Here is a 52,797-nt window from a genome sequence, read left to right as displayed (position 1 = left end):
CACTATCAACTGAACTGGACTAGCCATATAAATACTGTGGCTACAAGAGCAGGTCAGAGGCTAGCGCGACGAGCAGCCCACCCCCAGACTCCCCAAAGCCCGTCCACCATCTACAAGGCACAAGTCAGGAGTGTGATGGAATACTCCCCACTTGTCTGGATGAGTGCAGCTCCCACAACACTCAAGAAGCTTGACACCATCCAGGACAAAGCAGCCCGCTTGATTGGCACCACATCCATAAACATTCACTCCCTCCATCCCCGACACACAGTAGCAGCAGTGTGTACCATCTACAAGACGCACTGGAGGAATTCACCTTCGATAGCACTTTCCAAGCCCACAACTACTACCATCTAGAAGGACAGGGGCAGCAGATAGATGTGAACACCAGCACCTAGAAGTTCCCCTCCAAGTCACTCACCATCCTGACTTGGAAATATATCACCGTTCCTTCACTGTCACTGGGTCAAGGTCCTGGAACTCCCTCCCTAGCAGCACTGTGGGTGTACCTACACCACATGGACTGCAGCAGTTCAAGAAGGAAGCTCACCACCACCTTCTCAAGGGCAATTAGGGATGGGTAATAAATGCTGGCCCAGCCAGCGAAGCCCACATCCTATGAATGAATTAAAAAAAGGCCTGGACACAGCACCGAAAATTGGCCGTGATTTTTTTTTAAGTATAACCTCCCCAATTTACTGTTTGCGTTTCCAGTTGCTTTTGTTACGCATTGATTGAACAGGTTAAATATTAAACAATAACAAAAACAAAAATAGCTGGAAAAACTCAGCAGGTCTGACAGCATCGGTGGAGAGGAACACAGTTGACGTTTCGAGTCCTTATGACCCTTCAACAGAACTAAGCAAAAAATAGGTTAAGTGTTAAGTTTGCCAGTCCCCTCGTCAGCTTAGCTCATGGGATAATCTTTTCCATCTTCTTTTGTGAGTGGTACTTGACACTTGCCGGCAGTAAATTGCCATTGTGTCTGTTCACACAGGTTATCCAGCTCACCTGAGCTGTGTTTATGCTCGAGTACAACAGTGTAAAGCAGACGTGGTTACACTTAGCGAACAGTTCCTCGCTGGGGTAATAAAGTCTACAATGGACAGCTCTCCAGGGAAAGTCTTCTTTGCAACAGCACCCAGACTTCACTTGCACGATGTCCTCTGGCAAACCACTGGTTAAAATCTGGGGGGCCACTGTTCACTCACAGTTGGGTGAACAGCACCAAAGCCTTTGAACTGGGAGGTCAGGCGCTTTGATTAAAGTCTCTGTGGACTTCACGCGTTGACTGTGAGCTGCTGCAGTGCCCGAGTGAGTGAGTGAGTGAGAGAGAGAGAGAGCTGAGAGAGGTCACCCACCCTGCGATAGCAAACATGGGCAAGATCGCGGTGATCGCCAAGAAGGTTTGGAGCCTTCGTAAAAGCATCGTAGTCTGTCTGGGGCCTCTGGTACTTTCACCGATTCTATTTACCGTCCCTCCCAAGGTAAAGTCAAACCTTTCTGTGAAATGTGCTGTGGGAAATTGCATGGGGTTTGTTGAAATAGTCACTTTTGTGGAGGGAGCCAACAAAAGCTACCTTAAACCTGCCAAGAGCAAGTTTAATCCAACGGGATTCTTGATCCAGGACCAATTCTATTAAAATTCCCCGTCTTTCTGAAAACATAGAAGTGCATTAAGTGTCTGCTAACTGTCTCCCATGATTGCATGTGCTAATTGCGTGTTTAATGTATGTATTTATTCTTGTTGGAAACTGGTTGTAGAATTTACTGTCCGCCTTCATGTTAGCTTGTGGTAATCTTAAGAGGGAGAGTTGTGGCCACTGTCAGCAGACATAATAAGCCCCCTTCTTTCGGAATAGGCTACAGCAACTTTCACCCATGGCCCCAACAGCGTCATCCCAACACACCATGGCTGTGTCCCAACACTTCAGAGGAGAATGAAGTTCAGATAGTCTGTGTAAAAAAGACACGAGTCTCTCTGGCTCCATCCTAAGAGCACAGCCCTCAGATTTCCAATTGTACGGATTCTAAAGCATCAAGTGGTGAATTGTCTACCCCGCACATCCAGTGTGTTTCTCTCTGTCACAATTCTTCAACTACTCGATAAACTTACAAAAGAGCTTTAAAAGACTTGCTTTGCAGCAAAAAAATATATCCCAGGTCGATTTTTAACTACAATTCTACTTCAGAGTGCTGTACATGCTATATCTCAGTATGTTCAGTGGTGGATAAATTAACAAAAAAATTTAACAACTTGCGAAACATTTCTTCAATGTAGAGAGTACTGAATGAATTATGGAAGAGAATGACACGGCTTTAATTCCCAGTTCCCCGATCTAGAGTTGAAATAATCCGACCCGTGACTCAAAATAATCTGTTTGTGATACAATTCAGACTGAAGAATGAAGGCTAGTTTCAGCATTGTCACACATCTTATTTACTGAAATAATATAGGTGCTTAAGTGCATTGTATTGTTCAATGTTGTCTCCTTGTGTGCTATCATTTGCCAACTGTTTTCATATTACCTGGTGCAAAACATGTCCTTTCATAATCATACCTGTGAGGATTTGACACCAGGTTATATAGGTAGCATTTAACATCACTGTCTGGTAAAATGCACAAGGCTTCTGCAAGGCAATGGTGGCCTTTGCTTTTGATCAGAATATACCACCTCAAGAATTTAACAGAAGTCTGGTGTCTTACAATGCGTATGTGAAGGAAGCAATGAAGGTCACATCTAGGAAGAAGAAGCTGATATTGGCTGCAAAATTTTATTCCTTAATATTGATTTCATAAGGGTATTCTGTAAGGGTAAGGAAACAGATTTAATAGTAACACAGGAAAGAGAATTGGACTAATACTTTAAGTTAAAACAATTAGTGGGTTATGTGGAAAGAGGAGGGGACTGGGGTTAATCGGATTAATTAAAAGAGCTGGCACAGGCAGCATGGGCCGAATGGCCTCCTCCTGTGGTATATCATCCTATGATTCCAAGAAACACAAACGTTTTCCCATATATATGAACAAAATAACCATTGCATTTTAAAATCAATCTTTCCTAGGAGGGAAAATGTCTCTATGTGATCCTTCTCATGGCGACCTACTGGTGCACAGAAGCTTTGCCAATCGCTGTGACATCTCTGCTTCCCATTAGTCTTTTTCCTCTACTTGGTATCTTGCCATCTGCCAAGGTCTGTCCTCAGTACTTTCTTGACACCAATGCTCTCTTCTTGAGTGGTCTGATCTTGGCGTTGGCGATTGAGGAGTGGAATCTGCATCGTCGAATAGCATTGTCGGTCCTCTTAATTGTGGGAGTGTCTCCATCCATGTAAGTAATGATAATACAATTGAGATTTCATTTATTGATTAAACTTAAAAGAAAAGGCATGTTCTTATTAGCCCCAGTAGAATCAAACCTTTACAACCAATGACAGTCTAGGACCTGTTACAATTACAGGCTTTATATAGAACTACTATTTTCCCTCAATGGTCCAACAGTAATTCTTGTCCATCACAACCCCAAAGCCGTACTTATATGATCTTGCGAAAGTGCATATCTCAGAGGTCAACAATTCTCCACTGGCTGCAATCCACTTTAATCAATGCAATAACGTGGAAATTTCCCTATGGGTTCTCCGATGAGTCACAAAAAAATCAGGAAGGAGATTGGCGGAAACCCCGGCTAAACCTTGCAAACAATTGACATAAGCTCACATCCAAAAGTTAATGATATCTTTATTTGTGATCGAAAGGTAAATTAAGCAAAAAGAGGTTGGAAAATGCCAAATGTGCTACATATGTACAGGGAGATTCGAGCCTTAGTGTTCATGTGACAATGAAATAGAAAATTCTGGGAATGCTCAGGTCTATGGAGAGGAGAAGGAGAAGGGCTAACATTTCAGAGTCCACCAGTCAGCAGTCTGGAACATTAACCCGATGTCTCAACCCACAATTGCTGCCTGATTTGCTGAGCTTTTGCAGCATTTTTTTTTTGTTCTTTCAGATTTACGACATCTGAAGTAACATATTTTACTTTTTGTTCACGTGACATTGCTCTGCCCAGTAGGGAAGATGCCAATCCGGTTAAATTAAATGAGTTAATATTGGCTTGACAAGAATGGGCAGAGGAATGTCAAGCAAATTCGGAAGGATTTGCTGTCTCAAAAACCCTTCATAAGAATGTTAAGTATAAGAATCTGAAAAAAATGTTGAACAAAGGACCAAGCAGAAATTTCAGCCTGTTTCATAATTTCACAAGTCTTTATGTACCAACTCTCTTGTCAAAGCAAGCATTATTTTAACCTCTCAGGGAGTAATTTTCAACATCACCATCTGGGCAATAAACTTATTTGCGTTAACATTCCTTACCTCACTCTTTATCTCTTCACAATGCACACAATTATCTGCTAGAATGTTTTTGCACATTAAAACAATAAGCTGATATAACCACAAGGTCGGTAACAGCAAATATACTTCATATGATTAAAAACGTTCACATACATTCTTGTCAAATGTTAACTAAATGAAGTGGTTAGCTGAAATATTTCTTGGGTTAAATATTTAAAACATTCTTTGGGTCGTCCACCTGTTGTTGAACGCGACCGATTTCCATTGAAGTCACTGAAAATTAAAAATTGGGCCTGTTCTGTAATGGGCAATTTGCTCTATGTAAAGCTGTGAAGGTAAAACATTTGCCTTTGATTTACAGATTCTCACAGAGTCTCAATAATATTTTGCGCTATATAATTGAGAATACAGTTCAGATTTTTTAATGTCCATTATTTTATCACTGAATTTAATCCATTCATTTTAAATGGGTTAATGTTTGCATTTAAAATGTCCGATTCATACATCTATAGGCTCAGATGTTGTAAAATAAAATATTGAGTATCCTACAAGATCTGGGTATTTTATGTGAATGCCTCAAATATTCAAAAGTAAATGTAAAGTAGTTTTCTCATGCCTAAAGAACAATATTACTAATTAAATGGGGAAACATCCCCATTTGAATTTTTGATCAAAAGACAGTCTGACCTTTCAAATAAAATAAATATGTAATTTAAACCTTACAGCAGGCTGGAAGCAAATATTTCTTACAATGTGTGCTAGAAAGATATTAACATTTATCAAGATTGGGAGAAAGGGAGGGAAACTAGTCTTAGTTTTTTTCATTAGTAAATTGTAAAGTATTCAGTTAAACTTTGCTAGAGAATCAATGCTAACTCTCAGCTCAATCAAAAGCCAACAAGAGTTGTAGCGTCATGGCTCTTTTATTCACCTTGTGGAGTTTTATCTTGCACTGAAACATTGAAGTTACTGGTTGATATGTTCTCTAGTGTGACCACTCACTTAACCTTTTTAACCTAAATATGATAATAACTTTCCTGCATGGTAATAATGGGTTGACTCTACATGGTTAATTCTATGATTGAGCTCTCCCAGTGAGGAGAAACGAATGGTTACAAAAATGAAGACAGGCCTGTGAATTCCTGATCAGCACCCCTTGTGAGCAGTGTTCCAGGAATGCCCAAAGAAATATATATTAAGAGACATGGGGCAGGATTTTACGCTCCCCCCTCCCCTGGGCCCTGGCAGCATGTCTCCCCCTGGCGGATGCAGTGAGCCATTTAAATCGGCGGGACCATAATATCATGCCAGGCAGGAGGGGCCGTAAAATCCTGGCCATGGTGATACCTCTGTTAAATTAAATTAAACTAAACCAAATTACAGTAGAGTCAAGGCTAATAGGTTAAATTGACAACTTGCTACCCAGGTGTAAAACTGTTAGCTAAGGATCTGCCACCATTATAGAAACTGATTGATACTGGACAGTTTCTATGCTTGTCATTTTCATCAAAGGTTTAGTGGGGCCATTGGCATCATCTTGCTTCTTCTCTGGATTTCTTCAAGCTTCCGTCAGTCCATGTCTCAATCTATCCACCCATCCAATTTTTCTTCTTCCTCTTCTGACTTTACCCTCAATTTCTCCTTCAACTGTTGTCAGGACAAGGCTGTTGGGTCTTCGTTTCCAATGTCTGAGCTTGGCTATCTGTCTCTAACGATACTTAACAACCCTTTAGATTCCTGAACTTCTACTCTTGATCTAATCCACTCATTTGTCTTTCTGTCCATCCAGTTTCTATGATTGATTGCTAATTTGCAATGCCAGCTTTATGCCTAGGTGGCAAATTGAAAATCTACTCCCAACATCTCTTCCGCCCTCAGATGCTGTATTGTGTAAAGAATATTTTCAGCATTTATCCATTTTTAATACAGTGTTTTATCTTTCTTTACCCTAATTCAGAATTCATTCAGAAATTAAGAGACGTTTATTGTAGCAAAGACTTAGTGCTATTGTTGTGTTGTGTTTTGTAGGCTTATCCTGGGAATGATGATAACCACAGCTTTTTTGTCCATGTGGCTTAGTAACACTGCCACTACTGCCATGATGATGCCGATAGCCAATGCAGTGCTCCAAAGTTTATTTGGCACCATGGAAGTCACTGAGAAGTCTATTAACCTTAAAGATGGCATAGATGGCTTTGACCCTAAAGGTAACCCTAATATTCTGGACAACATTGATACTTACAATGTTAGTGCATTAAATTGTCCAAACTGAAGGTTGGAGTTGAACTCCATATCCAGGCTGGATGTAGAAATTGGGCTTCCCTCACCCCCATTGATTTATTTTAACTAAACTGAGTCAATGAGAAGGGACAAGAAGGAGGTAGAACTAAAACAAAAATAAAAATACCTGGAAATACTCAGCAGGTCTGACAGCATCTGCGGAGAGGAACACAGTTAACGTTTCGAGTCCGTATGACTCTTCAACAGAACTAAGGAAAAATAGAAAAGAGGTGAAATATAAGCTGGTTGAGGGGGGTGGGGCAAGTAGAGCTGGATAGAGGGCCAGTGATAGGTGGAGATAGGTAGAACTAGTTGGGGAGATCTGTAATGCTGTATTAATTTAGGATTACTTCTTAAGTTGGTGACCAGTGTCTAATGTCTTAAGTCTTATGAATAGTATGGAACTCTTGTCTCATACTTTAATGTATAAAGCAGTGCTGGTGTTCACTGGTGTAAGAATTTCCCATTCTTTTACTGCTTTGGCAGAAATGCATTTGTGCGCATAGATAGGGTTTCAATCGCACCTCAACGAGAGAAACTTCAAGAAAATTCATGTTAGTGTTGTTTAGTCAGTTTTCTGTCAAATCAGCAAATTGTTCAAAGGTAATGGTGCAATAATATCAGCAGAAGATCTACAAAAATGGTATATTCAGGCTATTTCTCAGGGGAAATCCTTATAGGGGATGGTTATTGTATGACACTTATATGTCACAGACATTACCTGCCATTAGTCAGCCCAAGTTTGGATGTTGTCCACCTTCATTATTAAAGGAGTTGGAAATGGAGCTGAATACTGTAAAGTAGACAGCAAATGCCCCGCTCCTGATAGAGAGAAGGTCATTGATGAAGTGGCTGAACATAGTTGGATCCAAAAGGCTGCAGCGAGTCTAGGGGCTATGATGGTTGTCCAATATACATATCCGTCTTCAATATTGCTGAAAAATGCAGCCAGGCTCACAGTGTGGTACATTTGTGTGTACTGGAAGCTACATATATTAATACACAGGGCCCTGTTCTTTGCAGGCAGAAAGAACATGTACACACATAGTGCCTGTCTCAGCTAAACAGAATAAGTTACGGCCATTTGCTGACTCATTCCTCAGGGCAATGCCGTGACCAATCAGGGTCAAGCTGCCTGGTTTAAATTTCAAACAATGGCTGGCAGTTAACTGTCAGTCAGCATCACTGGTGCAATCTCGTTGGCAACACCTCTACCAATCAGAGTCCACTAGCCAACCAATCAGCACTCTCTTCACATACAGGCCGGGATTTTTCCGGCCCTGTTGTGGGCAGGACCTGCCGTGGGTGAGGCGGCGCCGCAGCCAGAAGTCCATTGGCTTGTGGCGGGACCGGAAGATCCCAGCGGCGGGCGGGTGCGGAAAGAGTTGTTTTCCCCTCATATTGGTATTCTTGTGTGTGTCCTGATGAGTGCAAACGACTATATCCATCTTCCTTTATGTCAAATATGACCCCAATCACTGGAAGGTTTTTTTCCATTGACCCTATTGACCGAGGGTTTCTTAGTGCCATACATGATTGCATGTTACCTTATTGTTAAGAGCAGTTACATATCTCCTCTGGCGTTCAACTCTTCTATCCATCTCTGGATCAAAGCTGTGACAAGAAATATTTCAGCTTCTGGGTTATTAATGTGCTTCAGCTGAGTCATTGCCTAGTGCTTTACAACTAAAGGGCTCCAAAGATTGTTGGATTCCAAGTCTGAGCAATGGACGCACACTCAGCCACTTGACCCTGAGAGCTGATTCTTTTGCCGTTTCTTTCATTCTGTGTACAGGATAGGTTTACAGAGGTAAAGCTCCTGGTCCTAGTCTTACTGCCACTGGGAGGGACAAAACCAAGTTGTGCTTGATTTAAATGTTACAGCTGATCAAAAGCACTCACCTTCTTGGTCCATTTTGGAGCCACACCCATAGGAAGTGAAAGACTCTAAGGATGAGGGGAACTCCAGGTTTTCTGATGCATCCTTTGATGTTCTACGTACTGAAGTGATAATGGGAAGGGATGGAGTTCTGCAGAATGAGAAAGCCTAGGGAAAGTCTGGGTAACCTGTAGCAATTTGAATAAAAGAGGAGCTGTTCTATGCAGTATTCACCTGAAGGTTACTGCTCTGCTGCTCAAACCACAATACTTTGGGCAGGCTAGTGATACTAATGAGGGGAATGTCTTTAGGGGTGTCCCCAAAGCATCCCTGAATAGATCAAGCATACCCATTGACCTCTGGGAGACCTTGACTTGTGACCTTCCAAAATGGAGAAGGTACATCCGGGAAGGCACCAAACACACCGAAAGGCTTCTTCTGGAATGTGCCGAGGCGAAGTTGAGACATCGGAGGAAGTGCAGAAACCTCCGATCAACTTATCTGCCCAACCCTTCAAGCACCACCTGCGCCACATGTGGCAGCATCAGCAAATCACACACTAGGCTTATCAACCATTTCAGAACCCATCGAGCTGGAATGGAAGCAAATCACCCTCGATCCCAAGGGACTGTCTCAGAAGGGGGGAAATAGTGGGGGAGAGGGGGAGTTTGTGGGAGGAGCTTTGTCATGCCCACGTGCTCCCAATTACAAGTAGGTCATGATGGACTCTAATGACGACAGGTGGGTTTTTAAAATGATAAATTAGGAGTCAATTTTCTGGGACAATAAGATCCCATTTAACTCTTTGTACTGCCTCAAAACTGTCAAAAATTGGGCACTTTTCTAAAGGGAAAATCCAAGGTCCAGCCACCCAAGAATCTAGCAGTTAATGAGTAGATTTAATCTTTTGCACACTTTTTTTTTATATGATTAAATTGCCTCAGCAGTTGTACTTTGTTAAGATTAGCCACTTAAAGAATATTAATTAACATCTCTGTTACACTTTGTTCCTAAAGCTGCCTGTTATACAATCAGAAGTTCTTAGTTTGAAATTTAATATTGTCAAAGGATATCTACTTAATAGAATGGAATAAAACAGAATTTGTATGTCGCCTCTTTTTTTTCTCCTCCAGATGATACTTCAAAGGAGTCATTACCCAATGAGGTGTCATGTTTTATTTCTGATGACAGGTACTATGTTAAAATTATTATGTACAAAATGGTAGTGGAAGTTGAATGCAGTCTACCTAACCTAAGGGTTGGCCCAAATTTATTCTATTTATCTAAAAGAAAAGGTCCTTCAATGGGCCGTTAATTGTTTTTTAGTATTAAGTAACACCTTTGTGCTTCAGCCATTTTGTGTGCAATGCAAGTTTATAATGCCTGCACCAAAATAAATTTAAGGTGCTATTGGACTGTCTCACCAATATCCTTGGTGTGAATTCTCACTTTGCATTTTTAATGTGAATACACATCTAATATTCACAGTAAATTATTTTGTCTGCTGTTTAGCATGGGTTGACGTGTTTATTTTAAAAGTAATACAATAGTTTATTCTAACTATAGCCTAAGATACTGTGATGCCTCCCCTTTTCTCATTTTGTCACTTGGTAGAAACACTTTGAATTAGCTTTGCAAATAATGGCCTAAACCTACATTTAAGCATTGGTTGCTTCTTCTGCTCTGAACTTTGAACTCACAAACTCTATCACCACCTACTCAGATGCTTTCCCCTGAGCCTAAGCTCCCTTGCAACATCACAGGATATGGCCTAGCCAATTCTTCCACCCAGAAAGACCCATTGCTGCATTTAATGTTTCTTAAACAATGGCAGTACTTCCACCTCCGCAGCTCTGCTCAGAAATCTACTCCAAGTGTTGTTCATTCTTTATGCAAAGACGAACATCCTGCTATCAGCAATACCCGTCACACAGTTCAATCTGTCTCACCACCACCTTCTCAAGGGCAATTAGAGATGGAAAATAAATGCTGATCTAGCCAGCGATGCACACATCCCATGAACAAATATAAAAAGACACTAATATTCTGAAGCTAACGTATTGACTAGCTCAGTCTTGAACTTCTATCTTGAAAATGCTGTTTGCCTTTTGAATAATTTAGACTTATGTGAGATCTCGGTAAAACACTTTTTAATTCCTGCAGTTGTCTGACTTCTTCACTTTGTCCTGTTGGTTTTGCATTGACTGCAGTTTTTATGTACCTTACATAGCCTGGCTTTTTGTTTTAAGTATTCGTTGATGCATAGACACAATGTTGCCCCGGCTAATAATTTATCTTAATCTGCTGCTGTGAGCTCCTGGAACTCTTGTATGAACATTAAGTATGCTAACTGTAATCACTGACTGATGCTAAACATTTTGCTCTACTTCCTCAGCGGTAGCCAGCCACAGAAGTTGGAGACTGATGTTAACTTTACATTGGCCCAACAGAAGAAAGAGAAGGAGAGCCAGAAGAGACTCTGGAAGGGCTTCCTTATCTGCATACCTTACGCTGCAAGTATCGGAGGCACCGCCACGCTAACTGGGACAACACCAAACCTGTTGCTACTTGGACACCTGAAAACGTAAAAAATGATGATTAAGGGCCTTTTGATTTTGAAATGTCACTTTCACTCAGAAAAGCTGCAAGGGTGGTTGATGAGAGAGTTGCAATATTGCCCTGGTGCAATAGGAAGTGCTCATCTAAGGTTGGGACTAAGGTGCATTATTAAGGCGGAACAGAAAGCTTTAATCTATATCTAACTTGTACTCTACACAACCTGGGAATACTTTTTTTGTCGATGGGTGTAGGAAATGGAGGGAAAAGAAGATCTGCTCCCTGCCCCTGCAATTCGTCTTCAGGATTTCGCAAATGAATGGAAATTTTACGGATAATTAAAATAGAGGTACCGCTGGTTAAGACAATGGGTAGCCGAGACGTACAGATCATAAAAATTCCTGGGGAGAATTTTCCCTGTGGCTGGTGGGCGGGCTGGGCGGGAGCGGGCGCAGAGCCAATCGCCGCCCGTGATCGGCTGCGTGCCGCCATTTTATGCGGGCGGGCTCATTAAGGCCCGCCCAGCGTGACGCGCGGCCGGTAGCGCTCAGTGCCACCTGTGCGGGCAGGGGGAGGAGGGAGAGTCGGGGCTTCCACTCCTTCGCGCGTGTGCCTCAGGGAGATTAAGTAGATAATAAAACTTTTTAATAAATAAAAATAAAAAAATGATTTAAACATATCCCCTCATGTGACAGTGTTACGTGAGCTGGGACATGTTTGTGAAGTTTGCAAAATTTATTTAATTATTTTATAAAATCTTCAGGAAACCTCATCCCGCCCGCGGTTTGGGCTCTTCGCCTGCCCGCCAACCTTATGGTTGGACTGGCAGCGCTCTTAACAAGGTTAATTGGTTTTTTAATGGCCTTAATTGGCCGTTGACAGTTTGGTGGGCGCGAAGCCGCCTCTGGTGTGTCCCCACCGAACGAAATATCAAAATGACGCGCGATGACGTTGGGATGCACACCCGACATCATCGTGCGTCATTTTATGCGTCAGCGTGTTGGGCCCGCCCACGCACGCCAACGGCAATATTCTGCCCCCCCGAGTTCAATTTTCAACTAGGCGTCATGTTAAGTGGTTTCACTTTGAGAGAAGACAGTGATGCTATAATTGGCCTGTCAAGTTAGGAAGGGGAAATTGGCCAGGGAACAGTGTTCCTAACAGTTATCCAATGACCTTGGGATTATGAGCTGGACTGTCAAAGGGTTTTTTTAAAAAAAAATACTTCAATGCAATTCCTTATCAAGAAAACTGTTGGTATTGGGACCCATCACCTTTCCGAGAACTGGCAATCTTTGCTGTAATTTATTACCCATGGCTCAAGGCCAATGCCCTAAATGCATCTCCATCACTGACCAGCGGCATTAATATGAATAGTTCCCTTTTCATCTCAGCTCCTGTTACTTAGGCTTTCACTAAACCATCACTCCTATAGCAGCCTTGACCCTTTGCCTACCCACCAACCCTTTTCCTTCTTAATACTCCGACACTAACCTCGCCTTCATCATTTCATAGGCAGCTCTATCAAAGAGCTGGTACATACACAGTGGGTCAAATGGCCTTCTTCTTCTAAGCTCTATCATTCTCTGATTCTATGATCCCTTCTGAACTATCCACTTAAGCACTTCATCCTCCTCTGCGCTTTTCTCTGTTGTCCCTCACAACACCATCAACTATTCAATCACTTCTATCTCCCTTCCACTTACTTTCCTCAAGTGTAGAGAGACCTGAGAACCGTCATCCTTCAAACTGTTTTCCCCTTAACCTTCCTGTTATGTGTCATACCTCGGAGATATGCAGAGATGAGACACCAGTTTCTCTGTGTGAAGAGGACTTTATTTACAAGTGCTTTTAAAATGGCTGCTCTCTCATGCTTCTCTTTCTCAGTAACCAACAAAGGCTTGACTAATAGCACACAGAGAACAGAGAACAGTCAATATACACACATAATTGAATACCGAACAAATAAACAATTGAATATTATATTCCCTTCCTAACATTTTCCTTCAAATAGGCTTTGTTTATTTTCGAAATTCAATTTACATCATCTTTTAAAAAAACTAAATCAAACTACAATGAGGAAATACACTCTTTATGTCTTTTCCTATTTCTATTAGTGTTTCTCTAACTCTGTTTTTCTCCTTCTCTCTATCAATCATAGGTCCCAGAAAGTAAAAACTCGACGGGGTTGAAAATCCTCGGGCCACAATCCTGGTGGTTCCAATGGATGGTACCTCGATAATGACCCTACCAGCATTTGCGTGGTCAGTGAATGGGCAATGCCAGGAAAGATGCATCTCCAGTGTCACTGAACTCCATACAATGGGAAACTCTGACACTCACCTACCTTTGGTCAGGTGGGTGGCGGGGGTGGGGTGGTGGTGGTTGGGTGGTGGGTGGGAGGAAGGCTCTACACACACTAAACAAATAAAAGATAAAAACTAAACAACCAACAAGTGACAGAGGCATGGCTGAATCATGGGATAAGGGAAATAATCAAAACTACTGGTCAGTAGCTAATATGCTCATTTATGGTCTGTAATATTACAATTGCTGTTTGATAGGTGTGGATTGAGGAATCCCATTGAGTGCTGACCAACATACAATTTGGGGGAACATGAGGGAGAAAGAAATCGACGATATGCTGATGGGTAGGGTGAGATGACCTGTGAAGCATAAGCACCAGCACAGACCAGTTGGGCTGAATGGTCTGTTTCTGTGCAGTAAATTCTATGTAGTTCTATGCTCCCTGCCAGCCTTGACTAAATTCCTCTCAGCTCCTTGGGTGGTGGAGGATGATCCTGAAAATCTGCAATTGGTGCCACGTGATTTCCGATAGAATTAAGATTTTATTTTCTTGCTTTGTTTCAGTCATTTCCCTGGTTGCAACATGGTGAACTTTGCATCCTGGTTTATGTTTTGCTGTCCTCTAGCAATCCTGTTCCTGTTCATCGGTTGGTTGTGGATCGCTTTCCTGTATGGAGGGCTCAACCCAAGGTAAAGAAAAGGAGAAAGATGTTACATGCAATTCTAAACTGAAACCTTCCTTTTGTGCTTTTGGTCTCAGCTTCGTCATGCCAATTCCACCCCTGCTTCCCGCCAACTTCCCTGAACTGTATCCCTGCAGTTGTTGAACTGGTCCTAAATTGGCAGCCTGTGTAAATAGATTTCTTCAATCCTCAGTCGTTATTGCTGCATTTCCCTTACTGATCATTGGCTACTTATGCTGTGGTGGAAAGGAGAGAGGTCCCAACCCGTTTTTAAGTAGTGTTACATGAACAGCATCTCACCTGCTGCCTGGGACACCCTGCCTGGTATCCACTTCCATTGACTTCATTGGAACTAATATCAAATGAGGCAGATAACAGGTGATTGATGCAGTAGCACCCACTTTACACAACCCGCCCAAGATTAATTTTTACTCAAGAAATAATGCCTTTATTCATTAAAGCAAAGAGGGCACAGAGTGTGTATGTTTGCATATGTATAATATATATAAAAATAGAATAATGTATCTCTCTGAAGCCATCAGTGGCATCACTGATGGTAGTTATTCACACTATTGTTATTTCTATATGAAGGCAGGATATGCTAGTTATGGTTAAAAATATATATTCTATATAAGTTTTTTTTGTTCCTGGGTGGCGCTGGCAAGACCCTTGTTTATTGCTTATCCCTAATTGCCCTTGGGAAAGTATTGGTGACTCGCCTTCTTGAATACAACTGCTTCTTGAATACAGCTGAAGGCTGACTAGGTCATTTCAGAGGGCGGGTAAGAATCAACCACATTACTGTAGATCTGGAGTCACTTATAGACGATCAGGTAAGGACAGCAGATTTCCTTCCCTAAAGGACATAAGTGAACCAGATGGGATAAGATATTGATGATTTTAAAATACACATTGTCATAAAAGCCGATTAGAGCCACGGATTACTTACAGGCATATTGAACGTTTTGAGGAAGACATGCGGTTTTTTTAAAGAAATACAAACAAGGACACTGAGCAAAAGATGGCTGATAATGTAAAGTGACCACTTTCTGGAAGATTCCTATGTGGATTATACTGACAGACCTGTCCAGAGAGAACATGGAATGTTGCACATGAAAAGGTGTCATGGTCTTCTTCAATTCTTCAAGCAGAGACACTTAGGGAGATAGGAAAGATGCATGAGACTGAACTTTAATCTCCTATGGTTGCAGAGACAAAAGGTTGATTAACACGTCTCAGCAAGCATCTAAAACCCATCTCCTGTTGATCCATATTTCAGAATATGTAAAATGGTCGGAGATCAAAGAAAACAGACTCTAGGTGCAAGGCATGGTTTTTTTTCTCCCTTACAGGAATACACAGGGAAAAATGGGTTAAAAGACTAGCTGCAAAACAGTGCAGTGTGTGCTAGTCGCTGGTGTGCTGTGTGTGTGGCAACAACAAGAAGACCAACTAGCCACCCCTGCATTTGCAGGCAAAGTCTCCCCCGCACCCCCCCGCCCCCTCTCTCTCTCTCCCTCTCTCTCTCTCTCTGTTGCTGGAGGCGCAGGCATTTAAAGCAGAAACCACAATCAAAAAGGAAATAGGACCGTTTCTTCAGCCAATCTGCAGAACCAAGTGTCTCCAAACCAACTGCTAAACTGCCAAAGTCAGCTCTACTGGAATCATCCAACTTAACGGCCGCAACATTTCACCATCTACGCCTCACGGACAAACCAAAGACTGATTCGTATATCTTTTTTTAACTTTTATTTGGACTTTCAACTTCTCATTTCTGATCTGTGGTGCATTATTATTATTATTTTTCTTGGGTTTTTAGTAACTAATATACTTACTCTTTCTTTGACTCGAGAAAGCCTGGTTAAATTGGCTCCTTCTAAACAAAAATGAATACATTTGGACTGGGTAAAGGTATCCACGGGGCGGGGGGGGGGGGGAAGGGATCCTTTTTAAATTAACCTTGTTGTGACCAACTGAGGGGGTTGAATCAAGAAGGGGATCCAGCTCATTCCTCCTCACCCAGGAGCATTAGAAATTTGAGGTCCCGTTCGGGAAGTCAACAAATTGGGGGACCTCGCCAGGGGACCCGTTGTAATGGCATATATTAGGCTGTAACTTCCAAGTAGGGTCAGAAAGAGATGGCCCACAGGAATTAGAAGAAATAAATACATACTTACCTGCCCTTGAAAATTACGCTGACACTTCTGTTTGCCAGAGCTACTTGGGGACATGCATCGAAAGATTCCTTGCAGGCCCTGGCAAAGTGCAGTTCTGGCAAATTCAAGGAGGCCACGTCCCTTTTTTACGGCACTTGCTGCCGTAAAGCAGGTAAGTTTAGAGTTCCAAGGAAATTGACAGGCCAGGGAGAAGGTAAATGTCCAGGGTAAATGGATAGGATTTGGTGGGGGGGGGTGAGGAATCAGAGGTTGGGGGGGTTTTCAGGTGGGGGTGTCAGAGGTTGGGAGTTGAGGGGTCGGAGGTCAGGGTGGGGATGGCAAAAGTTGGGGGGGGGGTGTTATCAGAGGTTCGGTGGGGGGCGGGGGGATGTCGGATAGCCATGGGGTTGGGGGGGTTTTGGAGGTCCGAGTGGGTGGGGCAGGGTCAGAGGTCCAGAGGTCTGAGGGAGTTGGGGGGGGTGCTGGCTTTGGAGGTCCGGTGCGGGGGTGGGGGTGTTGGAGGTCCGGTGGGGGGGGGGGCAGATTTGGGGGGTGGTTGGAGGTCTGGGGGGTTGGAGGTCGGGGAGGGTCAGAAATCAAGGGTGTCCGAGGTCGGGGTTGAGGGGGATCGGAGACTGGGGTGGAAGGGTCAGAGGTCGGGGTGTGGGGGCAGTCCCATGGGGATCAGCCTGGGTGTTTACAATAGTTACCCAGAAGTTAGAAGAGGTTTTAATTCTTCTAACCTTTTCTGGGTAACCATTGGTGGAATCCTGATGTCACCATCCGAAGTTTGTGATTTAAATTGCGTTTTCAGATGGTTCCCAGCACAGGGCAATGGTCCAGAGAAAGTTAGCACTTCTGGGCAATTGCCGTACAAACCCTTACCGGGGAATTTCTGAGAGGGATTCCCCAGTGCATCTTTGGGGTACCCCCCCCCCAGCCCAAATCTGACGCTTGGGAGCCCGGAAGTTACAGCCCAATGTCTTTCCGTAGAGGTCTCAGTAAACTTGACTTCTTTATGACAATACAAAAGCAAAATACTGCCGATACTGGAAATCTGAAATAAATCAAAAGATGCAGGGAGAATGCAGGTCAAGCAGAATTTGTGGGGAGAAAGAGTCGGTTTGATGAAAGATCACTCAACCCGAAATGTTAACTCTGTTTCTCTCCACAGATGCTGTCTGACCGCTGAGTTTTTCCAGCATTTGTGTTTCAATTATTATTGAATTCTTTGTGGCCTGTCTGTCTGATGTTCTGCCTTATCCCATTCTCTTGCACAGAACTGTCTGCAAGTCTGTTGAACTCCAGTTCTATGTGAAAACACAACACACAAAGGAACAATGATTAGATTCATTAATATGAAAAAATATGTCAAATTCAAAAGAAGCAGAGAGGCAAAGTTACATTGAAACTTTATTATGATGATAATTTGGGAGTCTCTTTTTCCATCTTATCTTAAGGTCATGGAATTTGAAGAAATCCATTAGCGCTGAGTCTCAAGCCAGAGTGAAAACTAAAATACAGGGTGATTACGACAAACTGGGGCCCTTAACGTAAGTATGGATGGTTTTACAGTGCACTGAATGGCAAGGTATTTGTTTCCCACCCACCCCCATCCCCTGCCAACTATGTAGAAAATGGTGCACGTATTTAAGAATATGTAGATACTGCCCGTGAGTAGTGTGGTTAGTGATTTATGATCAGCAGCTTAAGTTGCCAATGTGGGACCACATAACGTAGATGCATCAATGTTTTACCAAATGATAGCTCTCGCTCCCACTGCCCAAAGTGAAATCACCTCAGTTCAATATTCTGCTTCTGTTAAATTGACAGGTTGCATTCTCAAGGATCGTGTTCCCACTCTCCATTTATAGTAGATACAAGGAGGCAGACTGGACATGTGGGAAAACGAAAGATCACCTGCCTGCCTATTCCCCACCAGCACCCCCATCCCGCCGCCCCATGAATAGCTCTACAACTCTGTATATTATAGTTGGCCCCCACCACACTCTCCCTTTCCACGAGAATCCTGAAGGATCGTTTCAGGAGAGCCAATTGCTCCCTGACCACAACATGAATACAGTGCCTTTATCCAGTAGCTGGTGTGCAGCTGTATCAATGTACCACATCCCATAACTTCATACAGGACAATGTAATACAGTCCCCAACCCCAACTATCTCCTTTAGGAAAAAATTTCAATCAAAAATTGGCCAGTGTTTTGAAAAAGTAGAAACTGCCCAAACTTAATATAAATATAATGCACAATAGGAAGTGCAGAATAAGCCAACCTGTAAGTCAAGCTTGTTACCTGTGGTATTGTTCAGTGGTCTACTTCTCAATAGGAAATACTCAATTTCACGTCCATATCCTATTATTAACTAGGCAAAGCTCATTAAAGGTTGAGAGAAATCGGTGGTGAGGAGCCAGTGAAATTAAACCGCCAGAGCAGAATATTACTTCAGGGACTGGTAACAGCTGTCCTTTCTCTGCCTTATTTCGAACACGGTCATTGTATGCAGTGAAAAAGTTTTTTCAATAGATTGGGAAGTTCTTCACTCAGCAAAGAAGCTTCTCTATCCCTGGGAGAAAGCTATGTTTACAAGCATTCAATCCCAGAGAAAGAGTAGTTTCTTTGATGATAGGGATGCCGGGAAAAGAGATCCCCATTGCACATAAGTCCTTTCTTTCACAAGACCCATTTCCACCCTATGGTGACCTGCGAGTTCCACATGATAAGTTGTTAAAGGGCTTGGTGCATTGAAGGCTATCCATAGTTAATAATATATGAGTGTCTGTGGTTTCAGAGTGTGTTTTGTATATTTTACCCTGTTTCACCGTGTAAGTTATTTGGTTCTTTCAATTAGTCCTTTTTTATTATTAAACATGTTTCACTGTAATTAAACGCAGAACAATTAAAACTGCCAGAAGGGAGACTAAGAGCCGGATTAAGGATTTCCTGTCTCCATCCTGCCCTCCAGGCAATTTTTGCTCAGGCAGGTTCTGGACTGGAGGACCCATTGCAAAGCCTTATTAAAGGAGGCAGTCTCACAGATTTTCAAACTGTGCGCTAAAGAATAGGTGATTGCCAGGACTGAGAGAAGATTGCCAAGGCAAGATCCTGTACTAAGAACACCTAATAAAGTGGGAATGGCAGAACAGTTCAGTAAGGAATAGAGTTACATCTATACAATTGGGGTAGAAGGAAGAAAGGAAAGACTATGAGGCATATTTTGGTCAGGGCCAATTTTCGGGTCCAGACTTGGTGCTACACAATTAGAACACACTCAAGCTGAGAGATCCTGAGTCAATGGAAATTGGTCCTTGGTCCTCATCAGTATACTGGAGTGTTCCTCCAGAGGCACCTCACCTGAGCAAAGGTATCACCAGCAGGAACCCTCAGTTAGGTCCCAGGAGGATATTTTGAAGCGGGCTATGGAGGTCAGGGGACAAAGTGATTTCAAGGGGGCACCCCTGCTCCTCTGACTCCACAGGATCATTTTAAAAAATAATAATTATAACTTAACTTTCATTGGAGGGTCACTGGAATTGCTGAAATATTCCAAGCAGCGTAACCCAGACACCTTCACCACTCATCATCAACAAATTTCTTGAAGCGGGCCTTTCAACAGGCGTTAGGCCCCTGAATTATATATGTAAGGGGCATAACATCTGTGACACAATGGCTCCACAAATTTAGCAGCAGGACCAATAGCAGTGCAGAGAGGCAAAGGTCTTCCATCTGCTAAATTGATATAATGTGCACCAATTTCACTCCTTCTCGCCCTTTCCCACACCTCTCAATTAAGTGAACCCAAAGCAGAGCAATCCCGACTCCCATATATTTCTTCTGTAGGCCTCTCCAGATTTGGCTTATTACCATTTTAGTTCGCAACAGATACATTATTTGTGATCAACATGATTTAATTCAGCACTGGATTTGAGATTATGGATTGACAAGTGTTTCATTTATTAAAGAACGTATGGTCAGGAGTTGTGTTTGGACTGGCCTAGGACTGAAGAGGCAGCCACTTGTGCTTGTACCCATCAAAGAATCAGAAACTGCTTATGAGGATTGTTATCATAACACCTTAACCACTTAACATAGCCACTGCACACCCACCATTAGCCAATTAAACTAGTTTTGAATCTTTAATTAGATTGTTTAGACAGTAACTGGCAAGTTCAATTGTCAAATGCTATGACAGAGACTATAGGCCCACAAATTTCAGGCTAACAAAATCAATCGCTTAGAAAAAAGTTTTCATGGAATCAATTTTTATGCAAAACCCCTGAAGTTCCACAGGGTGACAGGAGACCTAATCAGTCGCATAGATGTTCCTTACATGGACTGAAGGCTTCAATGGAAATAACTGGCCTTTTACCTACCCCACGGAGATTCAGGGATTTCATATTGCATTTGGTCAAAAATACTAATCATTGGATGACATCTTTGCCCTTTGCAGAGACAATACAAAAAAAAAATCCCAGCAATTCCCCATGTGGTATCCTCACACAGCAGTTTTAAGTAAGCCTCTGCTCCCTCTTTCCTACTCTTTTTTTTAACCATTATTAACTTACAATCGCCCCACTTCCTGCCATTCTTGAGTTTCGATCTTGCGTCCTTTCTATTTATTTGCTATTGCGTCGGTCCCAAAGCATTCATTTGATTTAATGAGCACGCATTCCAGTGCCGGCCATGAGCAAGTTGCTGCACTGTCTTTCCGATGGGGAGCTAAACTACTTGGCCCCATCTACCCTCTCAAGCAGACATAAAAGATCCCATGACACTGTTTTGAAGAACAGCAGAGGAGTTCTCCCTCCCGTGCCCTGGCCAATATTTGTCTCTCAATCAACAACATTGAAAACAAATTATCTAGAGATGTACCTCACTGCTGTTTTTACGGGGGTTTGCTGTGCACAAGTTGGCTGCTGTCTCTCCCACATTACGACCGTGCGTAGACGTGAAATGTACTTAATTATCCGTAAGCTGCTTTGGGACATCCCAAGGCCATGAAAGGCACTAGATAACTGCAAGTCTCTCTTTCTTTTCATGATCTTGCAGGTTTGCAGAAGGTGCTGTTTCCGTGTTCTTCGCCTTCTTTGTGGTTCTACTTCTTGCAAGAGATCCAAAATTCATTCCTGGATGGGCTAGTTTTTTCCAACGAGGGTGAGAAAAATTTTGTGACTTCACATAGGTGAACTGTTCAAATGTAAATATTTTGCATGAGGAGACAAAGAGTGGAAAGGACTGGGAACCATATAAAATTCAGCGGAGAATAATTAAATGAGGCATTATAATGAGGGAACAGAAAATGTATTTGCGGGGGACTGGGCAATGCAATGCCATACTGCACATCAGCCTTTCACCTCCTGGAACCTAGGTTATCAGGATGAATGTTCCCTCTGTCTGTTAGCTATAAGGCTTCTAGTGAGTTTAGGCAGATTCAATTCAGGTCCTAGTGGGCAACGATGCACAACTTGAATAAAAGCAAAATAACGCAGATGCTGGAGATCTGAAATAAAAACAGAGAGTGCTGGAAAAACTCAGCAGGTCTGGCGGCATCTTTGGAGAGAGCAACAGAGTTAACAGTTCAAGTCCGATATGGCTTCCTTGTAACTGAAGGGAGGCAGGAATGCATCACATTCCTTCGTTCCTTCAGTTCCAAAAAAAAGAGTCATATTGGACTCAAAATGTTAACTGATACTCTCTTCACAGGTGCTGCCAGGCCTGCTGAGTTTTTCCAATATTTCCCGTTTAGAAGCACAACTTGAAGCCGCCCAGAACTCAGCCCAAGCTAGCAATCTGACTCACAGAGGCCACAAGATGGCTGATGTGGGAAATGGAAAAATGTCTCTATGGGATTGGTTTAGGAATGTTGCTGGAGAAAAATAGAGGGAGCTTCACTTCTTATCTAACTCTCTTGGAGTGTCTAAATGCTGACAGTGGGTATAAATATTCAATTTTCCATTATTAGTATCCCTCCCATTGATGGATAGAGAAAAAGGGAAAGAAGCAGGTTACAGATAGAGCAAAGGAAATCCAAAATGTTAGTATAAAAGCAAAAAAACTGCGGATGCTGGAAATCCAAAACAAAAATAAAAATAAAAATACCTGGAAAAACTCAGCAGGTCTGACAGCATCTGCAGAGAGGAACACAGTTAACGTTTCGAGTCCATATGACTCTTCAACAGAACTAAGGAAAAATAGAAAAGGGGTGAAATATAAGCTGGTTTAAGGGGGGTGGGACAGGTAGAGCTGGATAGAGGGCCAGTGATAGGTGGAGATAGCCAAAAGATGTCATAGACAAAAGGACAAAGAGGTGTTGAAGGTGGTGATATTATATAAGGAATGTGCTAATAGGTGATATTAAGGGTAGAAAGCAGGACGAGCAAGGTACAGATAGCCCTAGTGGGGGTGGGGTGGGGGGAAGGAATCAAAATAGGCTAAAAGGTAGAGATAAAACAATGGATGGAAATACATTTAAAAATAATGGAAATAGGTGGGAAAAGAAAAATCTATATAAATTATTGGGAAAAAAGGGGATCGGAAAGGGGTTGGGGATGGAGAAGAGAGTTCATCATCTAAAATTGTTGAACTCAATGTTAACTAGGGAAGGCTGTAAAGCGCCTAGTCGGAAGATGAGGTGCTGTTCCTCCAGTTTGCGTTGAGCTTCACTGGAACAATGCAGCAGGCCAACGACGGACATGTGGGCATGAGAGCAGGGCGGAAATAGCAAGCAACAGGGAGGTCTGGGTCATGCTTGCAGACAGACTGAAGGTGTTCCGCAAAGTGGTCACCCAGACTGCGTTTGGTCTCTCCAATGTAGAGGAAACCGCATTAGGAGCAGCGAATGCAGTAGACTAAATTGAGGGAAGTGCAAGTGAAATGCTGCTTCACTTGAAAGGAGTGATTGGGCCCTTGGACAGTGAGGAGAGGGGAAGTAAAAGGGCAGGTGTTGCACCTTCTGCAGTTGCATGGGAAGGTGCCGGGGGAGGGGGTTGAGGTGTAGGGGGTGATGGAGGAGTGGACCAGGGTGTCCTGGAGGGAACAATCCCTGCAGAATGCTGCCGGGGGGGGATGAAGTGAAGATGTGTTTGGTGGTGGCATCATGCTGGTGGGGTGATAAGTGAGGACAAGGGGGACCCTATCATGGTTCTGGGAGGGAGAGGAAGGTGTGAGGGTGGATGCGTGGGAGATGGGCCGGACACGGCTGAGGGCCCTGTCAACCACCATGGGTGGAAAATCTCGGTTAAGAAAGAAGGAAGACATGTCAGAGGAAAGTGGCATCATCAGTACAGATGCGACAGAGGCGAATGAACTGAAAGAATGGGATGGAGTCCTTTCAGGAAGCAGGGTGTGAGGAGCTGTAGCCGAGGTAGCTGTGGGAGTCGTTAGGCTTGTAATGAATATTGGTGGACAGTCTATCACCAGAAATTGAGACAGAGAGGTCAAGGAAGGGAAGGGAAGTGTCAGAGATGGACCATGTGAAAACGACGGAGGGGTGGAAATTGGACGCAAAATTAATAAATTTTTCCAGGTCCAGACGAGAGCACGAAGCAGCACCGAAGCTAGTATGTTGGTAGTAGTAGGTGTCTATTGGTCCTTTAATGAGTATATTCAAAAGAAATATTAAAATTAAAGGATCAGGCAGTGGCAAATGTGTGATACAGATTCTTGACGTCTAAATTCACAAATTAATTCCTGATCCAGTCACTTTGGCTCAGGAATTTATGTCAGTAAAGCAGATGTTACAAAGTCAAAGTAAGGATACTTAAAGGATGCCTAATGAAATAGGATACCCACCAGGGAGAGAATTTATTTAATGATAGACTATATTGTACCTTCAGCTTGGAACCTCTACTAACCTCCACCATCCTCTTTATGTCCATTTATATGCATATTTTTGCTTCTAACCCAGATTCCAGCTCATTACTTCTTTCTCCTTTTTCTACATTTGCATCCCCCCATCCCCCCCCACCACTCCCCCCACTTTAAGGTCCTCCATATAACCCATCTCTTTGACTGAGATTTTGATCGGTTCTAACTTTTCCTTCTTTGACTCTGCATCCATTTTCCATATGAAACATCTGAGGAATTTATTTTTGCATTGAAGGTAATATATAAATGCAAGGGTTTGTTGTTGTTGTTGGATTTGGAAGTCTCGCTAAACAGCTGTGATTCTTTGAGAAGATACCTTAGCCAGTAGGAGAAGGTTCCCAGTGGATGTAATTACTTTGATTTCAGGAGGCACTCGAAAAGCCTTCCCATTCAAGTTTTGCCATCATAGAGAGGCTTTATAAGCAACAATTTAACAACAAAGGCTTATAATTGTAATGAGACACACCTGAGTTAACTTATTAGAAAAATACCTGAAGTGCTGAACTTGACAGAGAAAGTAAGCCTAAAATTATACTTTCGGATTCACTGGGACTATAACAAAACAAAGTAGTGTTCAAGTTGGTATATTTAAAATAGTCGACAGGAAATATACATTTATATGATCAGCTAGGAAATGCAAATTGAATCTAGGTTAAGGAACTGCTAATGCTGTTATGCAAAGAACATTAGGGCTGGTATTCTGAAAGGATGAATTCAAATAGGTTGAAAGGCAGTTCATCCAAACCTATTATATGTTCATGTGATTTTCAGATGGAAAAACCTCAAATTGAGGGTTTTCACTGTTTCTGCTTTACTGTGCTATGGTATTAGGTCACTGTTTCTGCTTTACTGTGCTATGGTATTAGGTCACTGTTTCTGTTTTACTGTGCTATGGTATTAGGTCACTGTTTCTGCTTTACTGTGCTATGGTATTAAGTCACTGTTTTTGCTTTACTGTGCTATGGTATTAGATCAAAGATCTGAGTTATACTGACACATTTGCCTCACTAAAAAGGAAACCTGCACACAAGAGAGGCAGTATAGCTCCACATTCCCTCCTCAGATGTGATTATCATTAACTATCAGCCCACTTTCCACTTAACCATAGAACCATAGAACACTACAGCACAGAAAACAGGCCATTCGGCCCTTCTAGTCTGTGCCAAAATATTATTCCGCTAGTCCCATTGACCTGCACCTCGTCCATAACCCTCCAGACCTCTCCCATCCATGTATCTATCTAACTTATTCTTAAAACTTAAGAGTGATCCCGCATTTACCACGTCAGATGGTAGCTCATTCCACACTCTCTGAGTGAAGAAGTTCCCCCTAAACCTTTCCCCTTTCACTTATTTGTGTTAATGCCTTGTCAATTACATTGTTAAGGTTAAGAGAAACAGGTGATGGGTATTAATTGTCCTTGAGCATGTATAACTGGGGGATGGGGGAGATGGTGGTGTAGTGGTAATATTACTGGATTAGTAATCCAGAGGTTTATGCTTTGGGGACATGAGTTCAAATCCCACCAAGGCAGCTGGTGGAATTGAAAGTTAGTCTCAGTCAGGGTGATTATGACAACTATCATCAATTGTTGTAAAATCCCATCACTAATGCCCTTTTGGGAATGAGGGAAGGAAATCTGCTGTCCCTACCTGGTCTAGCCTACATGTGACCCACAGCAATGTAGTTGACTCTTAACTTCCTTCTGAAATGTTCAGTTTAAGAGCAAATAGGGATGGGCAAAAAATGCTGAACTTGCCAGGGATGCCCACATCCCATAAAAGAATACAAAGTGTAAATAAGGGATAGCTAAGACACTGGCTGTGTGTTAGAGGAGAGCAGTAAGACTGAACAATAAAGAAAAGCTCGATGTCTTGGTTTCGGCTTTACCAATCAGCTTGGATCTTATTAATAATTTGTTCTAAAACACTCTTCTTTAGATATGTGTCAGATGCGGTGACTGGAATGTCATTCGTTATTATATTGTGCTTCTTTCCATCCCAAAAGCCCTCACTGAAGTGGTGGTTTGACCCAAAAGGTACGTGAACCAGTTGAATCAAATTATGAATGAAAAAGGGAGTTGTAAGGGGAGCAGAGTGAGGAGTCGGGAAGAGGGAGAAGTTACAAGTGCCGTCAGGAGCTATGCATTGTATGTGGATAAAAAAAAACCTGTTAAGCTAAGGTAGTTACTAATTAATCCAATAGGAAAACAAGGGGACATTTCTTTACTCAGGGGGTAGTTAGAATGTGGAATTCGCCACCAAAGGAGGTGATTGAAGGAAATAGCTTAGATTCTTTCAAAATGAAACTGGACGAGTCCATGAGAGAAAAGGGAACAGAAACAAATGCTGGAAGGCTGAGATAAGGTAGGCAGAACAAGAGGAGGCTTGCTTTGATTTTAGACACCAGCACAGACTAGTCGAGCTGAATGGCCTATTTCGGTGCTGTATATTCTTTATAATAGATCTGAGAGAAAGTAACTGTCAGACGACACAGTGTGGAAGAGCATGTGTGGAGACTAACTGTGAATTTGAAAACTCGTGCGTCACAACCCCAGTGATTTTGCCAGGATCACACCCACAAGTGCCCTTCAGTGCCAGCCTTATCTGAGTTTGTGAGGTTAACAGAATGGCACCTTCTTTTGTATGGGGCTGGTAGACACCTGCACCACGATGGGCACATCTCCTTTGCCTCTGCAACCAGAAAATCTATAGATTGCCCTGCAATACTGGACGGTGGGTTGGAATTCCAGCCACCCCCCCCCCACCCCAATCATGTCTCAATAAGTGCACCCTTAACCCTTTTAATCAAGAGGCGAAATGCACTATTCCTTTGAGTGTCCACGCATTCTCACTTCCACCTCTGAAAAAGCTGAACAGAAAATTCCTGAAATGTCCAGAGTTTGGCTTGTTAGGCAGGGGAATCGAGCTGTGAGTTATCCACAGCGAAACTGTTCAGCCAGCAGAACCTGCCTTCTGTTTTAACTTTTTCATGGGAAGTGAGCATTGCTGACAAGGCCAATATTTGCCTCCCATCCCAAATTGCCCTTAAGAAGATGGTGGTGTACCACCTTCTTGAACTGCTGGAATCTCCCTGGTGTAGGTACACCCACAGTGCTGTAAGGAAGAGAGATCCAGTTTTGTTTTACCCAGTGAAGGTAAAGGAATGGTGATATAACTCCAAGTCAGGATAGTGTGTGGCTTGGGGGGGAACTTGCAGTTGTGCGATTGTGTGTGGGGAGACACAAGCCACAATCAGGTTTATAATTAGGTCTGATCAAATTCAGTTTAGTCAACAGCGTTTGCGGAGTCTGGCAAATTCACTAACGTGTTAACAAAGCTTGAGTAACTGTTTACTTGCAGTATCAAGGACATAGTTATTCATTAAAATGGCTGATTTGTCACATTGTTTGAAAGAGTAAAACATTTACATTTCTCTAAATGCTGAATCATTTGCCGAAACCTTTTTTTTTACTATTAAGGTTGAGAACGTATGAAATAGGAGCAGGAGTAGGCCCTTCGGTCCTTCGGGCTTGCTCTGCCGTTTAGTAAGATCATGGTTGATTTGTTGTACGTGACTGTCAATCATTAAAACTTTGTCTGAATGGCATTCTAACCACCCAACTTCCTTTCCCAAACTTGGTAATTAATTGACTTTTTGCAAAAACCGGACACATGTCACTTCAACCTTTATTTATTTTCTCTATTCTTCCTCAGCCTCAAGAATAATTAATCCACCCCTGCTAAGCTGGAAGAAAATCCAGAGGGATTTACCCTGGAATGTGGTCATACTGCTCGGAGGAGGGTACGCAATAGCAAAAGGGTGTGAGGTACTTCTCAGATGCACTTGATATTTTGCCTAAAAATACATCCCAGAAGGGAAATGAACAGTTTGGACCAGTATTCTTATTTTCCAGTTTTCACTGGTGTTCCATTTTAAGATATATAGGACCAGTTCAGACCAGTATTCTTATTCCCCAGTTTTTACTGTTTTCTCTTGCTGGGGAAAAAGAAGACCCGATGACCAATTTAACAGCTTGAATTCTGAAACTTCCTCAGTGTTGGATCACTCATTGGAAGTCCATTTCAAACTTCAAAGAAAATATTCCTCACTTTGACTCTCCTTCAAGGGTTAATTTCAAGGCAATCCTGATCAAGTAGAGGGACCGACTTTCCCGATATTTCCACAGTAGCTTCAGCAGAAAAGCTTCAGAAACCCAGAGAAATGGTGTAAACGGCTTTGCTCCATTTTTTTAATGCTTCTGTCAAAGTTAAACTGGGACAGCCTGATTAAGAGGGCGCACTTTGTTCCTACTTAACTAAATGGAGGGATCTCAGCTTCCCCAGTTGGCAAGAGCTCAGGCTCAATTTTTTTTTAAATTCATTCATGGAATGTGGGCTTCGCTGGCTGGACCAGCATTTATTGCCCATCCCTAGTTGCCCTTGAGAAGGTGGTGGTGAGCTGCCTTCTTAAACCGCTGCAGTCCATTTGGTGTAGGTACACCCACAGTGCTGTTAGGAAGGGAGTTCCAGGATTTTGACCCAGTGACAGTGAAGGAACGGCGACATATTTCCAAGTCAGGATGGTGAGTGACTTGGAGGGGAACTTTCAGGTGCTGGAGTTCCCATCTATCTGCTGCCCTTGTCCTTCTAGGTGGCAGTGGTCGCGTGTTTGGAAGGTGCTGTCGAAGGAGCCTTGGTGAATTCCTGCAGTGCATCTTGTAGACAATACACACTGCTGCTACTGTGCGTTGGTGGTGGAGGGAGTGAATGTTTGTGGATGTGGTGCCAATGAATCTCTTTGTCCTGGATGGTGTCAAGCTTCTTGAGTGTTGTGGGAGCTGCACTCATCCAGGCAAGTGGGGAGTATTCCATCACACTCCTGACTTGTGCCTTTATAGATGATGGACAGGCTTTGGGGAGTCAGGAGGTGAGTTACTCGTCACATGATTCCTAGCCTCTGACCCACCAGGGCACTGCTTTAATCATGCAGCAGACAAGCAATGGTAAGCTTGTACATGATGCATGTTTGTGCATTAGCTTGCAGGGTTCATTAGAGTCAATGGGAAGATAATTTACCCCCAAACTATTCCTACCTCCCCAGGTCTCAAATATGGTTAACAAGGCCATTGGAGAAAAAAAACAAAGCACTGGGGTTCATTTCTAGAGGGATAGCATTAAAAAGGAGAGAAGATGTGTTAAATTTGCATTGGAAGTTGGTTGGTTCACACTTGGAGTAACGTGAACTGTTCTGATCTCCATGTTATAAAAATAATATAGCAGCACTGGAGAAGGTGAGAACAAGATTTACTAGCATGGTGCCAGGATTCAGGGAAGATTGAACAGGCTGGGGCCCTTTGACTTGATAGAGGTCTTTAAGACAGGTTTTGACAGGGTAGACATGGTGATGTTGTTTTCACTTGCAGGACCATAAGACCATAAGACATAGGAGCAGGAATTAGGCCATTCAGCCCATTGAGTCTGCTCCGCCATTCAATCATGGCTGATAAGGTTTTCAGCCCCATTCTCCCGCCTTCTCCCCATAACCTTTGATCCCCTTACCAATCAAGAACCTATCTATATTGGTCTTAAATACACTCAATGACCTGTCCTCCACAGCCTTCTGTGGCAATGAATTCCATAGATTCACCACTCTCTGGCTAAAGAAGTTTCTCCTCGTCTCTGTTCTAAAAGGTCTTCCCTTTACTCTGAGGCTGTGCCCTCGGGTCCTAGTCTCTCCTACTAATGGAAACATCTTCCCCATGTCCACTCTATCCAGGCCTTTCAGTATTCTGTAAGTTTCAATCAGATTCTCCCTAATCCTTCTAAACTCCATCGAGTATAGACCCAGAGTCCTCAAACGTTCCTCACATGTTAAGCCTTTCATTTCTGGAATCGTTCTCGTGAACCTCCTCTGGACCTTCTCCAGGGCCATTACATCCTTCCTGAGATACGGGGCCCAAAATTGCTCACAATATTCTAAATGTGGTCTGAGCAGAGCCTTATAAAGCCTTAGCAGCACATCCCTGCTTTTATATTCTAGTCCTCTCGAAATAAATGCCAACATTGCATGAGAGACCAGACCAGGAGCCATAAGTGTAAGCAAGTTACTAATAAATCCAATAGGGAATTCAGGAGATACTGCTTTATCCAGAGAATGATGCAAACATGGAACTTGCTACCTCAAAGAGTAGTTGAGATGTTTAGCATCGATGCATTTAGAGGGAAGCTAGATAAAAGCACGAGGTAGAGCAAAACGTCGATGGGGATTTGATGAAGGAGGTTGGGAGGAGGCATATGTGAAGCATAAACACTGGCATAGACCTGTGGGCCAAATGACCTGCTTCTGTGCTGGAAATATAATGTAATGAGCCAATATTTTGCATTTTATAATCAGGCATTCACTGTTTGTGTGGCTGGAGCCCATCCTAGGAATTGAGGCAGATGGTTCAGCCTGGCCAACCTTCAAGCCGCATAACTGTCAATCCATTCATTTGAATGGATGTAACTTCACTGTTTTCCAGGGTGACCAACCATCCCCTATTTTCGGGGATTGTCCCATATTTGCGGCCGCTGTCCCACGTCCCGGCTCGAACGCTGCTGGGCTGCTATTTTCCTCATAATCCAGTTCTTCAAATCTTGCGCATACACAATATCCATTCTCCTCCTTTTTGTGCACTCTCACGCCTCCGGCAGTACCTCCCACCCCCGCATGTGTGGACCCCCATGCCAGAGTGTCCCTTAATTTTCTCCGTGAGAGTTGATCACCCTGCTGTTTCCTGCCTGAATTTCAGAATACATTCTTATCAAAAATGTAACCCTCTACTTTAACTTGAGTAACTTACACTCATTTGAAGGCAGGGTGTTTTGTCCCATAAAATGTTTTCCTGCTCTATAAGGGGATGGAGAAAAATACTAGGCCCTAACTTACAAGGCAACCTCCTGGTGAAGAACGTTGCACAGTAGGGCAGAGAGTTGAACGTGGGAGTTAGAATGGCCAATAAGCAGTGCCTTTGTGTGTCTGTTTCTTTCCAAACGTTACAACTTCACAATTTTGGTTTCTGTGCTTTTTCCAGGATGCCCAGTTCTTTTCAAATGAAAATAGAACTTAAACCTTGCTCATCCAATTTGACAGTGTCTTTGTTTTCCAGGCTTCAGGCCTGTCCACCTGGTTCGGCAGCCAGCTTCAGCCATTGGTGAACATCAAGCCCACCACAGCTATCATCCTGATCTGCTTGCTGATCACATGTTTCACCGAGTTTGCCAGCAACACTGCCACGATTGTAATAATGTTACCAGTTGTGTCAGAATTGGTAAGTTCCTTGAAAGAGAAGGAAGGAGAAAGGAAAAGCTTGCATTTCTGTAGCACGTTTCATGACCTTAGAATGCCTCAAAGTACTTTCCAGCCAATGAAGTAATTTTGGAAGGTTGTGTAGTGTAAGAAACACAACAGCCAATTTGCGCACAGCAAGGTTCCACACACAGCAATGACCAAATAACCTGTTTAGTGATGCTGGTTGATGGCTAAGTATTGACCATGACACTGGGTGGGCTCCTCTACATACCCAAATAAACCATTGATAAAAATTATAATTTTAAATTGACTGTGCTCACTGACCAACACTGGTTCCCAGATTGGCGATGCTTCAAATTTAAAATCCTTATCTTGAATTTTCAAACACCTCCGTAATCCCTTTCAGTCCTACAATCTCTCACCCTTGACCCCCAAGATTCCTGCTTACCTCCAATTCTGGAGTCTTGTGCATCCCTGATTTTCAACACTACACTATTTAGCTGCACTGCCTTCAGTTGCTCTGAGCTCTGGAATCCCTCTCTGAACCTCTCTCGATCGCTGTGCCTCTCATCCTTTAAAAATCTACTTAAAACCCTGCCTCTATAAACCAAGCTTTTGGTCATCTGACCTAGTATCTACTTGTGTGGCTTGGTGTCAAATTTACTGGATAACACTCCTGTGAAGCAACTTGGGAGGTTTTACCACGGTAAAGGCACCGTATAGATGCATGTTGTTGTTGTTGTTGTATTGAATCTTACATGCATTACTCGCAATTTTTCTTTTAGTTCCTGGGATTTTTTTGGAGGTGCTCTGGGGCCGAAAGCTGGGGGAGGGGTGGTGGAGGAGGGGTGGTGGAGGAGGGGTGGTGGAGGAGGGGTGGTGGAGGAGGGGTGGTGGAGGAGGGGTGGTGGAGGAGGGGTGGTGGAGGAGGGGTGGTGGAGGAGGGGTGGTGGAGGAGGGGTGGTGGAGGAGGGGTGGTGGAGGAGGGGTGGTGGAGGAGGGGTGGTGGAGGAGGGGTGGTGGAGGAGGGGTGGTGGAGGAGGGGTGGTGGAGGAGGGGTGGTGGGGGAGGGGGTGGGCAACATTGGCTAGTGATGGGATCCAGGGCCAAATTTTACAGGTGGCGGTGAATTCAGTGGCTGCCGCTGGGCCTGCCATCCTATTAAGGACAGCGGCCCACACCCAATCAGAGGGCCACAGCTCAACAGCCTCAGGAGTGCCACCAGGATCAGAGGCCAATGCTGGGACTGCACCTGGAGGAAGAGGATGCAGCAATGTACGTACTCAATCACAACCCAGTAGGTGGGGTCTGGGGGCACTGGGGCCAGTCAGACAGGCCCCGACGAAGGGGTAGAGGCCACTGAGGGCAGGTGCCACCATTGCCATAGGGCAGCAAGTGCTGCTGGTGGCCCGTACGTGGACCAGAAAGTACCCAAAGATTAAGGTCCCGCCACCTCCAGAGCCCGCTAAGAAGCCACCCAGAGTTTAGCTGGCTGTCTCCCCATGCGGTGGAATGCCCCTCCTGCTGCTGGTAAAATGCCAGTGGAGGAGGAAGAGGTCCTTGATCAGCCACTAAAGTGGCTCACTTGGGCTCCAGTCCGACAGGCGGACTATCTGCCACCATTCCCAGCACTGGCAAACTGGCATGGTGGCAGGAAGACATCGGGCATGCCACCTGACACCATCCCAAGCCATTTTGCCAGCCTACCCCTCTCCAAGCCTGTCCGCGAAGGCCTCGTAAAATTTCAGCCCCGGAATCAGTTAGCAGAGGTGGGATTTTTATCTACCATTAATGTAGTTTCTCTATTGCCAGTAGGATTGATATCCGTTAGCCTGCAAGGACAGCATCTTATCCATTTACTTATTATTTCTTACAGGCTGTGCAGTTGAGGGTGAATCCTCTCTTTCTGATGATCCCTGCAACCGTTGCAGCTTCCTATGCTTTCATGCTTCCAATATCAACACCGCCAAACTCAATTGCTTTTGCTACGGGCTTTCTAAAGGTCAGCGATATGGTACGTAGCATTCCTGAGTTGAAGAACAGGTTTGAAATACATAGCCTTGAACCTCAATTCATAAAATTGAAATCAGTGATGCGCCATTGAACAGCCACTATTGAGATGAATGGGGGTTTTGTAACTACACTGCCCTTTCCTACAATGAGTGCGTTCCTCATTGTGACCTGTTGGCTTGAAGAAAGCCCAAGAAGGATAATGTTGGTTCATGAAAGAATGGCTTTCATTTAAAGCAAGGCTGTTCCCATATATCCTGAACACTTACAAGGTGTGCTTGTATATATTAACGTGCTGTACTGGTACCCTACAGGGTGAATGTGAGTTGGTTTCACTCTGCCATATCTTATTTGGTTATTCCTGCCCATTTTTGGATGATGTTTCTGGCACAAGTGAGTTGTACCTATCTTGTGAGCAGGAGATCTGACAGGATGGGTGTAAATCAACTGGAAAATTTGGGTCTCCCTCCCCATGGAAATAATTGCATATTTGGTTTCAACAATGGTCGGTTTGCTGGAGAGAAATTGGTGATTGGGACAATTGATAATCGTCTGCATCCTCTGTCTTTGTTTTACCTGGAGAACCTCTCGTTTCATTATATTTTAGGATCTCGGCTTCAGCAATGCTAAACTCCTCTTCATTTGCCTTCAATTTCATTTTCTCACTTGCGCAGCATGTGATATGGATGAGGATTTTCAGCATCAGAGCTTATTTTTTGAACAGTGACGCTTGAACACAGCTTCAAAAATGACCAATTGCTAGCTGATATCCATCGGACTGCTTTGAGTTGCAAGGAGGCCTTCTTAGCTTGTGAAAAAAATGTTTCTTCTTTTTTGTAGGAGTCATTTAAGACATTTCATCCTGAATAGCTAACCCTCCCCATTTCTATACTTCCCTGGATCTATTTAGCTGTGTGAGAAACTGGCCGGTTTGCAGAGGGTAGGCTTGCAAAAAGTACATTTTGCTGATAATGGTGAAAAATCAAGTTACTTCATGGATTCTAAATGCGAATCAAGATGGCAGCCCTTTAATTGGCAAAAGCAGCTGCCTGGATTATTATAACTTTCTTAAGTCAGGTATCTTAGCTTTTTTATTAATGGTTGAATTGTTGTGTTAATGATTCTGGAGCCAGTTTGATTGAATAGCTTCATGGAAACATTCAGTTGGTGCTTGGGTTAAAGACTATTGGGATTGCTTAGGCTCATAGAATGATACAGGACAGAAGGAGAGCATCTGGTCCCTTGTGCCCGCCTTTGAAAGGGCGATCATTTAGGCCCATTCCATTGCACTTCCTTCATAGCCCTGGAGTTTTTTCCCCTTCAAGTATTTATTCCAATTCCTTTTTGAAGGTTATTATTAATCTTCTCCTTCCACCTTTTCAAGCAGTGCATTCCAAATCATCACAGATCCCTGTGTAAAAAGAATTCTCCTCATGGCACCTCTTATTCTTTTGGCAATTCGTGTCCACGGATCACTGACCCTTCCACCACTAGAAGTAGTTCCTCTTTATTTTCTAAAAACCCTTCATGGTTTTGAACTATTAAAACATCTCTCATCCCTCCCTGCTCTAAAGGAGAACTAGTCTATCCAGATAACTGAAGTCCCATATCCCTCATACTGTTCTCGTAAATCTCCTCTACACTGTCTCTAAGGCCTTGGCATCCTTCCAAAAGTATTCTAACTGGGGCCTAACCAGTGATACATAAAAATGTAACATAACTCCCTTGCTGCTGTACTCTGTGCTTCAGTTTATAAAGCCAAGGATCCAGTATGCTTCTTGAGACAGATTTTTTAACCACCAATAGAATTGTGTACATGCACCCTCTATAAAATTGTGCCGGTTAATTTATGTTGCCTCTCCTCATTCTTCCACCTAAAATTTATCACACCACACTTCTCTGTGTTAAATTGCATTTGACATTTCATTTTTTTAAAAAATTCATTTATGGGATGTGGGCATCGCTGGCTAGTCCATTGCTAATTGCCCTTGAGAAGATGGTGGTGAGCTGCCTTCTTGAACCGCTGCAGTCCATGTGGTGTAGGTGCACTCACAGAGCTGTTAGGGAGGGAGTTCCAGGTTTTTGACCCAGCGACAGTGAAGGAATGGCGACATATTTCCCAGTCAGGGCGGTGAGTAGCTTGGAGGCGAACTTCCAGGTGGTGGTGTTCCCAAGTGTCTACTGCCCTTGTGCTTCAAGATGGTAATGGTCGTGGGTTTGGAAGGTGCCATCTAAGGAGGCTTGATGAGTTCCTCCAGTGCATCTTGTAGATGGTACACACTGCTGCAACTGTGCATTGGTGGTGGAGGGAGTGAATGTTTGTGGATGTGGTGCTAATCAAGCGGGCTGCTTTGTCCTGGATGGTGTCCAGCTTCTTGAGTGTTGTGGGAGCTGCACTCATCCAGGCAAGTGGGGAGTATTCCATCACTCTCCTAACTTGTGGCTTTTGGACTGGCTTTGGAGAGTCAGGAGGTGGATTACTCGTTCCATGATTACTAGCCTCTGACCTGCTCTTGTAGCCACAGTATTTATATGACTAGTCCAGTTCAGTTTCTGGCCAATGGTAACCCCCAGGATGTTGATAGTGGAGGATTCAGTGATGGTAATGCCATTGAACATCAAGGGGCGATGGTTGGATTCTCTGTTGTTGGAGATGGTCCTTGCCTGGCACTTGCCGCGAATGTTACTTGCCACTTGTCAGCCCAAGCCTGGATATTGTCCAGTGCTTATTGCATTTGGACATGGACTGCTTCAGTATCTGAGGAGTCACAAATGGTGCAGAACATTGTGCAAACATCAGCGAACATCCCCACTTCTGACCTTATGATGGAAGGAGGGTCATTGATGAAGCAGCTGAAGATGGCTGGGACGAGGACACCACCCTGAGGAACTCCTGCAGTGATGTTCTGGGGCTGAGATGATTGACCTCCACAACCACAACTGTCTTCCTTTGTGCTGGGTATGACTCCAACCAGCAGAGTTTTCCCCTTGATTCCCATTGACTCCAGTTTCGCTAGGGCTCCATGATGCCACACTCAGTCAAATGCTGCCATGATATCAAGGACAGTCACTCTCACCTCACCTCGGGAGTTCAGCTCCTCTGTCCATATTTCAACCAAGGCTGTAATGAGGTCAGAAGCTGAGTGGCCCTGGCAGAACCCAAACTGGACGTCAGTGAGCAGGGTGTTGCCAAGCAAGTGCCACTTGATAGCACTGTTGATGGCCCCTTCCATTACTTTACTGATGATCGAGAGTAGACTGATGGGGCGGTAATTGGCCGGGTTGGATTTGTCCATGCCTGGACAATTTTCCACATTTTTGGGTAGATGCCAGTGTTGTAGGTATACTAGAACAGCTTGGCTAGGGGTGCGGCAGGTTCTGGAGCACAAGTCTTCAGTGCTATTGCCGGAATATTGTCAGGGCCCGTAGCCTTTGCAGTATCCAGTGCCCTCAGCTTTTCCTTGGTATGACGTGGAGTGAATCGAATTGACTGAAGACTGGCATTGTATTGCTGGGGACCTCCTGGAAGAGGCCAAGATGGATCATCCACTCAGCAATTCAGGCCGAGAATTGTTGAGAATGCTTCAGCCTTACCTTTCACACTGATGTACTGGGATCCCCCATCATTGAGGATGGAGATATTTGTGGAATCTCCTCCTCCAGTGAGTTGTTTAATTGTCTACAGCCATTCACGAATGGATGTGGCAGGACTACAGAGCTTAGATCTGATCCGTTGGTTGTGGAATCGCTTAGCTCTATTTATCACTTGCTGTTTATGCTGTTTGGCATGCAAGTAGTCCTGTGTTGTAGCTTCACTAGGTTGACACTTTATTTTTAGGTATGCCTGGTGCTGCTCCTGGCATGCGCTCCTGCACTCTTCATTGAACCAGGGTTGATCCCCTGGCTTTGTGGTGATGGTAGAGTGGGGGATTTGATGGGCCATGAGGGTACAGATTGTGGTTGAGTACAATTCTGCTGCTGCTGATGGCCCACAGCGCCTCATGGATGCCCAGACTTGTGTTGACAGATCTGTTTGAAATCTAACCCATTTAGCACGGTGGTAGTGCCACACAACACAATGGAGGATACCCTCCATGTGAAGCCAGGTCTTCACCTCCACATTGACTGTGCGGTGGTCACTCCTACCGACACTGTCATGGGCAGATGCATCTGCGGCAAGCAGGTTGGTGAGGATGAAATCAAGTATATTTTTCTCTCTTGGTTCCCTCACCACCTGCCACTGACCCAGTCTAGCAGCTACATCCTTTAGGACTCAGCCAGTTCAGTCAGTAGTGGTGCTACTCAGCCACTCTTGGTGATGGACATTGAAGTCCCCCACCCAGAGTCCATTCTGCACCCTTTCCACCCTCAGTGCTTCTTCCAAGTGATGTTCAACATGGAGGAGCACTGATTCATCAGCTGAGGGAGGGCGGTACGTGGTAATCAGCAGGTTTCCTTGTCCATGTTTGACCTGATGCCACGAGACTTCATGGGGTCCAGAACCGATGTTGAAGACTCCCAGGGCAACTCCCTCCCGACTGTATACCACCGTGCCGCCATATCTACTGGATCTGTCCTACCAGCGGGACAGGACATACCCAGGGATGGTGATGGTGGTGTCTGGGACATTGTCTGTAAGGTATGATTCCGTGAGGTTGATTATGTCAGGCTGGTGCTTGACTAGTCTGTGGGACAGCTCTCCAAATTTTGGCACAAGCACCCAGATGTCGATAAAGAGGACTTTGCAGGGTTGACAGGGCTGAGTTTGCCGTTGTCGTTTCCGGTACCTAGGTCGATTTCAGCTGGTCCATCTGGTTCCATTCCTTATAGACTTTCCTCATGATTGTGATACAGCTGAGTGGCTTGCTAGGCCATTTAAGAGTCAACCACATTACTGTGAATCTGGAGTAGGGAGGCCGTTTCTGTCCCTAAAGGGCATTAGTGAACCAGATGGGTTTTTATGACGATTTACAATGGTTTCATGGTCACTATCACCAAGACTAGCTTTTTTAATTGCATATGTATTATGTGAATTTAAATTCCACACTGCTGTGTTGGGACTTGAACCCAAGACCCCAGAGCATTAGCCTGGGTCTTTGGATTGCTGGTCCAGGTACATTACCACTACAGCACCACCTCCCCCCAATACTAGCCGATGCTCGTGATGTTGCTCAGGAATAATATAATTTGTGTGTCTGTTTTCCTCTAACTGTCTTTGTGTTAGTCTTCCAATTATTAATTATTTCTATTTCGTCTATTAGTCATTTTGATTGTCCTTTGGCTCCTTTTTTCTGCTTTGCTGCAATATGCAATATTTTATGTACACATCAGTTGCAAGCAATTTTATTAAGATACTGCAGCTTAAAAATGCTTTACAAACTTCTATTTTTGTCCCAAATGATCCCTTTAATGATGACACCCCACCCACGACCTTAAACATTCACTCCCTCCAACACTGGTGCATGGTGGCAGCAGTGTGTACCATCTGCAAGATGCGCTGCTGCAACTTATCGAGGCTCCATCAACAGTACCTTCCTAACCCGCAACCTCTGCCACCTGGAAGGACAAGGGGCAGCGGATGCTTGGGGACACCACCACCTGCAATTTCCCCTCCGAGTCTCACACCATCCTGACTTGGAAGTGTATCCCCATTCCTTCACTGTCGCTGGCTCAAAATCCTGGTACCCCCTTTGTAACAGCACCCTGGGTATTCTGACAATGCCAGGCCTGCAGCGGTTCAAGAGGGCAGCTCACCACCACCTCCTCAGGGGTAATTAGGAATGGGCAATACATGCTGGCCTAGCCAGTGATGCCCACACCCCATGAATGAATAAAAAAAATGTTTAGCCATCTTAGTGGCTGGTATTAACACTAACTAAACTTTACAAGGCAGATGAACAATTAACAGACTTGTGTTGCATTCACCACGTTGCGAATGACCTTTTAAAAGTGCTGTGTGACGCACTCAGAACACTAAATTTCATGTGATTTAATGTCCAGGCCACGACTGAATGATCTTTTCCAAATGAAGTGACTTCGTGGGGCATTTACTTTTGAAGAAAGAGCAATTCTGGGGTAGAACACCTCTCATAGTTTTCTTAACCAAAACGTAGCCAGAAAACACTTGTGGTGAACCGGGGGAGGAGGGGGTGGACCGGGGTTGGGGGGGGTGGGGGGGGTTGTGGTAGAGTGGCCACCGGCTTTATTTTACATGCCAGTGGGGTGGGGTGGGGGGGGGGGGGGGGGGCTGTAAAATTTCCCTCTCCTCCCCACCACCCCCAAGACTTTCTTTGATATATCTGTAGCTGTAATAATTAGATTGTACAGTACTATGGCCTGCTCACACCTTTTGCACTTCATTTCATTCTGGTCAGAAAGGAACAAAGGAAAATGGTTTATTTTACTAACCCTTTGACATAAGGGACCATGTTTGGGGTACCAAAGAGCAATCTCTGTCCCTGCAACCAGACACTTGCTGATGTGGCAACATAGCCACCAGGAGTGAGCCAGAGAGGCATGCGGAAATTTGCAACTGCACTTCTCTCGTTCTGGTTTTAGTTTTAATAATCTTATCAGCAGCCTACACTTCTCTCAACGTTCCTTAATCTACTGAACGTGCTATTGATTGAATGGATTTGTCTATGCAGGTAAAATCTGGGGTCGTCATGAACATTTTGGGCATCCTCCTACTCTTGCTGGCTATAAACACATGGGGTCTGCACGTGTTCGAACTGTCGACTTATCCTGACTGGGCCAGGATCCACACAGAGGACATCCAGAATGTCACTATGATCTCCCTGAATGGAACTATGTAATACAGGACACTGTGAGACATCGAGTCACAAATCCTCCAAGGCCAATGGCCTAATGTTGCTGAAGAGAACCAACTGTCGAGAAATTAGATTGGATCCAACTGTGCGAATGTGAAAAATTTACACTTGATTTTTTTAAGAATCATTGTATATTAAATTAAACATTAATCTTATGTTGGATAAAAAGCCATAATGGAGTCTTTACAAATATTTTAAATTAGCTTTTGTCTTTAATGATAATTATTAAAATGTACTTTACATCCTCTGATTTTAGCATTATAATGAAACACAGCATACATAACAGGCCAGATTATCATCAGGCAGGAGGCTGGAGTCGGGGAGATTTCCTGATTTCGCAATCCCGCCTCCTAACAGACAGTGCCTGCCAAGTCTGTTTTCATCCAGCAGAGATGCCACCTCTGGCAGCAGGCCCCAGGCGGAGATGGAATCAGGCCAATGCCGAGACATCTAGTTTAGAAGGCCTGCCTCTGTTCACTGGGATATTGGCCCAGTTCTGGAGATGAGTGTGAGGCCCCCTAATCCTCACCCCCATGCCCCTCATCCCCTACCCATAACCTCATCTCCCTCAATCTCCCATACTTCCCATGTCCCCTCACCACCCCATATCCTCCTCACCCTACTCAACCCCCATACTCCCCTCACACCCATACTCCACCTCACCCCTTCACCCTCCAATTCCCCCTAATCCCCCTCACCCCCCCACCCCCCCCATAAATGCCTCACACACCCAAATACCTCACCTAACTCACTCACCCAGTATCCACTATAAACAGAACTCACAAGCCCTATAATAACATTTGGAAGTGTTTGAAGAAAATCTCATAAATATGTCAAAATACACACATGTTACTTGAAAAGCCACTTTAAAGCATTATTCTCTTAAAAGCTCATAAATCTATCAAAATAAACAAAACCATATTGTCCTTTACAGCTGTCTCAATAAATACTGCTGAGCAGAATCCATTAATGGGTTGGAAGTCAATCAAACACGCATAATGACATTCCACTGAACAACTGTATAAACAAGTTGCAGAGCAGAATCAATTCAAGCATCCTAATACAGCCAGAAGCTCAGCCATCTGGCAAAGCTATGAAACAGTCAAACAGATGGCTGAGTTGAACTTCGGGGGGGGGAAAAAATTAAGCAATGGAGACATTTCACTCAATCAGACTGGATCCCAATAGTTTACAATGCAGAATAGCACTTTAATGAGTAGAAAATGTACTCTCATGCATCTGAAGACATTTCCACTTTTACAATGCTGTTCTTTCCTTTGAAAGTTTGCCTGTTGTCAGAGGCAACAACTTGGCAACCACATTATTTAATGGTCATTTACCATTTCAAAACAAATCATTGTGATCATTCACTAAGATAAAACCAGACATAACTTATGCTATAGCATTTCATTATGACATATGAGGTAGGAAACACCTTTTATAATGATCTTCCATATGGTTCTCAACTCCAAACCATGGTTCCCTCATGGTTTACAACACCCCTATGTTGGTGTGATTCATGCTGTCTCCAAAGTCCGCCCTGTTCCTTCAAAATTGTGAAAGGTTGGAAATGCCCACTTCCCAGGTGCCAACAATGTCGGAACCCCTGTAAAAAGGCTGACTACCCACCTCCTTATCCTGTGCTAATGAAAATTTCTGGTGCTGGGAATGGGGGCACAAATCCCAGATTGGGATCCCACCCGTCATATTTAAAGCCTGCCCGAAGTGTTTCAGCCCCACGTCAGGACAGGAAAATTTGACCTCACAAATTCATTAAGATAATGATATTTCTGACTAATATGTGGAAAAAAAATACATTACATTGGACAGCAGAGGAATTTCATTCCAAAGATGGAAGGTAACTAGGGATACAGACATTGCTGAGAATACCACACTTTCCTGAATATAATGCACAATTGATCTAGAAATTAGGGTGTGTATTATGCATGATGACAAGTCAAAATTGTTTATTTTGCAGCTGAGCAAGAACGTTTTTCTAGTTGTGCTGTGAACGATAATACATACTAGAAATGTTGAGTTTTGAATTTTAAATTTAAATTAAATGAGTTTTTTTTTTAAATTCTCCCCGTTTCTTCTGATTGCCGAATGCGGGTATGTGAGGTTGATCCTCGAGAAAGGAACTGGCTTGTATATCTCGTGACTTCCGCTTGTCTCCAAAATCATTAGATTATTTTGAGATCTTTGAAAATTATGAGACAAAATTATGTACTGAGGACACAGTACAATTTAGTTTCAAATATGCAGTTTAGTGACACTGCATCTACAGGAGTGTAAACACACTTTACGACAATCACAGGATCACAGAGGCTTTACAGTGTAGAAGGAGGCACTTCGGCCCATCGAGTCTGCACTGGCTCCCTGAAAGTGCATTCCACCTGCCTTATCCCCGTAACCTTGCTCATTATTTATTTTCAGGTAGTAATCCAATTACCTTTCTAATAACTCGATCAAACTTGCCTCCACCACCCTTTCAGGAGGTTTGTTCCAGACTCCAACCATCCTCTGGGTGAAAAAAATTTTCCTCACATCACTTCTACTCCTTTTGCCAATTATTTTGAATCTGTGCCCTCTAGTTCTCAATGCTCTCTTGAGTGGGAACAGTTTCTCACTATTTACCCTGTCTACACCTCGCAGGATCTTGAATACCTCTATCGAGTCTCATCTCAGCCTCCTTTTCTCCAGGGAAAACAGTCCCAACCCTTCCAATCTATCCTCATTCTTGTGAATCCCCTCTGTACTCTCTCCAATGCCTTCACAGCCTTCCTCAAGTATGACACCCAGAACTGGACACAGTACTCCAAATGAGGCCTAGCTAGTGTCTTATACAAGTTCAACATGACCTCCTTACTCGTGTACTCAATGCCCCTATTAGTAAAGCCTAAGATACTATAAGCTTTATTAACTGCTCTCTCAACATGCCCTGCCATCGTCAATGACTTTTGCACGTATACACTGAGGTCCCTCTGTTTCTGTACCTCCTTTAGAGGCTCTCCCTTTATTTTATACTATCTCTCCATATTCATCTTGCCAAAATGGATCACCTCACACTTCTCTGCATTGAAATGAATCTGCCACTTGTCTGCCCAATCCACCAACATGTCTGTGTCCTTTTGAAGTTCAGGGCTATCCTCATTACAGTTGACAACATTTCCCCATCTTCATATCATCTGCAAATTTTGAAATCATGCTCTGCACACCACAGTCTAGGTCATTAATATGTACTAGGAAGAGCAAGGGTCTTAACACTGACCCCTGAGGCACTCCACTACAAACCTTCCTCCAACCTGAAAAACAGCCATTTATCATTACTCTCTGTTTCCTGTCACTCAGCCAATTTCTTATCGAAGCGCCTACTTTCACTTTCATTCCATGAGCTAGAGCTTTGCTCTCAAGTCTGTTGTGCAGCACTGTATCAAATGCCTTTTGGAAATTATTTACACCACATCAACAGCATTTCCCATATCAACCTTCTCTGTTACCTCCTCCAAAAATTCCGTAAGTTTGTTAAACATGATTTTCCCTTAATGAATCCATGCTGGATTTCCTTAATTATCCTGCACTTTTCTAAGTGACTATTGATTTTAATCCCAAACTATAGTTTTCAGAAGTTTCCCTGCTACTGAGGTCTGTAGTTGCCAGCTTTGTCCTTGCATCCCTTTTTGAACAAGGGTGTAAAATTCACAATTCTCCAGTCCTCTGGCACCTCCCCCTGTGTCTAAGAAGACAGGAAGAATATCAATAACGCCTCTGCAATTTCCATTCTCACTTCCCTCAGCACCCATGGGTGCATCTCATCCAGTCCTGCAACCTTATCTATTTTAAGTAAAGATAGCCTTTCCAACACCACCTCCTCCTCAACTGTAAATTATTCTAGTGCACCAGTTATCTCCTCTCTCACCTCGGCCTGGGTAGCATCTTCTTCCTTTGTAAAGACTGAGGCTAGTCAGTCACCATAACCTGGGATGGTGATATGCAACAACAAAAATGAACAGCAAGCTGCAACAACATCATGGAGTTATGTAGCATCTTTAACATCGTAAAACACTTAGTCGTTTGGTAGTACAGAACTTGCTGAAAAAAGGGACATGCTTTCGAATTTGGAACAAAAGCTTGGCAGTTAACTGTTCTCTGCTGCATTCTACATGGCAATGCCTCTACCAATCAGGGTCCACTTGTGAACCAATCAGTTTCTCATACAATATATATTGTTGTTCCCTTTACGGTTGGTTTATCTTGCATAGCTGTCCTGATGAGTGCAAGATGAAAACCTTCAATAGCATGTCTCTTCTTCAACACAAGTCACTTCACAGAGGCATAATCAAAAAAAAAACGAATGTTGTGTCAAAGGAAACATTAGGAGGTGTTGATCAAAAAAGTGGGTTTTAAGGAGGCAAGAGAGGTAGAGAGACACAGCGAAGGAAATTTCAGAGGGTGGGCCTAGGCAGCTAAAGGCACCAGTCTCCAATGGTGGAGCAAAGATGGGGTGCAGAAGAGGCTGGACTCAGAAAGACAGAGATATCAGGAGTGAGTTGTGCTGTTGTTGGGCCGGTGGAGGTTATAGCAACTGGGACAAGGCCATAAAGGAATATAAAAATGAGCAGTCAACCACAACCCCAAGGTAAGAGTCCTGATCTGCTAAGACCAGCAGTTGGAAAGATCGTGTTTAAAATCTTTCCAGCAACCCTTAGAAGCCAACATAAAAGCAGCTACTGCCTCTATAGGCATTGCTGCACATCTAACAGATCTTTAGTTTCAGTGGTAAAAACAAAAAACTGCAGATGCTGGAAATCCAAAACAAAAACAGAAATACCTGGAAAAACTCAGCAGGTCTGGCAGCATCGGCGGAGAAGAACAAAGTTGACGTTTCGAGTCCTCATGACCCTTCAACAGAACTGTTGTTCATATTGAGTTGATATGACAAATAATAGTGTTGAATTTTTGTTGCAGCTGCTCTCACATTGTAACGTGAATAACCGCTTGGTGTGAGGGTTCTGAGGATCGACATTGCCAGGCAGTACACACTGCAGCAGAGGGTTAATGCTGCAGTCGTGACTAGAATTGTAAAGTACCCCCCCGCTCTCAGAAACAGTCTTTAGTGATCATTTTGAAGGCAAGTAAAATATTTTTTAAAATGTCATTAAAGGTCATACAAGTGCCACCACGTTCCTCAGCAGTACCTGCTGATATATTCAGCCGCTGTCCCGGTGACAAGCCTTGTCCGTCACCCTTGTGCCACCTCGTTTAACCGTGTAAAAGACTCCCAAACTTTCTTAGATCTGACGCTTGAAAAATCCACCAGGCAACATAAAATTGGGTTGGGTGATTGGGTTGTTAACAAGCTTAATGGCTTGTTAATTAGTTTTTCAAAAATGCCGGGTGGGCTGCTGATTCCAGCCAACTTCCGTACTATCGGAGACTGGCATGATGACGGGGTGGGGTGGTTGGCGACTGACGTCAGCATGTCGAATTTTACATAAGCGCAGGGTGGGCTCGAACGTGAATTTCAGCCCTAAGTCAGTTCTTCCTTCAGATCTGTGAGAAACCATCCACAATACCTCACTTCTTACTGTAGGACACTGTTGTAACCATGTCCGCCCATCTGTAACAGTCCATGGACTGCAGCGGTTCAAGAAGGCAGCTCACCACCACCTTCTCAAACGCAATTAGGGATGGGCAATAAATGCTGGCCCAGCCAGCAAGGCCCACACTCCATGAACGGTAGAAGCAGCATCCAATCTACTTGATATGTTTGAACTGTGAATAAAATCTATCACGTGCTGCAGTTGTCGCACACTGAGCGCCCTGCCCTCAACCTACTTGTTCCAGCTCTTGTACTAAACGAGATTAAAGCAGCTTTGTGTAATTCCCAGTGTTGATGAGACATGTGACATTGCAGAATTACCACCATGTACTACTCTTGCAATAATGGAAAAGTTCCTGTTTTAGCAATGCAAAGTTAATGTAACACTAGTATTGGCACAAAGGGAACACTTTAAAAGCCTGTTCTGCTGCAGCAGTTAAAGCTGGAGCAACAATCACTGACTAGTTACTGGTTCCAGGTGCCTGTGAATAAGGTCAGCCAAAGAGCAGCAATACTGGAGCAGGGCAATGCACCTTCCATACTGTATTATGAAGTAAATTCAAGTCACATATAATACTCAGGGTAAAGAAATAAGTAACTTGCACCTTTCATCAGCTCAGGATGTTTCAAAATGCATTATAGAAAGTTTTTTTATTGAAATGTAGGATATACAACAGCCAATTTGCACATAGCAAACTCCTACAATCAACAGCGAGATAAATGACCAAATTATCTATTTCAATTATGCTAGATGAGGGATAAATATTGGCCAGGTCACAAGGGAGAACACCCCTGCTCATTCATGAAAGGTGCCATGGAATCTTTTGGAATCACTTGAGAGGGCAGAAGGAGTCTTAGTTTAATGACTCATTCAAAAGATAAGCTCCTCTGACAGTGTAGCTCTCCCTCAGCACTGTACTGAAGTGCAAGCTTAGGTGGTATGCTCAAAGGGGACATAATTGAATTAAACTGACTCAGAGGTGACAGTGCTCTTACTGACCATGGCTGAGACCATAGGATATTAGCCACTTTGTGTTTTGTAATGCCTTAATCTCCAGCCCCTGCAGGTTAGCCTTGATTTCCATTTCCGCAATAGTAAACCAGCTGCTTTCAATACTCTTGTCAACAGGCATACGCCCTTTGCCTTCATCCTAAAATGACCAGTATCATTCAGAGAGGACAGTCATGGTTACTTCTGCTTGTTTGAGCAAGGAACCAGGTTGATGCCACCTGCAAGATTCGGTTTTCTTTGGCTTCAGATCCCTACATCCAAAATTCAGGACAGCCTGTCAGTCAAATCTAAGTCATTTTTGTCCGTTCTCAGAATCCCTCTGGCTGCACCTCATCGAACCGTTCTTCATATGACAGCCAAAATGGAAAGAAAGACTTGAAAGACTTGCATTTATATAGCACCTTTCACACCCACAGGATGTACCAAAGCACTTTATAACTAATGAAATCATTTTGAAATGTAGTCATTGTTGGAATGTGCAAGTTACTGTCAGCCATGGCTCAGTGGGTAGCACACTCACCTCTGAGTCAGAGGTTGTGAGGTCAAGTCCCACTGCAGCAGGTCTTGAGCACAAAAATCTAGACTGATGACTCCAGTGCAGTACTGAGGGAGCGCTGCACTGCCTTTCGAGCGTGATGTTAAACCATGGCTCCGTCTGTCCCCTCAAATAGGTGTAAAGATTGCATGGCATTACCTTGAAGAAGTGGCCCTGGCCACTAGGTATCCCTCAATCAACATCACAGAAACAGATTATCTGGTCATATCACAAGAGTGCCAGACAATATTCTGATGAGGAAGAGCATTAAGGCTGAGCCTAATCCCATCCTCACAGTGCTATCAGCAAGTAGAAGTGGAAACCTGGGCTACTTTCTAAGTTAGGGGACGGTAACACCAATTATAATAGCTCTTCTATGCCCTTGATTGAGATCAGCTCACCATGCCCAGACCAGATGTTAGATTGTTGTATTATTCACAAAGAGTTAAAAACTAATTGTTGTGTGAAGGTACAACCAGGGTACCACATTTACTGCTGCATTGCAGTCAGGTCCCAAGCAACAATGTACCAGGCTGCCAGCCACATGCAGAGTTGGTAAGAAATACACTTGATGAAGCTCCAGCATTTTGAGTCTAAAAGCTTTTTCATTCACTTACAGGATATGGGCTTCGCTGGCTCGGCCAGCATTTATTGCCCATTCCTAATTGCCCTCGGGAAGGTGGTGGTGAGCTGCCTTTTTGAACTGCTGCAGTCCATGTGGTGTAGGTGTACCCACAGTGCTGTTAGGGAGGGAGTTCCATGATTTTGGCCCAGCAACAGTGAAGGAACGGTGATATATTTCCAAGTCAGGATGGTGAGTGGTGTGGAGGGGAACTCCCAGGTGCTGGTGTTCCGATCTATCTGCAGCCCTTGTCCTTCTAGATGGTAGTGGTCGTAGGTTTGGAAGATGCTGCCTAAGTGTGAGTATTTCAAACTTCTGGGAACAAGAAGACAAAGCACCAGAGGTCAAAATGTTTACTGAAGTTTCCCGTCAGAACTACTGAGAAATCCAACACTTTATTGCAAATGCCCTACTCCCTGTAACAATAAAGTCAAACGTTAATGACAGTTCTAATTTTGCTGGTCCTCACAAGGAATGACACTTGCATATGAACACAGTGCACTTTGACTGTACAGCAGTTATTCAACATGTGTTAACCCATGATTCCACAGATCAGAACCATTTAGAAAACCTTCCATAAATGATTCATGTCAATGATAGGAATAATCAAATAATTATCAACCTGGATGCTAGAGAAAGTGTTACAACATGACCCCGGAACAGTGGTATTAACTGATGCATTAAATGGGTTTTGACCTTTTGCGCAGAAGGTAGCGTTTTTGTTTTAAAGAGACAGTACACTGAAATTGAGAACAATCGCCAAGATATTGCATTAAGAATAACAGCAGCCATCAGTGCTCACTGTTATTACAGAATAAATCGGGCAACACCTTCCAGAATCCGCGCGTGTGTGCAGTTATAACAAAGTTGGGCCTGGGAATCCATAGCAAATCCAGAAAAACCGCACCCTAACTTTGGCTGAAATCCACCAGAACAGCCAGGAATCAGGCTAAGACTCCTACGTACCAAATCTTGGCTTTGTGTCAAACAATTGGGATGTCCCTTCAGGTTACCTCAGCTCCTGAATAAATAAGAAATCCTCTTTTAACATTTGGGCTGCTGCTCATAGCCCTTTGTAATCGTCGTAAATCCCCAACAGGTAAAGAAACACATTTCTAAAATCGATGCCTCGGCCTCCCGTTAACTTGTCGCGCTTAATGCCGAATGGCTATCTTAAAAATTAAGTGCCTTTTGCTGTAAAACATCAGGAGCACAAGGAGGAACAAGCTGTAGAGGATCTGATTGCTACATTTTGTTGCTCATTTGGTTGGAACAATGATAAATTTACTTCCTCAGCACATGAATTCCATATAACCCATGATGAAAGGCCATTGATGTAGTATAAAGGGTTAATGATAAATATGTACGGCTGCATTTGTTGCCAACAGCACGTAGGCACAGTTCTAGTGTTTCACTCCGGCGTGTCATTGCAGGTGACAGAGGAGGAAGCGGCTAGGAGCAGAGATGCTTACCAAACGGCTCTTGGAATTGCAGGGCAGTATTTTACAACTACTGCTTCTTAGTAAAGTAGGGGGAAAAAAATAATCAAGGAAGCCAAAGTGGAACCTTGACCCGTGACATAAAACCTAGCTGTGCAGAAAATCGGTGCCCCTGTTTGCTCATGTAACAACAGCTCCTAAAAAATTTTAAAACTATGATAACCGGCAGAGTAAACATTTAACAAGTTGTCTGGGACGATCCATACTGAGGATTTCAGATGCAGAACTATGACCGCAAAGCTCATGAGCCTTTAATTATTAAGGCCTTAAAGGAACAATGAAATTGTAATGCTCAGGAGAAAAGAACAATTCTCAACTTGCAGCTTCTAATTATACTTTTAAAAACATTCAGCCTATTTCTATCATGGCAAGTAATGTCTCAGGAACATGTCAGGGTGATTGAAAAAATATTGCCACAAGAACAGAAAAAGCTTTCTGGCAGACTGGGAGCAGTGGAGTGACGTGATTAGTTTTCTGCGTACGAATGGACCAGTGCGCAGGCGCAGATGGGTATCGACAGCCGTCTTGTGTTGGCAGGAGATACAGTGAATACATAAATATATAGTCTACATGGTCAGTGACATAAGATCACATAATAACAGAGCATGGAGAGAGATAGTTCTATGCAGAGCCTCGCGCTGAGTCTACCTTGTGAATAGTGAGCATAATGTTCAATAAAAGATAGAGCCTTATCTTCAAGTCCAGGACCACGACTACCACAACTAACAGTAAAGCAACAATAGCAGAACTGACTTGAAATGTGAACTGTGTTTGGCTCTCAATAGATGCTGCCAGACCTGCTGAGTAGTTCTAGCATTTTAGGTTTTTATTTCATATTTCCATCATTTGTAGTAGTTTGCATTTGCTTTCATATCAACTCATCTGACTTGCGACTCTTACGCATCATCTCCCTAAACCAGATCCCCAGTCAAAGTAGGCAGCTTGGAATATTTTTCCCGATGATTTTCCTTCCTTTCCTATGTGGGGAGTGGGAATAAAGGAATACATAAGATTGAGAATGAACAGTGTGGATAGTAGCAAGTGTGAACCCACATTCTATTGCTCTGCAGCACAATTTTTTTTGGATAACCATCACACTACCCTCTATTTTTGCATAACTCCACCATTTGCTGAGGCATTTGAGGGAAAAAAAAGACTTGCGTTTATATAACGATTTTCATAACATTGGGACATCCCGAAATGCTTTAGAGCCAATGAAGTACTTTTGAAGTGTAATCACTGGTGTAATGTAGGAACGTGGCAGCCAATTTGCACATAGCAAACTCCCACAAACAGCAAGGGATAAATGAGCAGATAAGTGATCTGTTTGATTGATCTTGGTTGACGGACAAGTATTAGCCAGAACACTGGACAAACCCACCCTGCCCTTCTTTGAATAGTGTCATGGGATCAGTTACTTCCATCTGAGAGGGCAGGAGGATCGTCGATTTAATATTTCATCTGAGAAATAGCACCGCTGACAGTGCAGTACTCCCTCAGTACTGCACTGGAGTGTCAGCCAAGGTTATGTTTTCAATTTTCCGGGGTGGAACTTGACTTCGAAGTCAGAGGCAAGAGTGATGCCAACTGAGTCACAGTTGATACCTTAAAATCATGAGGACACTAAAACAGTGGTTGGGCAACTAATTTCCAACTCATTAAACTAGTTAATCTCATGTCCTGTTGCTACAATTGGATTGATCCTGCAGCATTACAAAACTGAGGTTTCCAGTATTGCTGCAGATTCACTCTCCAACAACTCTTGGCACCAACAAGTCTCTTTTCTGCCAGCTAGCTATCTAAAGGTCATTTACGCTTGAAGAAGACACTTCGGCTTATAGGTAGTTTGAAGCATTTGCATCAAGCGCGTTGTTTTATTTGAGCTGATTACTCTTGAGGACAGATGAAAATTCCACCTTCCGACCTCACTGCAGATTTAAGCTGAAGATGGAGCTTCAGGCCAAATTCCCTTTACACCAAATTCAACTGACAACCATTTTAATCCACTTTGGTCATTGTTGGAGAAAGATTAGTCGCTGCATTGCTGGTATATTTTCCCGCCATCCATGAGATCCAGAAATGTACGGCAGAATCTCCTGCTCTGGAGGCTAAGTGCAATGGCGGGCGGGAAAAGCGGCATGTCTCTCATCAGCTCATTATATTTGCATGAACATGGAGCATGTCGTGGTAGCAGGGTGGGCTGGGACTCATCTGCACGCTGTGACCTCATCGGATCATCTTTCCAGCACCCGCAAACAGTATTCACTCCCTGCGGCTCAGAGCTGTTTGTGGCGAGTGGTGGCCCCGAGAGAGAAGAAGCCTACTGCCCCCAAGTTCAGCAACAATGCGCTGGGGGTGCTCCTGGATGCTATTGGGATCTCACCAGGAGATCCCTTACCCCTGTGATGGGAGACAGATGTCCATCAGCCTCACCACACCAGCTTGAGACCAGGTCACCAGGGCGGTCAGTGGCAACATTCTGCGGAAGAGGACTGCTCTCCAGTGCAGGAAGAGGATGAATGATCTCATCCGCTCCACCAAGGTAAGTCAACCTTCTCCTCACTCTCTCAACTCACACTCTCACAAGCCCATCAGGCACTCGCAGGATTACAGTCCACAGGGATCTCACACACTACCAGCACTGACTCTCTCACTTTGACATCTTCATCTCCTCTCACATCCTGTGCATCTCGCATCCTCAGCGCTCACACAGGTCCACTCAGCACCCACACAAGGCAGGCATCCTTATCGCCTGCCTTGGCATCCCTCCTGCTCACATCTGTCTTTATGCAGGAGAAGCTTTCCCACAATAAAATGGAGAGATCCCGGACAGAAGTGGGGGTTGCCTGAGCTCAGGCCCCTCACTCAGTTTGAAGAGCATGCGGCAGAGCTGGCCAGCGAGGGCTAGGACTGTGTCTGTGTCTCCCAAGCAAGTGAGGACCCATCAGCAGCTCAGCGTTCACCCAATGAAACTGAGCACTTTGTAATGTTGGTGACTAGGCAGCCAATCACTCATTATCTCTTCTCTCTTTAACAGGCACCAGCAGGGAAAGGAAGAGGCCCACCGGCAGCCAGACCATCAGCCCCAGCCCCCAGACCACCTCAGATGAGGATCGTGAGGATCTACTGGATGTGGAGCTGTCACAGCATTCACCCACACTCTCCACCAGCGCACAACTTTGTGGAGCCTAGTTCTAGAGCAGGCTCGGGGGTCACAATCTAGTGGGCACAGCACAGATCCTGGTCCACAGCAGGCGGAGGCAGGGACATCTGGCATCACCGACACTCGGAGGGCAACTGCA

General features: G+C 43.8%; 1 protein-coding gene across 1 annotated transcript; it reads left to right on the top strand.

Annotated features, from left to right (window-relative positions):
- Positions 1-809: 809 nt before the first annotated feature.
- On the top strand, positions 810-42,297 carry slc13a3 (solute carrier family 13 member 3). The gene is made up of 13 exons (XM_078554967.1): positions 810-1,487; positions 3,067-3,332; positions 6,380-6,558; positions 9,644-9,701; positions 10,906-11,094; positions 13,938-14,063; positions 17,673-17,765; positions 21,276-21,380; positions 26,033-26,130; positions 27,809-27,921; positions 31,243-31,404; positions 33,262-33,399; positions 40,043-42,297. The coding sequence occupies exons 1-13, from the start codon at positions 1,377-1,379 to the stop codon at positions 40,208-40,210; spliced, it is 1,806 nt and encodes a 601-aa protein (XP_078411093.1). The 5' UTR covers positions 810-1,376; the 3' UTR covers positions 40,211-42,297.
- Positions 42,298-52,797: the final 10,500 nt, after the last annotated feature.

The sequence above is a fragment of the Cetorhinus maximus genome, chromosome 13 (assembly GCF_964194155.1).
Source record: "Cetorhinus maximus chromosome 13, sCetMax3.hap1.1, whole genome shotgun sequence".
Taxonomy (NCBI): domain Eukaryota; kingdom Metazoa; phylum Chordata; class Chondrichthyes; order Lamniformes; family Cetorhinidae; genus Cetorhinus; species Cetorhinus maximus.
The sequence above is the reverse complement of the archived record's forward strand: the minus strand, read 5'-3'. Positions and strand labels throughout refer to the sequence as shown.

Coding starts and splice junctions, on each gene's coding strand:
- slc13a3 (XM_078554967.1), top strand. CDS start 1,377: ATGGGCAAGATCGCGGTGATCGCCAAGAAGGTTTGGAGCCTTCGTAAA. Junction 3,333..6,379: donor GTGGGAGTGTCTCCATCCAT/GTAAGTAATGAT, acceptor TGTGTTTTGTAG/GCTTATCCTGGGAATGATGA. Junction 17,766..21,275: donor GACAAACTGGGGCCCTTAAC/GTAAGTATGGAT, acceptor ATGATCTTGCAG/GTTTGCAGAAGGTGCTGTTT.